General features: G+C 47.3%; 1 long non-coding RNA gene across 3 annotated transcripts; it reads left to right on the forward strand.

The window, feature by feature from the left end:
* Positions 1-508: 508 nt before the first annotated feature.
* On the forward strand, positions 509-58,052 carry LOC132359259 (uncharacterized). Of its 3 annotated transcripts, XR_009500782.1 has the most exons (7): positions 509-616; positions 910-1,051; positions 53,688-53,961; positions 54,551-54,667; positions 55,631-55,783; positions 57,160-57,338; positions 57,715-58,052. It is a non-coding gene; the product is annotated as an uncharacterized LOC132359259 (long non-coding RNA). The 3 variants fall into 3 exon arrangements; XR_009500783.1 differs by lacking the exons at positions 509-616; positions 910-1,051 and adding an exon at positions 26,115-26,288; XR_009500784.1 differs by lacking the exons at positions 509-616; positions 910-1,051 and adding an exon at positions 52,692-52,733.
* Positions 58,053-71,686: the final 13,634 nt, after the last annotated feature.

The following is a 71,686-nucleotide window of genomic DNA, read 5'->3' on the forward strand; positions in this document are numbered from 1 at the left end:
TATTGGGAGAAACACACAAAGTAAAGATCCGCAAGGAGAGACATGAGGTCCCCATCTTTTCAACATCCCATGGAGAGGCATGCTGGGCTTGTTAGTCCGATGGAGGGACACTAGAGGAGTGGTCCAGGAAAGCAGTCACCTTTCACGTGGGGACCTGGGGACCTGTGGGAGTTTCAGGCAGGACAGACCCTCTTGCTGGAGCAAAGGAGCTCCTGGTCCCATAGGAAGCTGAGAAGAGGAGGCCCCAAAAACCATAGCCAGCTACTGGGGTCATTTTCACGTGATCCTCCTTGTCCCCCCAGGCACTGTCCTTGTTCTTACGAAGCTCACAGCATGCCAGGAAGACAGATATGTATCCAGAAAACCATAGTCCCCTGGTAGTTTTAGGTCTTAACCACATAGAGCTGCCCAGATTCTGCCATGGCCCATCATTTGAGCCTGCCAAGATTTTTTTGAATTGAGTCATCCCAAATTTGCTGTTCCTCACAGCTTTGTGTCATCAGCACAGTGACAGACATGTTCTCAGTGTCTTCATCCCAATGGCCCAAGGAGCCAGCCTCTCAGCAGGCCACCAGGAGGGTCCTCGGGGCTGACTGGACTCCGCCCCATCAGCCAGGTAGGACTCTGCCCAGAGGTGCTGTCAGCTCCCTTGCCCCTTCCTTAGCCCCGTGGGAATCCAGACCTCCCCCAGGCTTCTCACGTTCCCCATCGAGCCCCATGTGAGCAGATCGTCTTCAGGCCCAGTAACCTCCATCCCTTCCTCTCTCCATGCCCACTGCCACTCCACCACCTCAGGCCTCCTTTGTCTCCAGCCTGAACAACCATCATGGTCTCCTAGCTGGTCCCCTGGCTTCTATTTCTTCCTCCTCCTACCCACCTTACATTCTATAACCATTGTCTTTGAAACAGGCGTCCAACTGGAGTATCATTCAGCAATAAAAAAGAATACACTGCTGATTCATGCTGCCATGTGATGAACCTGGAAACATGGTGCTGAGCGAATGGAACCAGAGGCAAAAGACCACACATTGTGCGATTCCATTTATATGAGGTATCTAGAAATAGCAAACGTATAGAGACATAAAGCAGATTAGTGGTTGCCTGGGGCCAGGGGTAGGAATGGGGATTGACTACAAATGCCCACGTGGGACTCTTTGAGGTAACAGAAATGTCCTAAAACTGGATTATGGTAATGGTTACACAACTCTGTAAATTTACTGAGAATTATTGAATTGTACACTTAAAAAATCTGGCACATATGCAGGGCAAAGGGAGGGATTGATGAGGGTGGACGGGACAGAGGGTTCTGGTGTCCTCTAGAAGGATCCAAAATATTCCACTGTGTTTTTTGTGAGATCATCCAAGTGGCTTTATGAATGAGATTAATGTTATACTAATTCTTTACATGAGAGAAGATTTTTTTAACCATAGAGATAATGAATATATTCTTATTTTAACGAGATCATTCTGACCATGTTACCATCTGCCTAAAAACTTTCTTAACCCTGTGCCTGTAACACAGAGTCAAGGGGCCTCACCATGGCATCGGCGCCCTCCCATGGCAACGGTCTCCAGTGTTCCTCCTTAAGTACCCTGCACTCCAGTCACACTGGATTACTTGTGGTGTCCCCAACACACCAGGCACGTGTAATGCCTCTGTTCACCCTTTATCTCCACCTCGTGTCCTGACCAAGCGTCGTCTTTCAAAGCCCAGCTCACATGGCACCTTTGCTTAGTGGGATTGATGATTCTTTTATCTCTGTTCTCCCATCCCCTCCATTAAAGCACATTTCATTGTGCTACACAGCCACCTGCCTCTGTCTCTTGTACTGGAGTATAAACTCCTGACGGGAGAGGCTGCGTCTTAGTCATCTGTACATCCACAGGGCATGCAGTGGGCGCTCACTTGTTCCTCACTCATTCAACAGTCATCCATCTGGAGCTGGGTTTCCCAACCTTGGCACCATGGCCATGTTGGAACAGGTAATTCTTTGTGGCGAGGGCTGCCCTGCACGTTGTAGGAAGTTAAGCCTCTGACCCTGGCTTACCCTCATCCCTGGCCTCTGACCGCTGCATGTCAGTAGCACCACACACACCCAGTTGTGACAACCTAATGGGGTCTCTAGACCTTGCAGATGTCCTGGGGAGAGAACCGCTGGTTTAGAGCCTTCTCTGTGACAAGCAATGTGCTTAGGATCATCACTGTGTTTTGTGGAAAACATGCTGGGACTAAGGAGAGAGCCCTGCAGCCCACCCGCAGTTACTACTTGCCAGCTGCCCTCAGAAGGGAGATTGGTCCACTGGGTAGTCCAAGCTCAGCCTCACCAGGTCTACCAGCCCTGTAACCCTGTCAAGCCCCAGCGCCTGCCTCGACTTTAGTTGTGTGTTGATTTCTCTTAACTCAGTCTGTCTTCACCTTTTAAGTTCCAGAACCTTTGCCTGGGTAGGAAAGACAGGAGTAAAATGGGAGGTTTGCAGTTCTGCTTTCTCACTGTCACCTGTGAACCGCCCACTCTGCCACAAGCACCAGCTTGTCCCTTCCTCTTCGTATTCATGTGGAACTACGTTACCAAAGCCCCTTCTATTGTCCTGGGGATATTCGCAAGCCTAAGCGCATTCTCCCAACACCCACACACCCACTTTACAGGCTGGGGGTGGAGCCTCTGTTGCTGCCTGCCACGATGCTTCTTTTGCCCTTTGTCCTTTTTGCCTCTGAGGAATGAATTATTTGTGTACTCTCAGAATTTGTAAAAGGCTGCTCCCATCTTTCTTGAGTCATCTTCCTGTTTCTAGAGTTTCCAGCTCTGCTTGTCCTGAGATCTCCTTCCTAAAGTCTATAAACACTCATTTTAATATTAAATATTTATATACTAGTAGAGACAGATTAAACACAGAACATATGACTCCAAACCCAGAGTAGGATTATCCACTCTATTACTATTACATCTCCAGGTTTCCATATTTACTTTCCTGGTTATCATATTATCTTAGTTTGAGTCCCTCCAGATACAGACCTGCGAGAAGGATTTGAGTGTAAGTCATTTTTTGAAAAGTGATCCCAGGAGACATGGGCAAGGGAGTGGAGAATTGAGGCAAGAAAGGAAGGGAGCTCATGGAATGTGTGTTATCATGCCCGCGTTTCCACTGTGGGCAAGGGAAGCTTAATCCCAGTGGGAGCCCTGGGAGGCCCAGGAGAGCGGCCTCAGAGCTGCCCCACAGAAGGGAAAGGAAGCTGGAGGTTGATTCGCCAAATCCCCATCCTCGGTGTTCGTGGGCACTTTCCGAGGCATTAGCTCTGCCTCTGTGGCTTGCCTGGTCTGGGCTTCATGCCAAGACTCAGGTGCTCCCAGGACACAGGAAAGAGTGTGGGATGTGGGCACAGACCTAGTCTTCAGCCATGTTCTGGGTTGACCATATGTCCTCAATTTCCTTTCTTGTCCATTTCAACAGCCAGTCTTTGGGGGACCAGAATTAAGGTCTCCTTCCTCTGTGTTCTGAGAGATTACATTGGCAACAGGGCCTGAACTCCACATTTAGTAGAATGGATCTCCGTTATGGGTCTGGAGATCCTCTTCACCCCGAGCCTGCTGCTGTGCAAATTCGGTGAGGGTGTCAGCCAAGGCTCGCCATCTCCATGCTCTGGCTGGGACCAAGGTGGGGAGAGGGGTGTGTGGTAAACAAGGGGTCCTGCTTCTCCCTGCTCAGCACCTCAGAGGGACCTCAGGGGCATTGGATCGGGCTTCTTTGCCCTGTGTGGCAGCACACCACAGGAGATGCACCCCTCTCAGTGGGCAGCGTAGGGCCACGCACTCACCCCTGCGTCTTAGGAGAAGTACACTGTGCCCCACCCTCACAGAGGACCCTGCCCCTCTGACCAGCACTGGTGTCCCAGCCTGGCAGGGACCATGAGGCCCTATGTGGACGCTTGCTGTTTTTCTCTGCCAAGACGGCTCTTCTCTTTGAAGAATTAAGTGTCCCTTCCCCATCATATTTGTCCCCTGTTGGGAGGTAAGGAATGGCTTCACCCACCCCAAACCAGGGTGGTCTCATGACCAGCCTCAGCCTATCAGATTGCCCCAGCCCCAGGATTCTCATGTGTATGAATACGCAAGCAAGGTCACTCAGAGCCCTTTCCAGAATGGACGTGCACAAATTAGGAGAGAAAAATGCCTTTCCCCCGGGGGTTGCCAGGGAGCTAACTAGACATGGCTATGACAGGTGAATATGGCTGCCAGCCGCTCCCCATTCCGTGGCCCTGGTTTTCTCTCCTTTAAGACAGAGCCATGACTGTGGGTGAGCGCGGCGGAATCTGTGGAGTGAGCTGTAATCTGGCCGTCCATCCCCGCAGCGGTGGGCAGTAAACCAGAGTTGATGCAGCATTGGAAGCACTTAAAAGCAACAGGCCAGATGTTCTCTTAGAAACATGGATGGATCTTAAAACCGTAGCCCTGAGGGCTCACAAAATAACATTAAATACAAATGGAGTAGTTAGACAAGATAGTCTTCAAGGTCCCTTCCAGTCCTGTGTTTGTGAACGGTAGTGTGGATCATAGAGGTTAGAACTATGAACTTTGTGATCTGTTTGCCAAGGCCCCATCCCTCTTTGGTTGTGGGTACCTTCTGAGGCGTTAGCTCTGTCTCTTCCAGGTTGTGGGCCTCATGCAAAACCTCAGGTGTTCAGAGGACACAGGACTTGGTTTCAAATCCCAGATTTGCCATGTACTAATTGCAGGGACCTTGGGTGAGTCACTTAAGTTCTCTGAGCCTCCGTTACCTAACCTGAAAAACAAGGATAATAATCCCTATAGAGTGCACTGGACATTGTAAGAGCTCAAGAAATGATGGGCAGTTCTCTTACACTGGGTTGGCAGCATTTCTCTGGGGCAGGAGGAAGATAGACTGTGAGGAAAGGTGGAGGGCTTTGCCAATGTGGAAAAGCCCAGTAGGGAGTAGAGATGTGGATTTTGTCTTAAAGGGAAGTGGTGCCCTCCACTGCTTGCCTGGTGTTGCCAGGCGTCCTTCAGGCTCCCATGGCCCTGGGTCAACCTCGCATCTGAGATGGGGCTCTCACCACGGCAGGCTGAGGCTGGCCAGGCACAGGATGTAGGTCAGGCCCGTTTTCCAGAACAGCTCTCCCTCCTCCCCCGAGAGCATTCATCTCCTGAGGTTGGTCTAATTCAGGACCTCAGATGCAGCCCTCTTTTTCCTTCCTCTTGTCACCCCTCCAGCTATCAGATCACAAGTAACCCAGAGAACACGTGACTGAGCCCCTGTGACGTGCTGAGCATATAGCTCTGCATGATGCCGTGCTCTCCTCATTGGGGTGCAGTGAACACGGGGCTGGCCCTGGTGGGCTCACCGTCTAGGGGGAGACAGGAAGACTTCATGGGCACCTATACCTGCACCCGTGTGCAGAGTGCTGAAATGGGGAAGCGGAAGTGCCACAGGAATGTGAGGAAGGCCACCTGACACACTTGGGGCGGGCTTGGGACCTTGGGAAGGCTGCCAGCCCAAAGGGCTAGCTGAAGAGTGAGCCAAGGGTGGGCTGAGGGGGAATGAGGGAGGCAGGAAAGGGGGATACACAGGACTGAGTGTACAGGCAGATGAAACAGAGACAAGAGAGTGCTCATTGCTCCCGAGGGTCCAGGGGAATGTGAAGGGAGAAGTGGCTGGAGCCGTGGCCAGGCCATGTGCTGGGCTTGGGAAGCCATGTCGAGAAGCCAGGGTTTGGTCTTGAGGTTGTGGGGATCAGGAAAGAGCTTTAAGCAGGAGAGTCTCAGGGATCGATTCTGTCTTAGAAAGACAGCTCTGGCTGCTGCAGAAACATTGGTTTTGAAGGGGAGAGGGCAGAAGGGAGGAAACCTGGTAGGAGGTTGTCTCAGTCATCCAGGTAAGAGCGGCACCAGGTAGGACAGGGAGGGAGATGCTGGACAATGAGGAGGGGAATGCTAAGGTGGTAGATTGGGAGAGGGAGGCCCAGGGGAGTCCAAGGTGTCTTGCCTTGTCCTTTGGGTGGTGGGAAGCTGGGAGGAAAATAGATTCTTGGGGAAGGCAAGCCTGGTAGAACATCGGTGGGCACCACGAAGGCTGTCCTGATGCCCCTTCAGTGCAGGGCCTGTTCCCAGATGCGGGGAGTGCTGTGGGCAGGCAGCCTCCAGGGGTCAGCTCCTTTAGGGACTGCCTTGCCCAAGGTCATGCCCCTTTCCAAGGCACCCACATCCTTTGATTTTGGTGTATGAACTCCTGGCCACCGTTCCCACCTCGGGACAGCTCTGAAGGGCCATCTTACCTTCAGTGCTTCTGTGGCATAGGCTGGGGCTCTCTTTGGACCTGATTGCTGGTCAGCATCTCCCTCTGCCCCCTCCAGGTCCTTTCCCCTCCCTTCCACAGGTGACCATCCCAAGGGCTCTCCTTGGAGGAGAGGCCCTAAATATCCTTCTCACTCACTAAACTCCAACTCAGAGTCTGGTTCCCAATGACCCCCAAGGAATCATACCTCTTGTGTCCACACCCCTTTGCAGTGACATGCAGAGATGAAGTCTATTTCTCCACCCCTTGAATCTGAGCTGGCCTCATGCCTTGTCTTGCTTTGACAAGGAGAATGTGTAGAAGTGACTTTCTGGGACTCCAAAGTCCAGGCTCAAGTGGACTTGCAAGTTTCACTTTTGCTCTTGGAACCCAGCTGCCATGTAAAAAGTCCAGGCTGTCCTGTTGGAGGAAGGCTGTGCGGAGGAGAACTGAGGCCCTCAGCCGACAACAGACAGCATGACCCCAGACATGTGAGTGGGCTCACCTTGGATCCTCTAGCCCCAGGTGGGCCACTCCAGCCAACACAACAGGGAGCAGAGATAAGCGTTCCCCCTGAGCCACCCAAATTCTGACTCACAGAATTGTGAGTAATAAAATGATTGTTACGCGAAGCCCCTAAGTTTTGGGGTGGTTTGTGATCAGCAACAGATAAGTAAAGCTGCATGGCTGCACCAGCAGGGAAGTCCCATGGCTCATGCTCAAGTAGGGCAGGCACCCATGCATTAGAAAACCTCGGAGGGGCTGGCCTTCCTGCCAGCTACCACAGGGTTAAATGCAGCTTTTATCCCCCAAGGATGAGGCTCAGGCTGTTTTGTCATCCTGGAGCCCATCACTGCTCATCTCATCTCCACTCCTGGAACAGGGAAATGCCAGTGCTATTACCTCTTAAGCCTCTCTGTGTCTGTAGAGAGCAGTGCCTCACTGCCAAAGGAGCAAATGAGGCCCAGCTTTGCGCAGAAACATTCATCGTCCTGCGTTGCTCCAGGCAGAACCCCAGCATATATTTCCCTTCTGTGGGAGCTGGCTCAGACTGCATCCATCTTCACGAGCTCATTATTCATCTGATTATTTTCATGCCGTCCCAGTGGGGAGTGAAAGCCATCAATAAATCACACCATTGCTGCAGATTATATTAAATGACCTGGGCAGAGTGCTGGCTGTGCCAGTCTCTGTGACCATGAGGGCCAGGGCCACTTGTGCAAGGTCCTTCTCCCGGGCTGAAGAACACTTGCTCTGCTTTCAACCCAGACATGAACCCACCTCTCCATCGCCCTTGATATCCTTCGTGTGATTAAAATCCATGAGCACAGCCTCTGCGTTAGCTGTGTGACTTGGGGCTGGCTTCTTGGCCTCTCTGAAGCTTGGGGCTCCTCATCTGTAAAACATCCAGAAATCCTTGTTGTGAGGACAAAATGAGAAAATGAATGTGAGATTTGCACTCTGAGAAACGCATATGGGCACACGGGTGGCATCATATGGTCATTATTTCAGAGTAACCGTGACACGTAGAGGGTACCATGGGAGAGACATGCTAGATTGGACATTGAAGAGCCATGAGCAATCATGTACGATTTCTTAACTTTAGATCCTCATGTTTCAAATGGACCCAGTAGTATTTGCCCCATCAATTTCATAGAGCTACTGCGAGGTTCAAATCAAATAACAGTTAGGGGAGCCCTTTGGCAAAGCATTAAGTTGTACAAATGTAAGCTGCCTTACTGAATCATTTCTTCTCTGAACTCTGTTGTTTTGTTTTGTCTGTTTTGCTTTTACCCGTCTTCCTATTTCTCTGGTTTTCAGTATTATTGTGAATCTTCCCCAAGACATTCTAAGATAATCAAGAAAATTTGATCCAGTTGGCTTTTTTGGAAGGGAAAAGCAACTGCCGTTATTGAGTACTCATTACATTTCAAGCTTTCCAATATGTTACCTCATTTAACAGCCCTCTAAATGGACATTATTTGTCTGTTTTCCTAAGGGAGGGGTCTGGGACTCAGAGAGGCCAAGTATCTGCTCAAAGTCGCAGAACTGGAATTTGAGCTCAGGTCTGTTCCATCACATCACACTGGAGACTCAAGAGCACTGTTTTTCTTTCATTAGAGAAACTTACCCATATTTTCACCGCCCCCCCCCTCCCCACTTTTGACCTTTCTTATCTGTCACAATTAAGACTCCTTTAGTTAAAACTCTTTGATGGATTCAAGGGCCATGTGAAGTTTTTGAGAGTCCAGACAATCCATGGTGACGAAAAAAAACAATATGATGAGCAGATTCACGCGGTGGAAAAACTTCCCCGTGGATGCGTTACATCCAAGTGCCTCTGCACCAAGGAGCCATTTCAGGAGAGCCACAGGCTCTCGATGGAAGGTTTGAGAATATGAGAATGTTGTCTTTTTTAAACAAAGGATGGACTGATCACTTTAGGAAGAGAATTGGTTAGCATACCAACTGGGTTCAAGAGAGCCTCGGAAGTAGCACCTTCCTACCCTACCCTAGTTTCCGAATGTCCTGAGAAATACGGCAAGAGAATAAGGCATATAAACACCAAAATAGCTCCTTTATGATTGAACTTGATATTTGGGCTTTCTAACCTCGTATTTGGATAGATGTACCCACCTGAAATATTGGCTTGGGAATTTTCGCTCATGGAGGAGTATAACAGAAGATGTGCTTCCTTAGGGCAACCTGTGCCCAAGAGAAAGTGCAGAAGAGGCTGGACTGCACACGCCCACTTTCTCTTTTCTAATGCTCCAATCTGAGTGAGGCCAAAAGTGTTACAAAGAATGGTGCCCCTCCATGCAGAATGAGACATGAGGGGGGAATAAGCTCCCCCCCTGCACCTCCCACCCTCGCTGCCAAACAACGACATTGGAGTTTGAGGAAAACGGAAGACTAGCTAGAGCATTGTAGAATTTTCTAGAAAATATTGTTTTTAATTGTCGAGGAGGAGAGCAGTCCAGAATGAGTCTTTTAGGTTGATTAAACAGGGATCAAGGCATAGAAGAAGAAGAGGGGAAATGAAGTTTCTTCCTCCTTAGAAATTACCACCTAATAAATGTCAGAGACATTCTTGTAAACTGAATAGGCAGTGAAAGATGGTTGAGACAGAGAACCCCAATTCGGGGGACCTGTCGGAAGTCCTAATAAAAAGGTCTCCCAAGTTTGATTCTGAAGGCTGTACTAGGAGAGGGAGAAAATACCTTTGGCCCAAACTTTATTTGACTCATGTTTCAAGAGCTGGTCTATTCCATGCAGAAAAATTCCACCAAAAAGCATTTATGGCATAGCTTTGATGCTAAATGATTGATTTAGTCTGAATGATACATGTTTGTAAAAGCAACTATAGTGATGCCTGGTAATGAAGGACTAGGTAATTTGGATTAGCTCTCCCACTTAGCACAGTAAGAAAAGCCAGACACAATATTATTTTTAAAAATCTGCTCGAAGACTTTAGTCAGCTAACATAATGGTGAAGAGTATTATGGAAGAATAGAATTAATGAGAGCTAAATTTAGAATTTGGGGCTCTCAGAGTATGTTCTCTGACCAATGTTGAATTAAATGAGAGATCAATAATAATAAGACATCTAGAAAAACACCTACGTATTCAAAATTAAACAATGTCGTTCTATATAATCCCTGGGTCAAAGAAGAAATCCCAAGGAAATTAAAAAGTGTTTCCAACTGCATGAAAATGAACATACAATAACTAAATGTGTGGATTTAGTTAAACCAGTGTTTAGAGGGAAATGTATAGCTTTAAATGCTTATATTAGAAAAGATGAAAGGTCCAAAACAAATGCCCAAGTTTATCCTTTAAAAGCTAAGGGAAAACAAAAAAAGAGAGGCAAAGTAAACCCAAAGTAAGTAGAATTAAAAAAAGATAAATGCACAAATTAATATAGAAAAGATCAAATAACAAAAAAAATTAACAAGGTCAAAAGTTGTTTCCTTGAAAAGATTAACAAAATTGGTAAATCAATCCGTAGCTACGGTGATCATGAAAATACAGAGAGAAGACGAATGACTAATATCAAGAATAAATAAAGCATTATTACCACAGACATTAAAAAGTTAGTAAGGGGGTGTTATAAATAATTTTATACCAGAATATTCAATGCCATAGATGAAATGAACACGTAACTTGAAAAATATAGTTGACGGGAAATGTCACAAAATGAAACAGAAACTCAGAATAGCCCTATATCTATTAGATAAAATTGATTTGTTGTTAAAACAACAACAACAACAACAAAACTTCCCAGAAATAAAACTCTGAGCTCTAAAGTCTTTACTGGTAAATTCTATAAAAAATTTAAGGATGAAATAAAATAACACCAATCTTATATGAAATCTCTTAGAAAATAAAGAATGTGGGACCACTGTCTGACTAAATTTTTGAAGTAAGCATAACCCTAATACCAAAAATCTATGTAAGATATTGCAAAAATAAAGTAAAATAAAATTAGATAAATACCCCTTATGAACGTAGATACAAAAGTTCTTAACAAAATTTTAGCAAATCGAATCCAGAAGGCTAGTGCCCCTGTGTGGCTGCCAGGTCTGAGAGTTTGCTGCTGGGGTCGCTCTTGGTTCAGCAGGCAGGGAAAAGTGAGGACGAGCTGGGGTCCAGAGGGACCCCTGCATATGTCTTTCACCACATCTAACCATGATGACCTTCAGAAAGTAACAGCTGCTGTTTCACTTCTACCTTCCAAATCTATACAAGAAAAAATTGGGGGTTAGGAGAGGCGGACAACTGTAACTGACTTATTCTACAGGTAACTCAGGGATTCCGGGAAGCCTAATTTCGGTTTAGCCGAGCTGGCACATTCCAAACCCTGAAATCAGCAGAGCAATGACCTGCAGGGCAGGTTGATGTTAGTGTCATCGAGGGGGCCCATGGGGACTTCTGGGGGGCTTGCGACATTTCTTGCCCTGGGTTATGGCTACGTGGACGCTCACTCTGTAGCTGTACATTTTTGTTTTGTGAACCGAACGTATGTAATATTACAAAGTCAAATTTAAAAAAAAAAAAAAAAAAAAAAGCAACTGGGACTCGTCTCTTTCCCACTCTACCACCTACTTTGAAGCAACTAGGCCATTCTGTGCTGATTCTTTCTGGAGAGGAGATGATAGCGAAAATGCAAAGAAAAAAATAGACTTTTCCCTCTGACATTTTGCATTTCAAAACTTAAGCTCTTCAGGTAATGGAAAATTGCACAAGCACTATACTGTATAGACAAATGTCAATAGTGGACTTGGATTAAAGGAAAACCCAGACACAGGCATTACGTGGGTAAATCAAACAGTGTTTATTTATCTAAAGTAAACAGATGGAGGCCATGAAGTCAGGACACAGAGGGGAGAGACGAGCAACATTATTTGGGACAGGCAGAGGTGGCCACGCAATAAGCTCACACTTGTGTACGATAATGTCTGAGCGAGGGTCACAGCGGACCTTTTTGAAGCTTGACTGCCCCCATTTGTGCCACCTTTGTGTACTGAAGAGAAGAGAAGTGCAGTTCTATCTACTAAGACTGGTGCTGTTGTCTTTCTCTACTTCATCGAGGAAGGTAATGCCAGGTTTAAAACTGGTGCAGTTCTGCATATGGGTGAGTGCGATTATGTGCCAGGACCACATCACCTGAGCCAGAAGCTCTCATCAGTCTCAGGCGGCACTGTGTGCTATGTGGCTCAAAGGACACACGGTATATAATCCAGTCCACTTGGGCACAAATGCAGTCTCTTTTGCCATCCTTCACCTCCCCACATCACAACAGCCCAGTCTCCATGCGCAGGTGTCTCTGGGAATCATGCTAACAGGCCCTAGGACCAGGGAGAGGACATAGTGCCAAAGTAATTGCAACAGGAAGAAAATATCATGGGCAAGAGCAGGACTTCCGCCATCCCTGTCCTCCAAACTCCAGATAAGTCTTCTTTCCCCTCCCTAGGCTGGGGTCATGCAGAGTTGAGAGATGTGGTGTTATAAGCTGTCATCTCTCCGCTCCTAAAAGCTCTTCTATACTCTGCTTTATGACGGTGAAGCTGTAACTTTGCAACTCAGTTTCCTTGTTGCCAGCAGCCCCCTGCCAGGTCCTGCTAATAAGGAACGCTAAAGGGAGACCGGAAGACAGGAGGATGGAGAAGGGTCATACTCCTGTGTATTTGCTGTTGCTGTCAGCATTACCCTGGCAGCAGAGTTGGGTCCAGTTTCCAGTGTTTCTCTATGATCCCACAATCGACCCATCACACCCCATCAGAGGTAACTTAGACCTTCCCTCTGGGCTCTCGTGGTTCAGTGGCATCATTAGCTCATGCCCCCTCCTCAGAGATTTGAGTCCCAGCTCTGTGAGACCCCTCTTCCAGGGTGCTGGGTTCTGATCTCTTCCCTTTGTTCTCCCGGTCCTAGGAGTGGTAGCTGTTGCCTGCAGTTACATGTTTGCATGACATCAGTGTTCTTTTTCTGCCTTTTCAGTCCTCTGATAGACATCCAGCCAATTCCCTATATTAAATCCTCTCACTGGCTGCTAATAGGTATGGGTTTTCTCTTTGGGGTGATGAAAATTTTCTGGAATTAGTTAGTGGTGATGGTTGCACAACCTTGTGAATATACTAAAAACCACTGAATTGTACACTTTAAAAGGGAGAATTTTATGATACGTGAATTATACCTCGTTACTATTATAAATACTTTATGTTGAATTACCTGACTGGAAACTGATTGATATAGCATTAATCAAGGAGAGTGTGGTGTCTAATTTTATGTGTCAACTTGGCTGGGCCACAGTACCCAGATCTGTGGTCAAACATTATTCTGAGTGTTTCTGTAGGGGTGTTTTGGATGAGATTAACATTTAAATCGGTGGACTTGGAGTAAAACAGATTGCCCTCCAAAATGCGGGTAGGCTTATCCAGTCGGGTGAAGGCCTGCACAGAATAAAAAGACAAGTCTTCCCCAAGCAAGAGAGAATTCTCCAGCACACTGCCTTTGGGCTTCATCTGCCAGTCTCTTCCCAGTTCTAAAGCAGACAGCCTTCAGACCTGAACTAGAACATCTGCTCTCCTGGTTCTCCAGCCTGCCAGCCCACCCTGCAGATTTTGGACTTGCCAGCCTCCAAAATTATGTGAGCCAATTCCTTATAATCAATTTTTCTTTCTGTACACACACACATCCTGTTGGTTCTATTTCTCTGGAGAATCCTAATACAAAAGCAACTGTTGGCAGTCCCAGGGAGAGGAGAATGAATCTTGCTGAGACCCTAACAGATAGATTTGTGGGATCTGAGAGTACAGGGCACCTGTGCCCAGTTTTCCTGGTAGAGTTTTGAGGGGTGGCAAGGTCCCAGAGGACTGATGGTTGTGTGGAGCACCTAGGCAGATGGGGTCTCACAGCACTTCTCAATCCCCTTCATGCAACCACAGGATGATCGCCAGGAGCCCGAGAGAGGAGGAGAGAGGGACTTTTGGAGACCATTGACTGAGGAGTAGAGGGAAAATAGACGTTTAATGATGCTTACCTGACTTAGTGATATTGATGATGTAATAAATCTCCCCGCTCTTTGAAGCCTTGGTTCTCTGTAAGTCCTTTGGAACTCAAATACCACCCCAGGGAAAGTGGGATGAAATTAATTAACTGAAATTAAGTTTCTACTACCCCAGCAGAGCTCCAAAAAGAAATTCAGGCCAGTTTTGAGAATGTTAGAAAAAGTGTCCTTCCTTGTACATTCGCACTTGTGAATTGGGATTCACAACCACTTCACAAACATTTGCTTTTATTTGTCTGTTTTCAAGATAAATGTTGGCATTTTGTGGTATGATATGAAATGACTTTTCAGAGATAGTACCTTCATTTGTAACTTTGCCACTCAGTGTCAGGGCAGCTGTGTATCAAGGTTATTACAGTGGCTGGCTATGGGCAGAATGTTTGTGGAACTTACAAAATATAATCTAAGATTGATGTAGAAGAATAAAAGTCCCCAAATAGCTGTCAAGTTTGAGAAATAAGAGCAAAAAGAGAGAACACAATTTATCAGACAGAAAGATATGATCACGTATGGCAAAGCCATGGGTAGTTCCTGTGCGGGAATGGGCAAATAGATATGTATGGAAAGAAGAGGGACCCTGGAAGCAGACCCCTGGATGTGGGAGCCTGGTGTGCGACAGAGTGCCACAAACACCTGGGGGAAGAAAAGACTGTTTTTTTAGATGGCACTGGAAAAACTTACTCACTCTATGAAAAAAAATGTTGAATGCCTACTTCTTGTCCTATACAAAGGTAAACCCCACTTAGATTTAAGAGCTACATTTGAAGGGTGAAACTATAAAGTTAACAGGAGAAATTGTTGAAACACATCTTTGCAACTTGATAGCCAAAAACTTCTTAAATGGGACCCTCAAAACCTCTCTTCTTAGGGAGAACAATTAACGCATTTGATGATATCAATATTAAAGATTTTGTTAAATGATCTTCATAGATGATGTTAATAAATAGATGACAGATTGGGAGGTGTTTTTTATGATGTCAGAAATTATTGGGACAAATGGGGAATGTTGAATATGAACCCTAAATCAGACATTAGTGTTGTATAAATGTTAAATTTATTGAGTGGGGGAATTTTATTATGGTTTATATAGGAGAATGTCCTTGTTTGTAGGAGATTCACACTGAAATACTTAGTGAAGTGTATGAATGTGTCAGCAACTTATTTTCAAATGTTTCAGCAAAATATATTTATATATCTATATCTATACTTATATCATAGAAAGAGAGAGATAAAGCAAATGTGGAACAATATCAACAATTGGAAATCTCTTATGATAATTTTGTTAGTTTGAAATATTTCAGAATAAAAAGTTAGAAAAGATAGCAATAAGGTAACATTCAGAACTCGTGGAAATCAACAGTAAAAAGATGAAGAACAATATAGAAAAATGAGCAAAGGACACAGCAGGCATTTCACAGAAGGGGAACCTGGCTGTAACAAGTACCTGAAGAAATGTTCAATGTCACTGGTAATCACAGAAAGGAAAAAATAAAGCCAAAATGAGAAACACATTACACGCATCAAGTTGACAAAAATAAGAAAGCCAGGTTATGCCAAATGTTGGGGAGGCCACGGGGAACCAGAAACCATGATCTCTATAGTCTAGAGGTCTTAAAGGGCAATCTGGCAGTGCAGAACGAAACTGGGCATACGTGTACCCTAGCACCTAGCCAACTGCTCTCAAATGCCAGAGAACCTCACTGGGACTGAGATGGTCACCATAGTGTTGCTTATCTTAGGGAGGATGTGAAGCCACCTAGGGCCTATCCCCAGGGGATTGGATCAGGCAAATGAGGTAGACACCTACTAGTTGGGGTCCACTTCCTACCCAAACCTTATTAGAATGAGAAGCCAGAACTTCTGAAAGACCTGGAGAGAGGGGCCAGAGACAGAAGAATGGGCAGGTGGTGGGGGGAACCTGTGGGAGGATTCAGGGCTCAGGGGTCTGGAATTAGTTTGAGTTGAGGAAAATAAATATGATCATATTTTTGCATGTTTAAGTTTATGAGTAGAGCTTTACTCCTGCTATACTGTCATTAGCAGCTGTTAGGTTCCCTAGCTCCCCAGGAGCCAAACGGAAAGATAATGCTTAGCCCAAAAGGACTGGATCCATAATGGTGGAATTTTAGGCAGAGGACAGTCTAATGGGGGGATATTTTTGTATGATGGTAGTGGGAAACCCATGGTGCAGCACACATGAACTTTTATGCATGGCCTAAAAAAGATTTTCAGAAATTCTAGAGCTTCTTTTTCTTAAGCAAAATGTATAATGGTGTCCTAAAAATAAATACCCACTGTTTAGATGGATGCTAGCAAGGTCTTAGCAGTGTATGTGAAGGTCTTTTCAGGGAAGAAAAATAGATCAGTGTTCATTTACTGTGTAGAAAAAAAAAAAATCCCTTAAGTTGTAAAAGATTAATGTATCAGTTCTTCTTGCAGGTGTTGATTGTTATCTTGTAGCACTCAAAGGAATTTAAATTCCAATGCCTTCGTCTCTCTTGATGTAAAGTAAGGGGCTGATATTGAACTTGCTGTAACCAAGTGTGAGGACGCAGAGTATCCTCTGTCTAGCATCAAAGGAGTCTTTGCTTGTTGAATTTATGCCGGGACAAAACCTTGGGAAGAGAACTCTCTGAGCGGTGAGCATGTCTGAGAAGAACCTGTTCCAGTGCCCACCCCCCCCACCCCGTCCCCCTGAGACCTAGGCCAGGGTGAGAGGGAGAAATGAACTTGGACTGAGCTGAAACCACGTGTCAGGGCCCTGGGCTAGGCATCCTATGAGGTCTGGCTTGTATTTCTCACGCTTCCCCTCATGAAGCAGGCATCGTTCCCACCCAGCTTACAGATAAGAACACTGAGGTCCAGAGGGATTAAAGCAGCTGGCCCAAGGTCACACAGCCAGTTCATGAGCATGCTAGGATTCCAACCCCAGGTGGAATTTCTAACACACTGGGCTGCCACGCTCAAACAAAAACTGAAAAATATTTTGAAGCTTTATACCAGGCCTCAACAGGGCTCCAGCTAGTTTGTCTGAGCTTGTCTTAAAGATGTCCCCCACCCTTCTTAAGATGCTTTGGCATTCTGACGCAGTCAGCAGAAAATAGCTGCAGGAGCAATTACTGCCCCAAATTGAATCTGTAAATTTCAGGTCATTCAGATCTCCATTCCATATGCAGACTTTATTAATACCGCAGCTTCAGGTTCAAAATGTCATGTTCACTGAAAAATAGAAAAAAAGACCCAAAACAGTCCATTGTAGCCACTGGGGATCTTACAGAGCGAGGCTCAGCTGCCAGGGACACTTACCAATTGCCCAAAGAGATGAAGTTGGAGGAAATGCAGTCTGGCTTCCAAACCTTTAATAGCCTACGATTTTGAGGCTCTTTGCCTCTAACCTTTCAAAATTCCTGCTCTGCAGGGAGGAAGAGGCATCAACTAGAGATCAAGGTTGATGAAAAGCTGAATATTCAAACTGACATTCACCAAGAATGATGAGGGAGGGAGCTTTAATGGCATAACAAACGATTCTCCTGAAAGAAAATGTCAGGCAGGCAATTTTTTTTTCTTGGACTTTCTTTCCTCATCATCTCCGGCCCCCCTCCCCCAATCCACCCACACACACTTAAATTTTGGCTTATTTAAACTTTAGGAGAGTTGCCAGCCAGGCCGGAAGAAGTGAAATTAGGACAGTTCCAAAGCCTTGGTTTTCAGACACTAATAAATTAGGTGAATGATAAGGCATTGGTGAAAACCTGCAAAGGGGCCAATTTTAAAGTGATTCTTCCTGCCTGAGTCAGCACTGGCTTTGGTGGGGTCTGGGATCATGGTAGAGAATCTCCCGGGTCGGGGGGATCATGTTCTGCATTCTGGCATATTTCGGGATGGAGAGGTAAAATCCCATCCTGAAGTGGATTCAATGTAATTAGGTCCAACAGAATTGTTCTGCTTCCAGATGAAATGTTTGTTTCAAACAGATCAGCTTTGCAAGGATGTCACTGAAAACCCTGACTGTCCTATTAGTAGATAACAAGTCTGTGTGCAGTTAGTCTGTGGCTCATTTGGCTTTGCCTGGTGTTGGATTTTGTGTGATTATGGGGTCCTCCCCTGGGTTTTTTCTCCAAAGAGGGAAATGACTCATGTACTATGGCCTTGTTATTTACAGGAGAGTGGCAAGGTCTCATAAAGAAGGTTCTAAATGTTAATGTTTCAAATTGAGATGGTAAATTTTTGCAGCCAGTTCTATTTACCTATCTATGTTTGTTCTGTCATCCCTATCTGTCTGTCTGTCTGTCTATCTATCTATTTACTTACCTACCTACTTATCATGGTCTAAATGTTTGTGGCACCACCACATTCATATTTTGAAATCCTAACCTCCAAAGATGATGATATTAGGAGGTGGGGCCTTTGGGAGGGGCTTAAGTCTTGAGGGTGGAGCCCTCATGAATGGGATTAGTGCTCCATAAAAGAGGGTCCAGAGACATCCCTAGCTCCTTCCACCTTTTAAATGGCAGTAAAATGGCAGCGGCTATGAACCAGGAAAGGGCCCTCACCAGACCATGTTGGTGCCTTGATTTTGGACTTTGCAGCCTCCAAAACTGTGAGAAATAAATTTCTGTTGTTTATAAGTGGTATTTTGTTATAGCAGCCTAAACAGACTAAGACATCATCTTTCTTCTCCTTCTTTTCCTTCTCCCCTATCTATCTAATCATTCAACAAAATACTTATTGAGCTCCTACTATCTTCCAGGTCATAGGAAAAGCCCAAGACAAGCTTTTTTGAAGATCCCAGGGACCAACACTTGAATAACCTCCCAGAACTTATTAAAAATGCAGATTCCAGGCCCCTCTTCCAGGAATTCTGATTCAGCAGCTACAATTCATTAAGCACTTCCTATGTACTAGGCAAGGTATGTAATAGCATCTAATCTTTACAGTATCCATTCCAAGGGGGATGATTATTCTTCCGATTTTAGAGAGGAAGCTCAGAAAAGTTGAATAGCTTCCCCAAAGTCTCACATCTATTAAGGGGTAGGATTCTAACCCAGATCCATCTGAACCTAAAATCGGTGCTCTATCCATCATACTGCTCTTAGTTCAAAACACTACCCCAGTTCTGATGCCAGCTCAACAACTGGCAATGTACCCAGTTAGTTAGGCTGATGATGGTTTTCCTTTCTGTGGACTTGATTTGGGTCTTCCTCGGATATTTTCTCCGGCTGGAAGCATCTGGCCCCAAAACCCAGTGTCTGCAGGAGGAAGTCTAAATTCAAGGGTTGGCATTCAAGGCTCTATACAATTTAGCTTCCTCCTATTTTATCCCTCTCAGATCCCTGCACAAACTCTGGGGCCAAGTTGGTCTGCCCTCCATCTTTTGAATGCCAAGAGGTTGTTATAATGGAGGAAGATTCTTTCATCTTTTCCAAGGCCAGCCTTTTCATACACTCTGGATCCTATTTCCTTACCTTCAAGGACTATCCTTTCTTTTCCCTGTGTGATTAATCTCGTCTCTTTCTACAGTATCTCTTCAGCAGGTGAAATGCTCTAAGGTCTCCGGTCTTTAAAAACTCCTCCTTGAGCCTGCATTTCCCTCCAGCTATTGAATCATATCTCTGCTCCTCTTATCAGCCAGACTTCTCAAAAGAGTGTTTTCCAATGCAACACTTCCTATTCATTCTTCTGCCTCCTACTGAAATTGTTCACATCAAGGTCGCCAATAACTTTCCAAAAGCTTTCCTACTCTCACCTTAAACTCTCTGCAGTGTTTGGCATAATGGACTACTCCCTTCTTTATTAAATACTTTCTTCCCTTTACTTCTGACTCATCTGGGGATCAGCTGCAGATGACAGAATCCACCCTAGCTAGCTTAGGCAGAAAGAGGTTTAATAGGGAGAAGAGTCCAGTGCTTATAAAAGCATTGGAAAGGTTGGAGAGGCAGCTGGAGACTGTCACCCTCCACATCTGGTCCAGCAGAAACACCTCTGAGGAGAACACCGAAGAACTGGCCCATCACAGGAGCTGCTGCCTCTGCCGTGGCTGGGATGCTGCAACTGGTCCATTTTGCCCCTGCTGTAGTCCATGCCAGCTGAAGGAATGCTCCATGCCTGCCTCTCAACACTCACAAAGTTAGGGACTCCCAGGACCCTCTGCCACAACGGTTCCAAAACACCAAATGCCCCCATGGCCATGCTTGCCAGGAGGTGCAACAGATACATGCTATGTCCCGTCTTCCAAACTGTGAGTTAGTGTACCTGCTTGGAGAAAGCTAGGTCACATGCAGATCCGAGCTGGAGGGGAGCACGGGCATGATATTCTTTGGCTCCCCATCCTCTTAGTGGGCAGGAAGGCTCATTGCAAGGAGGTGGGAATGAAACTGAATGAGCCACAGCTTCTCTGTGGGAATGAAACTGAGCTACAGCTTCTCTGATACCACCTTCTTCTCATTTTCATCCTTCCACAGAGTCCAATATTTCTCAGTCTCTCTGTTCAGTGGACCTCTATATACCAAAGGTCTTCAGAGCTTGATTCTAGGTCCTCTGCTCTTTCTCTGTCCTCTCCCTAGTGATCTCTCCCAGCCCCATAGCTTTTTTTTTTTTAAATTAATTAATTAATTAATTTATTTATTTTTGGCTGTGTTGGGTCTTCGTTTCTGTGCGAGGGCTTCTCTAGTTGCGGCGAGCGGGGGCCACTCTTCATCGCGGTGCGTGGGCCTCTCACTGTCGCGGCCTCTCTTGTTTCGGAGCACGAGCTCCAGACGCGCAGGCTCAGTAGTTGTGGCTCAGGGGCCTAGTTGCTCCGCAGCATGTGGGATCTTCCCAGACGAGGGCTCGAACCCGTGTCCCCTGCATTGGCAGGCAGATTCTCAACCACTGCGCCACCAGGGAAGCCCCCCAGACCCATAGCTTTTAATCTCCCATTTTGATGAGTCCCATTTGTGTGTCTCCAGCCCTGTGTCCTTCTTGACCTGAATATCTAAGAAGCATATCAAACAGAGCATGCTCCAAACAGAACCCAGGATCTCAGTAAAGCACAGTATCATCATCCTACTGCTTCAATCAAAAACCCAGGAGACATCCTGATACCCTGTTTTCTTTTCCTCTCCATGGTAGATCCTGAGCAAGTGATGTCACTGCATCCTCCAAAAAAACCCACTGCATCACAGAGACTTCCCCTGGCCTCCCTATCTAAAGAAGGCTCCTCCCTACCCATTTTTCTCTGTTATGTCAACCTACTCCTTAAATTCTCTTTTTAATTTATATGTTTACTAATTTGTTGACTGTCTCCCGTTCTAGAATATAAACTTCATGGAGGCAGGGACATCACCAATCTTATTTCCCATTATCCCTCTAATGTTTAGAGCAGGGCCTGTCACATAATTGTTGCTCAGTAAATATTTGTCAAATGAACAAGTGAAAGAATAAATGAATGATGACATGATCACGAAGGCCCCTTCCAGGCTGAAATAGTCAGCCTTCTCAGAATGATCCAAATCTTACCCATTCATTAGTGCTCAGGCCAAGCCCCATCACCTTCAGGAAGTCAAGGATGGGATTCTCTTTCCCTCCTCTGCACCAGTCATTTGACACATGGCACGCATCTGGGTGTCAGCATTCTAACCGCTTTGCCCATGTTCTATCTTTTCATCTAGACTCTCTACTCCTTGAGGGCAGGCCAGTTGCCATGACCTAGTAATAGCGTCCAGCATTTACATAGCTGTTCTTGAGCCATGGGAGGTAGACAGACCTTCTCCCTAAGTCTTATAACAATTTCACTAGTACAAGCTAGTTGCTGTCAGATCCCACTTGATAGAGGAGGCTCGGGAAGTTAAATGACTCACTCAGGGTCACATGTTAAATGACAGATCTGAGATTCAAATCCTGAAGCCCACTTCCTGCCTTATCTTTGGATCTTCTGGGTCCTCAGGTTGGGTTCACAGTAGATGATCCATAAAGACTTGTGAGATTGTTGAGTAAGAGTGTGGGGTGGCAGAATGAACACTGTTCTAGAGAGCAGGAGACCCAGTTCATGCTTTGGGTAGCTCTGAGCAGGCCCTGCCACTCTCTGGGCCTTGGGGCCCCTTGGCAAAGGGAGTTGTTAGGTTGGATGATTTCTGAAGACTGCGGATTCATACTCTGGTACCCCAAGCAGCAACTCCTTGGAGAAAAGAATCTCTTCTTTCTCAGCTATATCCCCAGTGCTTGCAACAATACTAGGTACACAGTAGGTGCTCAATAAATACCTGTTGACAAATGAATCCCTCAACCCCTCCCTTCATCTTGGTAGGGCGGATGTGATGGAGTGAGGACTCAGCCTTCTCCAAGTTGCAATTAAAAGGAAAACTGACCAGAGGGATATGGTGGTTGGTCTGGCATTGAGTGTGCTGGGTTCCACATGGTGGCTCAAGATCCAGGAGACTGCTGAGATCTTGGGAAGTGTGGCAGCCTCCAGCCAGACCATATTTCCCTACCTGAATGAGCTGTTACCAAAGGCAGTAAAGATCCTTTGCCATCCTCCGTGTCTCCATTTCTGGTCACTGCACAAGACATCCCTTCCTGGGCTGATGGCTACCAGCTCTGGCTCAACCTGTAATGCTGTCCACTCTAAATGATCCAGCGGAAGCAGCTTGACATGCTGTCTGGCTTTCATTTTGTGGTCAAGTCCAAAAGCTCCAAATGTATGTGACCCTGAGATTATAAAAGAAGTTCAAAGGTTTCCTGGCAGGCAGGCCTGAAGGCTGCCTTAAGTCCCTGCATCTGAGTGACCACTAAGGCAGAAGGTGAGAGCAGCCTTCTAATTCAGCCTGCGGTCTGCACCGCCCCCCAGGCCTTACTCTGGGATTTTGACACCTCCCTTGGGAGCCTGCACCAGGAGGTCCAGCCCTCTGGGAGGCTGGCAAACCACCCCAATGGCCTGTCTCCCTGCTGAGGGACACAGAATCAGCCCAAAGGCTGGACAAAGCTCCTAGAGCGGCTCCCCATGGTAAGCATCAAGGGGGGAGTTTACAAGCCGGAGAATTCGTAGGCGCCTGGTTGAGCTCTCTGGGAAGCCCTGGGCCATCCACCCAGAGGCTCCTCCCTCCTGCCTCTCTCTCCTCCCCTTTCACTTTCCCCCCCTCTCCCCATCCTTTTCTTCGGCCTTTGACTGTGATTTTCTTTGAAGGAAGAAATTATTTTGCCCCAGGAAACTCATTTATAGCAAAATGAGTGAAAGGTCTGGGCATCTTGCCCCACGTGGGGCTCGTTTTCAGGTTATTGCCTTAGCGCGCCTTCATCTGGCTCTCTGGAGCTTGGAACCTCTCCCTGCCAACATCACACCTGGTTTCAACTGGAGGGGAAAGGACTTCAGCTTTTCATCTTCTGGGCCTCTTTGTTATTACTGGAGCCAAGTTTTGGCCTGGGATCAGATAGGGGTGCGGGGTCTGGGAACTGGATCTGGAAAATGTCCCGGAGGCTGGGGAGAAGAAAGCTTCCCAGAGCCTTGGAGTAGCTACCCCTCCTGGCTGGGGTGGGGCTGACCTGCAGCCAGACCGGCCTGGCGAAGGATGGAGCCTCTGGCCTTAGGGTCGTTGCTGATTTTGGATGCACGAGAAAAGACCTTCTTAGGCCTCTTGAGAGGAGGAATTTTACTTTACGTGATCTGGCTTAAGTGAGAGACGCATAAAGATGTGAAAAAGCAAAAGGGTTAAGCTGGGAGAGAACCATATGCTAAATTTCCTGAGTAGAGAGATTGCTTTTTGGGATAGTTTATAGGTTAGCGGTTAATATTTCCTTAAAAGCTGGATTATTTCTATCCCTTATTTATTATTTTTTTAATGTCGCTTTGAGAAAAACCAAATTATCCTTTAGCATGCCTAAGAGGATTTTGTCTATCGTATGTTTCAGGATCTTTATGGTGTGCATATCTAGCAAAAACCATTTCCCATAAAAATACCAAGGGAGGGCATTTCAATGGAATTTTAAGCTTATTTAAAATTAATTGCAGATTCATTTCACTGCACATTCGTTGAGGGTTTTTCTTTTTTCATTATTAATATGAAGAAATGGTGAGAGCTCTGCCAAAAGTCTGAGAGGAGAAAGTGCTGCTGTAAAAGTTTTCTAGAAGCAGCAGGCAGACATCTGCCTAAGGTATGCATACTTGGGCTAACCAGGCTTTGGCCTGTCTCTGATTAAAGGGAGCCCACGGGCTCGATTGAGAGCCTGACTCGCGGGGCCTCCATCCTGCTTCCTGCTTCCCTCCCATCTCCCCTCTGCCTGGGCAGCAAACAGCATCACAAAGAGGATACAAATGGCAGGTTCGGGGTCATGAAGAATTCAAAGATGGCAGAAAGCAGAGACTGGATGGCAGAAGAGTGGCGTGCCCGAGCGTGCAGGTGGGAGTGGGAAACAGATTCTTCACGGATTGTCACAAGGCAAAGGTCACATTGGCCCCTTAGCTCTGTGCTGAGTGTACCTGGGAACTTGGAAGGGTACCTACCAGCAGAAACAAGTTGGTCATTTGTGTTAAGTAGTCACTCGAAGGTCTCTGGAGGAGACCATTGTAACTAAATTTAGTTTCCTTGAACTGCTGAGGCCCCAAAGATGTATGCATTGGAATTTGGTCTTGATAAGTCTATGGGTCCTGGAGATGAAAAAAAGGCCTTGGTGGGCATCCAATTCACCTGCTTATTTTACACTGGGAACTTGAATGGGGTGAGGGACTTTCCCAAGGTCACATTGCTGGCTGGGGAAGAACCAGGGTTAGGACCCTGGCTCCTGATTCCTAGTCAAGTGTGCTCTATTCCACATTGATGCCATGGGAAAATAATCTCATAAACTGGAGAGCAGAGATAGTGGGAGAAACTGGGAAAGGTTGAGGAGAAGGCACGGCACCTTCCCATGGGGAACTTGTGGTATCGGGTAGTGCCCAAGACTGGTCAGGTGAGAAGACGGTGTTTATTTTTTATAAATTTTTAAATTTTTATTTTTCTGCTTTTCCATGATTGGTTTAGGGACAAGTTTTCTTATTATTAAGCTGTAAAATAAATGGGCACTTATCACCGGCCAAGATGATTATGTGGACTTGTGAGCATGTCATTTAGATCTCTCAATTCTACGGCCGGTGCTGTCATGATCACCACTTTGTAGAGGAGACCAAGGATGTGATCTGAGAGGGTCCACCCCTACTACCATCCTGTGGTTCCTGCCTTACATAAGTCCCCACTCTACGTGGGCAACCACAGAGGCATTTCAGCTCCCCTGGTAGCAGTGTCAGCTCAGATCCTGTGTCCAAGATTCCTTGAAAAGTCTTTTTCCTACACAGTTACCATAGGAACTGACTGCAGGACTCTTTGGGAAGGGATCAGAAAATGGTTTATCATATATACTTGGGATCATAGTACTGGGTCCTTTCTCAAGGAGATCTGGCCTCCTCTTCAGTCCATGGGCCCCAGGTCTGTGAGCTGACTTAGATCTGGAAACTGTATGCAGAACCACTGCATTCCAGTGTGGCAGCTTCTGCTTGCTAGCTCTTAGTTTTTTGTTTTTCAGGGTTTTTTTTTTGTTGTTGTTATACCCGTCAAATAACACCCTAGTCCACTGTCTGTCTATCATGCCCCTCAGAACAGCATGACCAACTAGCAGTCACCAAGATCCCCACAGGTCAAGGTGGCTTGATTGCCACTCCAGCCTTGCTGCCTATTATAGGAATTATGTCCACCTTGCTGCTGCCGATTGAATGCCCTCCTTAGCATCAGCCTGTCTGGAATCCTGTCATCTCCACAAGGATTCTAGGGATCCCAGGTCCATGGCAGCATCTGCTACTTTCAACCCTGTCCTGCAGAGAATTGCCCCCACCACCACTGAGCTTCTAAAAGATGCTGGCGAACCCCTTTCCAGTGCCATCTTTATTGCCTTATAATGAGGGGAGGTTCTGGTTGCTTTGAGGAAACAAAGTGAACTCTGTGCTTTCATATAATACATCCATTCTAACATCCCCACCTTCCTGAGAATTCTACCCCTTCCTCAATATCACGCCAAACATTCCAGCATCTCCTCCTCCTGGGCCATAGGCCATCAATGAGTCCAGCCTTGAATAAGGCCTCAGCAGTATCTTAGGGCTGGCTCCAAAGCTCTTGCCAAGACACTTACTCTGAGTTATGACATGTCCCCATGTCAATAAGTAGAAAAGATATTCAACCTTATCTTTAGCCAACTAGAGTGAGCCCAAACTCTCAAGATCCACTCCCACACATGGTCTCATGATTCTTGCAGGTGTTCAGCAGCCAGGTGCTGCCACTCCTCCGATGCGTAAGCAGTTGCCTCCCACAGGAGGGACTGTGTTTCTCTTCTTGGGCTGTGCTGAATGCTGACCCTGGTTATTGGCCTAAGGCAACAAGTAATGGTACAGGAAGATCTTGAGAAAGCCAAGAATCATTTTGGGAGATGTCTGTCTCAGGTAAGGTTTATCCATGGTCTTCAGGCCTGGAGAGGCCACTCTTCTCTAGCAAAGAGCAGGGAGCTTCTTCTGCCCTGAGGAGTTAGGGCATCTGGGGTTCAACATTCTCAGGCTTGTCCACCCAATGTCATCTCTTCCATATCTCAGGGTCCCACTCTTGCTATGAAGGCTTTGGCTTTGATATGGGAGACTTGTCCTCTTGGTAGCATTGCCACCTTTACTATTAGATCTGGGACTTGAGTTTTAGCCCAGGAGTCCTTGTGGGTAAAAGAGATGAGGGTCTCCACTGAGACCCTAACAGTGACTTTCACAGTGAACCTTGAGTTGATTGCTACCTGATCTGGGCCTGTCATTTTCTTTCCCTTCCTTTTCTTTTAAAAAATAGACTTTAATTTTTAGAGAAGTTTTGGAGTCACAGTAAAACTGAGCAGAAAGTACAGATAGTTCCCAGATATCCTCTACACCTACCCCCAGCACACACATAGCCTCCCCCACAATCAATATCCCACACCAGAGTGGTACATTTGTAGAGTACAAAATAAGATAGGTAAAATGAATTAAAATATGTCAAATATCACAATAAATATAAAGTAGCTTAAAATCTCTTGGTAAAAGACAAAGATTTTTAGAGTTATTTCTTAAATACGCAAAATTCAGTTTATGTGCTGTCTACAAGAGACATACCTAAAACATAAGGATACACAAAAGCTGAATGTAAAAGCATGGAAAATACTAAGCCAAAGAAAAGAAATGGTGTGGTGATATTACTGTCAGACAAAATAGTATTTAAGGAAAACAGTGTAACTCAAAGAAGCAGAGTATCACATAATGATAGAACATTCTTCACCAGAAAGATGTAACAATTCTAAGTGACATGAACCACCCCCCCAAAAAGGCTTAAAATAGATAAGGCAAAAATTGACAGAACTGTAAGGATAAATCCACAAATTTATGATCAAAGTAGATTTTTAACATCCCTTTATTATTAACTGATTTTTCTAGTAGATAAAAAATTAACAAAGATATAGAATATTTGAACAACACAAATTTTGACCTAATAGAAAAGTACTGACTTTTGCACACAAAAAGAGAACACACATTCTTTTCAAATACACATAGAACATTTATGAAAATTAATTATAAGAAAGGCCATGGAGTAAGCCTCATAAATTTCAAAAGGATTATTGTCATACAAACTACATTATCTAATCACAATGTAATTAAGTATTAAATCAACAATCATAATGACAAGAAACTACAACCCCCCCATTATTTTGGAAGTTGAAAAAAGAAACACTTCTCCATAATTCATAGGTTAAAGAAAACATAAATTAGAACATATTTAGAATTGAACCCTAATGAAAATATTGCATATCAAAACATGATGATGCAGCCAAAGCAATATGTACAGGGAAGTTTATAGCCTTAAAAATACTTATACTAGAAATGAAGAAAGCCTAAAAATTAATGAGCCAAGCATCAAACTTAAGAAGTTAGAATAAACGCAGAGAGTGAGGGAAAGTAATAATAAAGATAAGCAAAGAAAGAGAAAAGAAACATAAACTGGAGGTAATTTTTAAAAATCCCCCAAATAAGTGTTTTGAAAAGATTAATAAAATAAACATTTGTCAAGATCAATCAAGAAAAAAGGGCACAGTCTAAGGAATGGAAAAATATCCCCAATGTATAAAGGGGTCTCATATCATTCTTCATTTTTTAAGGATGAGATTTAAAGTTCTTTCTAACTTCAGTCTAAGTTCTTCATGGGAAACCTGAGCCCAGAGACTGAGTGTGACTTGCACAGGGACAGACAGTTGATGGGCCTCTCTGCCATCTGCCTTTTACCTGTCTGATCTTAGCACCAATCTTTTCTTTTATGTGGCCTGACATTTTTCACAGGAGAATTATTCCTTTGAGTTAGAGGCCATGGCACCTCTTAAAATAGGTGGTTGAGTATTGCAGCGTGTGTATCTCAGGGTTCCCTTCAATCAATTCAACCCACTATGGAGCCCCTATCTTGTGTGAAACATGATGGAAAGATAAATGTAGTGAGAGTGAAGAATTAGTGCTCTTAACCTCTACTAACAGAATTCAGCTTAGAGAGGAATAATAGCTTTGGAATAATAGCTTGGTAAGCCACTGGGACAGAAGGTGAGGGTGCTCATAGGAGGCCAAGCCACAGAGGTGATGGTTAAGTTGCTGTGAGTGAGAACGTGGAAGAATTCAGTTTTTGCTCATTCGAGGGCTGGGGAGAGAAGATCAGAGGAGAGGGAAAGAGGGGAGAGGAGGCAAGAGGGTGTGAAGGTAGGGACTACACGTATGGATGTGATCAGAATATGCTCTCTAGGGGTGTGGAGTGGCTGAAGGACTTCTAAGGATGAGGCTTGCTACTCTTTAGTCTGAATAAATGTGAGATGCTACAATGTAGCATGTCTGTGTCTTTACTGAAAACATTTTCACTTAACCTAATTCCGACTGTGAAATTGTGAAAATGGAAGGCTGTGGCTTGTCACTTCAGGCTCCAGGATGAAAAAGAAAAATGAGTAGGAGCTGAATTTCAGTGGTGATGATGAGAATGTGAGCCCATTCTCTTGGGTGAGGAAATGGTTTGTATCAGTTATGATTGCATTCAGCTGCAAGTTAGAGAAAACTCTCCAAAGAGGGATTTAAACAAGGAGTTGGTACAGTGTCTCAATGTTATCATGGAGGACCCAGGTTCCTTCTATCTTACTGCTCTACTTGTGTGGCTTCGGTCCTCATGGTTGCGTGGTAGCTGCTCTCCTGCAGACATCTTGCCCATGTTCCAGGAAAGGAAAAAGGGAAGGAAAAATGGCCAGATGCATGAATCTGTCCTCTTTTGAAAAGCTGTCCTAGAAGCCCCATCCAGTGACTTCTGCCCGGGGCGTGTCACATGGTCACACTTAGCTGCAAGAGAGTCTGGGAAGGAGACTATTTCAGTCAGGCATATTGCCTCCCTGAACAAAATCCAGGTTCTGTCATTAAGGAGGGCTCAGAAAATGGTTATTGGGTAGGCAATTAGCCATGTCCCCCACGAGGCTCATCTAAACTAGAGCTAAATGGACTGGGAGATCCCAGGAGCCACCTGGGTTATTTGGAGATGAATAAGACAGCCTTTGAGGAGTTCACGATTTAGAGGGGGAAGACAGACACATAACTGGAACAACAAGAACACTGAATGACATTTTAACATCACATGGTTAGGGGAGGTGGTAGAAGTAAGCACAGGGGGCTCTGAGCACAGAGACAAGACAGCTTAGCTGGGGAGGGGGAGAAGGCCCAGAGCAGAAGTTAGTCACATGGCTGTGGTGAGGGAGGGGCCTCTTTGGCAAAGGGGTCCCTGTAAGTGAAGTGGAGGGATGCGGAGTCCTGCTGGTGGGGGGAATCACAGGCAGGTTCATATAGAGGGACTCTCAAGTCTAAGGTGGGAAGGGACAGGACTGAAATTGGAGACGGCAGCAGGATCAGACCATCAGGGGCTCTCTCTGCTGGGGTGTGGATCTTTGCCCGCATCCTCAAGGCTCTTGGAAGCTACTGGAGTGTTGCACAGGGCAGTGACCTGGTCAGAACTGTGTTTTGGATGGCCATTCTAGCAGCCACATTGTGGCGGGCAGGTCGCTCAAGCAGAAGGCAGAGAATAAGGCAGGATGAAGGGGGAAAGGAGGGCTGCGCAGTGGGAGGGATGGAGAGTAGAGGTGGTCTCTGAAAACTCTCAGATGTAGGGGCAGAGCCCATGCTGCCCCTCCCCAGGTCTGTCGTCTGGGGGATGAGTTTGTGGTGGTGCCCTGTACTCATCCAACCCAGGAGGAGGGTCAGGGAGTGGGACGGGGCTACTCTTCATTGTGGTGCACAGGCTTCTCATTGCGGTGGCTTCTCTTGTTGCGGAGCTCGGGCTCTAGGCGCGCGGGCTTCAGTAGTTGTGGCACGCGGGCTCAGTAGTTGTGGCTCACGGGCTCAGTAGTTGTGGCTCGCAGGCTCTAGGCATGTGGGCTTCAGTAGTTGTGGCATGCGGGCTCAGTAGTTGTGGCTCGCGGGCTCAGTAGTTGTGGCTCACAGGCTCTAGGCGTGTGGGCTTCAGTAGTTGTGGCTCATGTGCTCTAGAGTGCAGGCTCAGTAGTTGTGGCACGTGGGCTTAGTTGCTCTGCAGCCTGTGGGATCTTCCCGGACTGGGGTTTGAACCCGTGTCACCTGCATTGGCAGGGGGATTCTTACCCACTGCGCCACCAGGGAAGCCCCTGGAAAGAGAACTTTAATCAAGATGTTTCAGATATAAACAGAACCTCCCCTTTTTCAAAGTTGAGGAAATTGCCCTGAGAGGGGTAAGTGAATTATCCAAGGTCACAGGACTGTTTACTGAACTCCAGTTTCCTGACTCCTACGTCAGTGCTCACTCAGCTCACGGACTGTGCCTTTCTGTCCATCGTGTTGGCTTGACTGTCACCTTAGAAGGAAGGGGAGTCCTTGTCCTGGGGAGATGGCATTCAGGATTGGCGAGGGGGCTTTGAGGCTTAGCAGCATCTAGATTTGGCTGCATTGGTAAGGGCTGAGGGAGGTTGCAGGGAGGCAGAGGTGGCTCAGGAGGGGGAGTGGTGGGCATGGAAGAGGGGTGTGGCGAGACAGGGATAGAGGAGGCGAGGCACTGCCAAAGACCTAACCTCAATTGCTTGTGGTCCTCCCAGCAGCTCAGGAGGTTGGGGGAGTCCTTCATCTGTGCACGGAGTGGCGCTCACAGGTGACCTAAGTTCAAGTTGTCCAGCTGGCCTCGAACCCAGAACCCCTTGAACCCTGTGCTTGTGAGACCGGCTGCTGTCTTGAGTCCTCACCAAGCCGGTGGGGCCTCTGGTGCCCGCTGATCGACCGGACCCTCGGCTAGAAAGGGACCGGCGATCGGTCCGCAGGTGGCGCTGCGCACCCGAGCAAAGACGCAGCGCAGCCTGCGGGGCCTGGGGGTGGGACTCTCTCTTCTGCCGGAGAGCCGCTCGGCCAACCGCAGCGCTTAGGCAGGAATTAGAGGAGAGGGCGCCGGAATGAAAGGGCTCCCAGACTTCAAAGGAAATTCCCGGAATTTCCAGAGCAGCGAGGACCGGCGAGCGCGTTCACGGCCGGAAGTGCAGACATGGGCACCTCGTCAGGAAGAGGGGGCCGCCGGGGTCTGTGGGCGCGTGGAGCCCCCGGCCCCTCCATCCCGGACCCTCTTCCCCCCCACCCCCCGCTTTTCCGGGTGTGTGGTGGGGGACGCAGGGCTCTGCCAGGCGCCACCTCCCGCTGACCCGAACCCCCAAGGCCACGTTTCACGCGGAATCTGCCCAGATGATTCTCATCAAAGGCCACAGCCACAAGGGATCCCACCTAAGAAAGACTTGCGAACGGGTTTATAGCCATGTTTTGCTGAAAAGCATGCTGCAGGTATCCAGGTGGAGTTTATTTTGCTTAGGGGGTGCGGGTCAAAAGACACGTGGTCCCTTGCTAGCTGTGATGTGGGCTCTAGCTCTCTAGGGACTCAGCTTTCTCATCTGGTAAGTGAAGGGCTAGGGCTTGGCCTTTGAGCTCCGGCCTTCTGAACTTCTGGGGGTGACTTGTTCACAACCCCACCTTCGCCACACAGTTGAGATCAGGCGACTCGTTTCAGCAGGAGATTGGGGTCACTTGTGAGTTTTTCTGGAAGTGATTCCAGTTTAGCGTAAGGGAGGTAGAGAGGCTCCAATGTCAGGCTTTAGCGGGGACAAGATAAAATTCAGACCTCCGGTGCAGGGCGGGGCCTCAGGGAGGAGGAAAGGGGAATATGGCACAGTGGGTGCTGTCTGGGGACCAACAGAATTAAAAACAACCAAAGGAGGGGCCGTAAAGGCTCTACCCTCTTGCTTGGCCCACCATCCTGAGGTTTCTGGGGGACCCCCAGCTGCAAGCCCCTGAGCCTCCTTGGGACAGTCATCCCATTGTTGTAGTAAATGCTGGGCACTAACCATGTGGGAGGGGCCACCCCATCACTCACACTCTGCAGTTTCTTGCCCACCCTGAGGTCCAGGGCGGAGGTAACTGAGTGAGTTACAGCTGAGCTTGGTCATGGCAGCGCCCAGGTCACACAAGGTCAGGAGACTTTGGGAGGACTGAGATAAAGTTGGGGCAGTGGAGGCTTGGAGGGCCGGCAGCAGGGTGGGGCTTCCCTGTTATCAGAAGAGCTGAGTCAAGAACCTGGCATGGGGTTTCCCTGGTGGCGCAGTGGTTGAGAGTCTGCCTGCCAGTGCAGGGGACGCGGGTTCGAGCCCTGGTCTGGGAAGATCCCACATGCCGCGGAGCAACTGGGCCCGTGAGCCACAACTACTGAGCCTGCGCGTCTAGAGCCTGTGCTCCGCAACGAGAGGCCGCGATGGTAAGAGGCCCGCGCACCACAATGAAGAGTGGCCCCCGCTTGCCACAACTAGAGAAAGCCCTCGTACAGAAACGAAGACCCAATACAGCCATAAATGAATAATTAAAAAAAAAAAAAAAAAAAAAAAAGAACCTGGCATCTCAGGGGCAGTGAGCTTCTGTCTGCTTGGAGGCTAAACCCTCAGACTCTCATGCTCATAATCTTCATTATACATCATTATTATTTCAATTATGATTAGTAACACTTCCCTTTTATTGGGTGCTTCCTGCAGCATCTACATCAGTCTTCATAACCATCTATGAGGTAGGTAGAGGCTCTTGTTATTCCATTTTGTGGATAAGAAAACTGAGGCTTAGTGCAGGGTTATGTTACCAGCTCCCCCATCCCATGCCCGTCCAGACAGCACACCTAGAGCTCATGGTGAGCTGGCGGTAGCCCTGGGAAGTCGGCAGGGCGCTGTTGGGCTCCCGTTTATGTAATGGGAAAAGTGTGCTCCCGAGAGCCTGCTACCCACTTTAAGGATCAAAGTCAGTGACCTGAAGCCAAGGTGGCAGCCCAGGCCCGGCATCTCCTTGGGTCTCTCTCTGTGGGTCTTCATCCTGCCCAGCTCATCCACATGGGTGTGTTGGGTGTTCAACCCAGGTGGTTGCATTTCAGGCTAGTGGGGTTGGAGGACAGTTTAGTTTTGAAAAAGAAGATGAAGGAGAGGGCCTCTAGCAAGCCCCGGAACTGTAGTGCGGAACATCAGGCATCATCGGGGTGAGAGCGTGCTGATTACCCACAGTGTCTGTGTGTAGGGCCAGTCCAGAGCCCCTGCGGCTTCATCTCAGCGTCCATGGCCTTGCATTGGTTTTTACCCTCTGACCTGACGTGTCTTACGGAATCTAGCCTGGGCTGTCCTCCAAACTCAGGTGTGATCTGAAGGGACCCAGTATAGAAGCCACAATAATCTAAGACCCCTCCGTCTCCAAGAAGCGAGTGGGATGTGTGCTTGTGGGCGAGGAGCCAGGTCAGCGTGGCCTGATGAAGACATTTGCAGAAACTACTGACCCCTAGTCACCTCATCTTCCCTTCTGCCAGTGTGTTAGAAGGAGGTTCCTGTACTTGAGCCCAGAAATCAGGTTGGGCCCCGATATAGGGTTGGAATTCCACCCCAAGGAAAGGCTGAGAGAATCTTCTTTTTAGACCTCAGCTGGGTGTGGTATCAGTTAAGCCGAGCATACACAAGGCTGGAAGCAATTTCTCTGCCCAGCCTCTCACCCGTGGCAACTCTTTTCAATCATCCATTTGAACTGTTCCCCAAATGTGGTTCTCACTGTGGAGGGTGGACACTTGCCCCAGCTGCTTCTAAGCTTCAAGACCCCTCCTGACTCTACCATTCTGGGCCTTGTCCTGAGTTTTTTGAAGATAGTTTGTTTGGGATTTAATCTTTTAAAAAAATTGTATAAAAATGTATGTTTATTAAATTAAATAACAAGCCTTCATGACAGGCTAATAACTATGGTAAATTTTAGATACGAATATAAACTATGTTTTGAGATATCTCTAACAACTATCACGTGACATGAAAATAATCTGATTTCTATTGGTGCTAGTCACAGGCACTATTAATACTACTTTTTTGTTTTTTTAATAATTAAAAAAATTTGAAGTGTAGTTAATTTACAATGTTGTGTTAGTTTCAGGTGTACAGCAAAGTGATTCAGTTTTATATGTATGTATATATATATTTTTTCAGATTGTTTTCCGTTATAGGTTATTACAACATATGGATTATAGTTCTCTGTGCTAAACAGTAGGTCCTAAAAAACAGATACTTCTCGGTTTTAACCCATACTATCCTTAAAGGGTGAGGTGTTTTGGATTTTCTAACCTTGTTTAAAGTGTCCACAGGCCAAATCCACCAAGTATAATATATAATACATACAGTGCTCCCATTAGGAAGGGTGAGGCAGATCCCTGGGGACCCAGCTGGGCAGGTCTCCAGACATGTTGTGAATGAGAAAAGCAAATTGTAGGTGAAGGATACAGCTACTCACAGCCACAACGGCAAGCAAGCAAAGAAAACTCCCTCCAGAACAATATTATGAGCTTGTTTTGGGCACATTATGTGGCCGTGTCAATAAATAGAGGCTAGGACGCATTCTCAGGAAGATGAGGGGTGGTTGTCTTTGGGGAGAGGGGAGGGAGGAGCTAGAACAGAGGTTGGCGCACAGGGACTTTGGCCTTATCTGTAATGTTTTAAAGTTTTATGAGAATTAGTTGTCTAATTAAAAATTGATATTTTAAAAACTTTGCTCTTTCTGGTGGTTGCTGCAGACTACCTGTTTTAAGCTCCCAGCTGGCATTCTGCACTGCGGGGAGCGGGCTTGTGGGCTCTCCATCCTGGAAAGCCAAACACGTGCAGAACACCTTGCATACCAGGCGCTTTACCTGCTTGAGCTCCTGTGTCATCAGCCAGCCCGGGGTGCCTGCAGCCCGATCTCTGGAGCCTTTGATCTGGTTCCTCTCAGCTGCTGCCCTTCCAGACTCTGGACCTAATTTCTTCAGCGTGTCCACAGATGGCAGCCCCTCTAGCCAGGGCCGTGTTTTGTTGTTCTTCTCTGGCTGCCCTGACAATCGTTCCCTTTCTCTCTCTGTCTCTGCCCCTTCTCTCTTCATCGGCACAGGTGGTGGCTGCAGGTGGGGGAAGACTAGGCAGGGAGGAAGGCGTTTTCAGTTTTGTTTCTAATCTGCTTCCTGAAGCTGCCCCTGGGCTGGATGTTACAGGAATTTCTGGGGGGCCCTTCTGGGCTGAGCATGATCCCCCAAAGACCTGATTATTGCCCCCTGTTCACTCACTTGTCCTTCGGGTATTTATGGGTCATCTACCATGTGCTTGGAGCTGTACTAATCACAAAGTCTGCTGCTCTGTGGACTTGGAACCCATCCACCTCCTCCCATTCCTGCGGTCACTCCTCAAGCCAGGCCACTGTCACCTCTCACTGGGAGCTTTGTCCCTCCACACGTTTCTCCTTCTTCCAGCCAGAGTGAGCTTTCTAAATCAAATCTGATCGTGCCCCTCCTTTGCTGAAAACTCCCCATGGCTTCCCATTGGTCTAGGGTCAAGTCAAACACCTTGATATGGCCCACAGGGCTGATGGGTGTAACCCCAGCTTACACCTCCAGCCCTCCTAAGCACTCGGGTCCCCACCCCCCCCCCCCCCAAGCTCTGGTCTCTGAGCCCTTAACACACGCCTTTCCCTCTGCCTGCAACACTTCCCGCTTCCTCATTCTCCCTGGCTCATTTCTCCTTAAGCTTGAGGTCTTAACTTAGGCAGCACCTCTTCCTGGCAGAAGCATCCCTGAACCTGATTCTCCCACCTGAGTTCTCTGCATCGTTCTCTCAGGCCGCTTCTCACACTCTGTATAACTGTAGCTTAAATTTGTCTGTCTCTCCCACCAGACTCTAATGTCACGAATATAATGTCTTGAATAATCACAGTGACAACGCCTACAACAGAGTGAGCTCTTTCTTACCTTAACACGTGCCAGGCACCATGCTAAGCATTTTCTGTGCCTCCCACCATCTAATTTTCACCTCCCTTTGAGGTGGGAACCATCATTATCTCCATCTTGGAGGAGGAATTGAGCCCTACATCAAAAATGTGCCCCAGTCGGCCAGTTAGTAGATGGTGGAGCCAGGACTCACACCCCAGAGGTCTGAATTCAGAGCTCGCACCTCCCTGCACTGGGAAGGGCAGGGCTGTATCTGTCTGATTCACGATTGTATCCCTAGCTCCTAACGCAGTGCCTGCCATCTAGAAGGGACTCAATAACTATTTGTTGAATGAATAAATAAATCAAGAGATGTTCGGCGATGGGCAGCAAACATAATCCCTGCTAGGATTAGTTCCCTTTAAGTGCAGTGAGGGGAAGCACAGCTACTTTATTGATCCACACCAGAAAGCACTGGCATACATAACTAAGACAAATCTGAGGACTCTCTAGCCAGGCAGCCCCACTGTGGCTGTCTGCTGGGCTGGGCTGCCAGGCCAATGGGATTTGATAAGATGGGGCTGGACACACAGAGACGGTGCTGGAGTCTGGGGGAGGGGCTGGGGACCCCCTGGGCCTGGTTGGGAAAGGGCCGTTTTGGGAGTTTCAGGTTAGCAGAGACCTGATAAGATCTGAAAACAGCACTTACTGTGGGGAGAAAAACAGTCCATAGGACTCGAATTTATTTTATTCTGTCCAAAGTGGGATTTCTGCTGATGATTTAAATCGGTGGTTCTCAACCAGGGTAATTTTGATCCTCAAGGGATATTTGGCAATATCTGGAGACATTTTTGGCTCTCACAGCTGGGGGGTGGGGAGCGGTCCTGGCACCTGGTGGGGAGAGACCAGGGGTCCTGCTAAACACCCTACGGTGCACAAGACAGCCCCACCAACCCCAGCAAGAAATGAACAGGCCCCAAACGTTGTTAGTGCCAAGGTTGAAAAGCCCAGATTTAAACGATGGAATGGGTGAACCCGGGGAGTAAATGCTGTGTGTGGACGTGCCTCCTGTGCCGGCCTTGACTCCTAACAACGCAGGCTGTGGCAGGGGGAGGGACTAGAGGTGACAGATGCCCTTTCTACTCCCCCACTCTTTCCCCAACGCTGGAAAACATTACCAGGGACTCGGCCCCTCTCTGCGGTTTCCCTCCCCTCCTCCCCATTCCTCACAGTTCTGTTATCGCTCCAGGATCAAAAGTTTGAAACATTTGGTGCCCATATTTGAGAAAAGTGAAGCGGCTGGGTCTCAGATGTGAGCACGCTTGGCTCGCTTCCCCCAGGGACTCTGATGTAGGAGTGTTCACACTGCTCATAACTTTGGGGGTCACTACCAGAAGGGAGCGGGATGAGAACGGGGTGGGGAGGACATTGGGCACTGTCGCTGGGGTTTGCCCAGGCAGAGCGTGTGACGTGCTTTCCCATGCCCCGGCTCCCGGCAGCCTGACCCCTTCCCTGCGGCCTGTGCATATTCATGCTGTAAGTGTGTCCTGAGCACTTCCTATGTCCCGGAGACATGGTCAGGGGCTGTTTGGTTAGCGGGATGCTTCAACCTTCAAGGCGAGTATAGTCTCTTAGGAGAGAATAGGATTCTCTATCTCTTACTCTGTTATTTCAGGTCCTACGAGAAGCAGACCCCAAGATAGAATTAGGCGTGCAAACAATTTACTGGGGGAAACACCTGCGGAGGATGAGGGACGAGGAGCAGGCAGGGGTGTGACACCTGTGAAAGGACAGAGGGCAGGAACAGGGATTGGACAGGAAGTGTCTCAGACCGCAGTGCAGCTCTAAGAAAGCGTCATTTGCCGGTTAGAGACCGCATCCTGCATGAATGGTACCAGTACTTACTGTGCCCAGCTACTGGCTCCTTCCCACCCTTGACCCTTGGCATTGCTTCTGTGGCCTTTTCAGACACCTCTGCAGGAACCCTGGACCACTCCTCCTCCTTTCTCAGAAAGCAAGAGAACGACTGAAGCCCAAACTCCTGCCTTGGAGCTGTTCAGGCCCCCAAGTCTGGCTCCACGGCCGCCATCCCACCTTAGTCCTTTCCCTGCCGCTGGCCCGTCACCCTGCCCAGGTGGCTGGGGTCTGTTGCCCGCTTAACCAGGCTGCCTTCTCAGCCCGCTTTTGCCCATCTGCTCAAGTCATCCTCCTGCCCAGAGTGCCTTTTCTTTTCCTTTAGTCAAAACTAAATCTACCCATTGCCTGGCCTGAGCCGACTCCCACTCCTCCCAAGATTTCTTCAGCCCCCACTGCAATTTCTGTTTTATTCAGAAGCACTGAGGAGTTCCCTGGTGGTCCAGTGGTTAGGACTCGGCACTTTCACTGCCATGGCCCGGGTTCAATCCCTGGTCTGGGGACTAAGATCCCCCAAGCAGCACGGCACAAAGGAAAAAAAAAAAAAAAAGAAGCACGGCCATAAATTAAGACCTCATTGCTTTCCAGTTGTTTCAGCTGTTATGATTATATTTCTTTCCTTTTTTAAAAAAATATTTATTTTTTCATTTATTTTTGGCTGCATTGTGTCTTCGTTGCTGCGCATGGGCTTTCTCTAGTTGCAGAGAGCAGGGGCTACTCTTCGTTGCAGTGTGTGGGCTTCTCATTGCGGTGGCTTCTCTTGTTGCGGAGCACAGGCTCTAGAGCGCAGGCTCAGTAGTTGTGGCGCATGGGCTTAGCTGCTCCGCGGCATGTGGGATCTTCCCAGACCAGGGCTCGAACCCGTGTCCCTTGCATTGGCAGGCAGATTCTTAACCACTGCACCACCAGGGAAGTCCCTATGATTTTATTTCTTACACTAGCTTCCAGGACAGCTAAGGACACGATTAATCAGTTCTCTGTCCACCATCTCTTCTTCTTTCCTTCTCATCCTTCCTTCCATTTATCAAGTATCACGTTTGTCAGTAGAAACTTGGTCACCTTCAAGGTCCCAGCTGCGCCCCAAGTTGGCAAGGTTGGAATATCTTTTGGTCTCTAACTGGCCTGATCTTGCCCTTTCTCTTCCCCCTCTGGGTCCTGGTGACCTCCAGCTCCCCTTTCTCTGGCCTCCCCAAATTCACCAGTATTCTCAGTGCCTGGATTCATACAGGGGAACCAGTTACTGGTTCCAAAATGTAATTTCTCCCTAGGGAAATTTTTGACTAGGCCCCCCCCAGAGAGTTGAAAGGATAAAATTCTAATGAATTTGATACGTGAACTGGACCCTGTACTGTCCAGTACAGTAGGCACTAGCCATGTGTGGCTATTTAAATTAATTAAAATTAAAATATAGTTCCTCAGTTATAGTAGCCATATTTTACGTGTGGCTAACGGTGACTATACTGGCCTACACGGATAGATTTCCATCATCACAGAAAGTTCTCTCGGACAATGCTGAGAGAAGGAAAGGCATTTTTAAAAAGCAGGTGTGAGGTATAGCAGGAACTTTCTTCAGTCCTGAATCAGCCCTGTTTAGGGGTTCTTGCCTTGCTAAGAGAAGAGCCATGTCTTTAAGGCTTCCTTGTTGAGCTGAAAGGAGGCCCCTCTGAGCCATTCCCAGTCACCAGAGATGCCCCTGTAGTGAGCACAGGCCTTGAGGTCACGGGAGCAGTGGTCCTGGGGGTAATGAACAGGCCCCCGGTCACCTCCCAGGCCTGGGTCCCTGCCCTCTGGCTCTGAGATACATCTCTGGATGGCCAGATATCTCTGGCCACTCACAGCTACCCTCCACTGCCTGCAGGAAGGGGGAGGCCTGTTCTGCATCTGCATCGGCCCGGGTGCAGAATTCCTAATGCACTCGGGAGTCGAGAGTCGACATTGTGCAGCAATTGGTATCAATTATTAAGCAGAAAGCCCAAGGAGGGTCTGTGGAGCAGTGGAGAGTGTGGGAGGGGAGGGGGCGGGAGACAGTGCTGGGCAGGAGGAGGGGGATGGCAATGGCGTGGGCACTGGGCAGAAGGTTCGAGTGCTGACCCTCCCACACAGAGAATAGAACCTCGGGAACGGGGAGTGAATGGTCCCCGCCCACTCCTGCCAATCAGTATTTGGGGGTGATGCTTCTCCTTTAAGTGGGCTTCCGATAAGCCTGAGTGTGCTCGGGAGTTAGACACCAGGATGCTGAGGGGACTTGAGGCCTGAGATGAGCTGGGAAGAGGGCAGGGCAGTGCTCCTCCAGGTTTGCAGGGTGGTCATCTAGAGCAGGGGCGGACACACTTTTTATGTAAAAGCCAACTATTTTAGGCTTTGTGGGCCTTACGGTTTCTGTCGCAATTGCTCAACTCCACTGTAGCACAGAAGCAGCTGGAGACAATATGTAAACAGATGGGCGTGGATGTATTGCAGTCAAATGTTGTTTACAGAGACAGGTGGCAGGCCGGTTTTGACCCTGCCCCTCATCTAGGACCTCTATCCTCAAAGTGTGATCCTTGGACAAGCACACCATCACTTGGGAGCTTGTGAGTAACACAGAACCTCAGGCCCCACCCCAGATCTCTAGAGACAGATCTGCATTTTAATAAGTCCCCTGTGCCTTTGAAGTTTGAGGAAAGAGTTTAAAGTTATTCTGGGGGGGGGGGGATCTGGTCAGAATCAGGAACAATGGGTAGAAATGGCAGGAAGTGAAATTTCATCTCAACATCAAGATGTAATTTCTATCCAACAGAACTGTCCTCAAAGGCAACAAGAGGCTGTCTCTGGAGGTAGTAAGCACCCCATCACAGAGGTGTTCAAGGAAAGGCTAGATAACCACTTGCTCGGGATGGTAGGGAGGACTTGGGCAGGATAAATAGCGTCATGGCTAAGAGTCCCTGCTGGGAGGCAAGCTGCCTGGGTTTGGATATTGCTTGGGCGAAAGGATGTCTCCCCCATCCTTATTTCAGATTCCCTGCCCATCAGATGGGGTAATCAAAATCCTCACAGGGTTGTGTTGAGACTTCCTTCACTTAAAGTACTGCAACAGCCCTTACTATACACTAAGTGCTGAGTGTTACTATAGGTTACTTAATTCTGTAACAGCTATCCATATTTTTGGTGGGATTGAGGACCAACCTTTGTATCTAAGGTCTCATCTGTCCAACTCTGAGATTCGAGGTGGGGAAGAGGGAGGTTGTGGGGAGTAGCAATCCTAGCCAGTGTTTTTTTTTTTTGATATTTGGTGTGAGCCAGGCATTATGCAAGCATCGGTTAATGGCTCTCAAATTACTTTCAGATACTTGTTGCCCTGGAAGAGCAGATAGATTATAATCTGTTGCTGCTCAAACACTCTGCGTGTTTCAGCTTTGGAAAGTCACATTGAGCCCAGAGATGAAGTGCATCGTTTTGTCATCAACAGATTTGCGTGGTGTTGAGGGCACAGAACTCCCTAGAGCTGGTCAAAGAGCCGCCTTGTTTGGACACATCACCAGCTCAAGTCTTAAGATGGCAGGGGGGCCAGAACGCTTGACTGCAGAAAAATAAGGAGACTGCTGACTCCAGATCCTATTCGTGTGGAGGCACCCAAAGATGTAATGTCCCTTCTGTCCTCGTTGTTTTGCGTTTATGATCCCCAACCATAGGTTTTCGCGACAGACCTTGGTTTGGATTCTTGCTCTGTCACGTCATAGCTGTGTGATCAGGGGCGAGCCTCTTGACCTCTCTGAGCCTTGGTTCTTTCCCTTATCAAAGGGACTGATAATGCTGCGTGCTTCACGGGGCTGTGGTGAGGATGAAGTGAGAACGTGTGAGACTTCTAGGAGCCGTACAGATGTTGGTTGTCACTTTAATGAATCCTATAAGCCTTTTGAAGTCTCTTCCTTCCCCACAGTGCTTGCCACATAATAAGGGGTTAATACAGACTTATCAAATGTGAGAGGAACGAATGACCTTCTCCTACAGAAGGGGAAGGAACTGCTCCTGGGGAGGGGTGAGGTGAATGCCCCCTCCCTGCCCTGTCCCCGTCCCCACCCCACGTCCTCAACTCCCACCATCATTTCATTTCCAGCATTCCTTGTGTGCTGCAGAAGTTTCCATCAGCTGGTGGCGGGCCTACCTACCTTTCTTCCTAGGAACAGCTTTGCCTTGGCTTTGTGGAAACCAACACAGAGTTCTTATCTTCCCAAAGAAACCTTTCAAAAGACAACACACTGAATTTTTTATGGTGTATGTGTGTGTTTTAGTTTCAGAAGGTGGGCTGGAAGGAAAGTAAAGATTGCTCTTTGTACCCAAGGGCAGTATCCAGCCAAGCTTAGGAGCCCTTTCTCACTGCTTTCAACTCTCCCCCATCTCCTTCCTTCCCTCCTCCCCCCATCATATAATTTTTTGGTACTTTTTGGTTAATTAATTTAAAGTGACGATAGTCCCAGATGAAGCTGTAAATTAGTTTCAAATGGCGCAGCCGGGCCACCCACTACTGGAAGATCATATTGCAGTGACAACATTAAAACTTGAACAACCCTCAACAAGGCGGGAGGAGGGGAATCCTAAAACCTCAAGTAAAAACACATTTCCAGCTCAATTCCTTGCTGCAGCCCTTAAGAAAGTGGAAACAGATGGATGGTGGCTTTGATAATGAGAGAGGCAATCAACTTTAGATTAAAAAAAAAAAAAACCACCCTGAACCCTACCCAAAAAGGATGAGTCTGACAGTAAAATCCCAGACACATAACGTTCCATTTAAGAGGCTATTGACATATTAGCCGGGAACAGAGCGGGTTCTGAGAGAGGTCAGTCCTCCTCTCCCGGAGCATTCTGCATTGTTCCCTCGCCTCCGAAGCCAGAGCACTCAGCCCCCTAATTGAAAACATTGCAGTATCTTTGGATGTTACTGATGGTCAGATTTCCCCTGGAAATCACTAAGTGTTCTCGGGAGGCTTGGCTGTTGCCTGCTGCCCGATTCTAGAGAGCAGAAAATACATTTCTGTTTTTAATTTAACTTAATTATTATTTTTTTGTGGTTGGGTGTGTGTGTGTGCGTGTGTGTGTGTGTGTGTGTGTGTGATTTTTTGAGAGGCGGGGGACAAGATACCAGGAACAAAGAGAAGCAGTTCAACAGTAAAAGAAAATGTTAAGTCATGAGATCAGGACTCATGCCTCGATCTGGCAAGCTGTGTAGCTTGGGACAAATTCTGACATTTCTTATGCCTCCATTTTTTGTCTGTAAAATGGGAGTGAAAAAGCCTGCTGGGCAGGTTCTCAGTGATGGAACTGGGTAGAGTGTGGGAGAAGCTGTTAGAATAGGAACCAGGGGTCTGGGGCTAATTTTTCCAGCTCTGCCACTTGCCAAGCCTGGGTCTTGGAGCCAGTTCCTACTGCGGGCTGACCTTCAGCTTTTTGCCTGTCTGACCAGGGCTGCCATTCCTGCCCTGCCCAGTGGCCAAGGCAGGGAGTGAGAGCTAATGGATGGTGTGCACCTGCTGGACTACCAGCCCTTTGTCCACGCCTGGCACGTGCTGGGCCCTCGATAAATCATTGTCGAATGAGTGAATGAACCCGTGAAGAGGCTTGGGCAAGGAAAAAGTAATACTGCTGCAGAGGGGTGCGATCAAATTGACTTCTCGGTAATGGCAGCTCTTCCTCTGGGGACTTTGTCAGAAGAGACGGACCACGTGAGTTTCTGTGATCCAGTAGGTTGCTTGAGCCCCCAAAGAGAAGAAAGACTCAAATGGAAAGAAATCTTGGTTTGGTCCAGAGAACATTTGCACGTTCGCCGGTTCAGTCCTTTTGGAAAATATGGAGACTTGGTTCTGATTCAAGTTTCTGCTCAGGCTTATTTTCAAAGGCTTTTTGGTAATATTTATAAGCATCATGGGGACAGGGCCTTGGCCTGTTTTATTCACTGAATATTCTAAGCATCTAACAGGTGTCTGACACACAGGAGATGCTCAATAATTAAGATAGAAGTAAATGCAGGAATCTCTCTCTCTTTTCTCTCTCCACCTCCCCCATCCCCACCCCCAGAGCCAAGATGAACACTGAGCCTTGACGGCTTCTGTACAAAGCGGTACTTGAGAGCCGTGGCCTTCTTGGGTGGAGAATTGCTCAGGACAAGTAGCTGATGTACCTGCAGAATTGCCCAGTGGGAGTCAGGGGATCACAGGGTTGGGGGTGGGTTCTGAGTGCTTGGGGCACTGCCATTATTATAATAGCTCTGCTATTATTCATAGCCTCCCTGGCTGCAGTCACGATCTCTGGAGATGAGCTTCTTGGGTTGACTGCCTTTTCTGAGCCCCGCTCCCTGCTCGGGGTAGTTCTGGTTTGAGAGGACGTTCTCTATCAGATGTTCTCCTCCAGCCGGGACCTGCTCCCTCCACCAGCTTCTCCATACTCTGCAGCCTCCCAGTGTGTCAGAATCCACTTGTGTTTCTGGTGAAAAGGTTGTTTACTTCAAGGGTCCTCAGGGATAGAAGGAGCAGCAAGTGAGAACCAGGGCCCTGTTGATGGAGCTGTGAGGGCTTAAAACTCATTCTGATGGCTTGTTTGGACCCCAGTCAGTGCCCCTGGCGAGACAGCAGCTGGATTATGTCTGTCGTGTGCTTGACCTGAGCTCTTGTCATCTCCTCTACTTCTCCCTTCCACCTCCACTTCTCTCCTCCTCCCTCCTTCCCTTCCATCCCGTTCCCCTGCCCATCCCCCCTCTGAAAATCTAGGGTTGGGAGGTATTAGGTTGAGGGGAGATCAGGAAGTCGGCTGGAAGGAATTCTTCCATACTTTATAACAAGCAGCTCTGGCAATGGCATGTTCCTCCGGCCACTGGTGGCCAGCCATGAAGAGCGTTGATCCCCTAGCTGTTTCTTTGACTGGACGAGTAGCTCAAATCACGGCACTGGGATAGTTTTGAGATGAACTGGCTATTGTTAGAAACATTTAGAAATGTCTCCCCTATGCTCCAATTTCCTCCTCTCTGCCAGTCTTGGCTCTAACAGCTGGAAGAAATTTCTCCTTCATCTGCTATATTCAGGCTTTCACTAAGCTCCATCAATTTTGCCTTTGAAATTTCTTTTGTTCCCGCCCCTTCTCTCGTCCCCACTGCTAATCCCCGAGGCCTGGCTCTCATCTCCTTTGCGCGCCGAGCTGCCTCCAGAACCTCTTGGCAGAGTTCCCTGCCTCTGGTCTCTCCGTCTTCCATCCATCCTGTACAGCCAAGCCAGACTCATCTTTCTCCAGCTCCTTTTGCATCTTAGGATGCCTCAGCTCAAATTCCCCAGGCTCTCCAAAGTACTTGGCATTGCCCAGACAGTTTTGCAGCTCCCTCTGCCTTAATTTCTTCTTGGAGCAGTGGCTGTATTAGTTACCTGTGGCTGCTGTAACAAATTACCACAAACTTGGTGGCTTAAAACCACAGAAAGTTGTCCTCTTACAGTTTCGGAGACCAGAAATCTGAACTGAGTCTTATGGGCCTAAATCAAAGTGTCAGTGGGACTGTGCTTCCTTGGGAGACTCCAGGGGAGAATCCTTTTCCTTGCCTCTTCCAGCTCCTGGTGGCTGCTGACATTCTTAGCCTGTGGACATATCACTCCTCTGCCTCTGTGGTCAATCTTTTTGCCTCTGTGGTCACATTGTCTTCCCCGGGTCTGTCTGTGTGTCAGATCTCCCCCTTACAGGGACACTTGTGATATACTTAGGGCACGTCTGGATAATCCAGAATAATCTCCCCATCTGAAAGTCCTTAACTTTATCATCTCTGCAAAATCCCTTTTACCAAGTAAGGTGATATTCACGGGTTCCAGGGATTAGGATGTGGATATTTGGGGGGACCATTATCTAGCCTATCACAGACTTCTTATCTATTCAACACTTCAACAAATATTTATTGAGCATCTACTATGTGCTGGACTCTGTTCTAGGCAACAAGAGTCATTAAGACTAATGATCATTTTCAGACCCATTCTCCTGCAGGGTGAACTACCCTTATCTGGGCTCTTTCCCTCCTGGAATGTGGTATTATTACATAGCGCGATCATCACATTGTATCACACTGGTAACTGTTATATACCTGTCCTCTTCCATTTCTATGAGCCCCTTGAAGTTGAAGCTAACTTACTTATACTGGTACTTAGGGCTAGATGGGACTCGGTGAAGGTTTGTTAAATCAATGAACAAGTCTCTTATTGCTTCCCTTCATTCTTCCTAAATATATTTCTAATTTGCTTGGATACTAAGATGGCGCCAATAATAATTCTGCCTCAGAATTCTATGTTTAGGGTCTGACCTTCTCAGTGGTCATCTCCTTGGGTCTGGGTCATGGGATGTAGCTGTTGAGGGCATCTATCATTCTCCTTTGCCTAGTCCCCAGCAGTGTTATATACCATTATTTATTTAATGCTTCCCATCAGTCATTTCTACTGCCCATTGGCTTTGAGGGGGATGTGGGATAGGGGAAGTGAGAACGTTAGAAGACTGCGGTCTGCATCACTTGTGGGTCACATTTCCTGAGGGTGTTTCTTCTTGGTGTCGTCCAAGCATGGCCCGTCCACATCCACCACCTCTGGTAGGACAACACAATCAGTTCAGATCTGGTAAAACAGTACTGTCTCTTTCCATTGGCAGGAGAGACAAATCCTCTCCATAGGGCCTTTTTCCACAAGTCCTGACATAATACAGAAGTGGGACAGACCCTATTAGGTACTGCCTTGTGCTGTTGGTTTATGACTTTGAAGTTGATCCCTATTTCCCTGCCTTAGGAAAGCAAAAGCGTATCTAGGACAATAAACCAGTGGTGCCAACCGGAGGCCCATGGATTTGTACACAGCCCTTGGAAGTAAGGGACATGGTTGTAGCCTAATGTCTAGAAAGCATTTTAAAAGGCAGTGTGACTCATAACTTCACACTTACTGTCTTAAAACCTTGGGCCTTCCCCATTTCAGTTGTCTCTGTGGCCCCTGCAGGCACTGGCATTAAAACCTCACTGATAACTGTTTCCTTAGCTACAGCAGTGTGTGTTGCTTTTCCAGGTGGAAAAGAATCTAAGAATAAAGATCATCATCATCACACACACACACACACACACACACACACACACACACACACACATCCTTGTAACTCTCTGGCCTCCCATAGAACCTAACAAAGTAGAACTTGGGTGATAGACACTTGGATGTCGATTAATTGTACCATGCTTTCCAAGCTGTGTCATTCACTCACCTCTTAGATGACCTTTGTTACATCCCTATACCACTCATTCTGTCATTTGATTAACATTTGTATTTAAGTTATCTCAAATGTTAGCTTGTATAAACTTATTTTAGAAGGAAACACTGCATCTTTACCATAAATAGAAAACCAATATCATGTATCATAAATAGAATGTAACTGTAAAAATAAATATACTGAAAACAAAACAATGTTATTTACCCAAAAATGGAAATAAACAAGGAAATGCAGAGTAATAAAAATCAAATTGATTCACAAAATCTAACTGATTCACAAAAACAAGATCCTCAGTGAGAAAAACAGAATGGCTTATGACCAGTCAGTAATAAGAGAATATTAAGCTTAACGTCATTTGATTTAATATGACCGTGTGCTTCTATGTCAGTTAAGTTACAATGTCTTTTAGTTTTGAGAGTGATCAGCGCTAAAAATTCCACCTCACATGCGTCCATGGTCAGAAAGGACACCTTACCATTGCCTAGATGGTAAATTTTAAAGATTTAATTTTTATTTATTTTTGGCTGCGTTGGATCTTCGTTGCTGCACGCGGACTTTCTCTAGTTGTGGCGAGCGGGGGCTACTCTTCGTTGCGGTGCGTGGGCTTCTCTTGTTGCAATGACTTCTCTTGTTGCGGAGCACGGACCCTAGGTGCGTGAGTTTCAGCATTTGTGGCTCGCGGGCTCTAGAGCTCAGGCTCAGTAGTTGTGGCGCACAGGCTTAGTTGCTCCGCAGCATGTGGGATCTTCCCAGACCAGGGCTCGAACCCGTGTCCCCTGCATTGGCAGGCAGATTCTTATCCACTGCGCCCCCAGGGAAGTCCCCAGATGGTAAATTTTCAAAATTAAAATGTTTTCATATGTATTTTTTGATACATGTGAAAGAATGTATGTATTCATCACTTACTTCATGTGACATTATGAACCATAATTATAAAATGAACCTACCCCCATCTTAAGAACATTACTAATGAGTGTGCCTTCCTCTCTGATTCCCATCCCTGCCTCCCCCTCCTCCCCTCCTCGGGTAAAGATTGTCTTGAATTCCTTTACATTTAAAAATAGTTTAACCACCTATGAATTTCTTGAACAGTATGTTATTTAGATATGCTTGAATATGAGCTTTTTAAAAATGCTGTCATACTGTCTTCTAGGAGACTGGATAATCAGTTATGGTGTGTGTATGCAAGGGGGTGTTGTTTCAAGTGAAAATGAGCACATGCAGACTGCATGTGACTACTTGGATTAACCTTGTGAGGTAACTCTCACTCTGCTCAGGCCAGCCCCAGCTTTCACGTTAAGTGGAATTTAAGGGTGGGTGAAATGAAAAGGATTCCCCTTCCTCCACCTTTCACACCTCAATTACTTCCTATGGAGAAAAGAGTTATAGCTGCCCGAGGCTGCTCTCCTTAGAAGGCCTGCTTGCAAAGTTGTCCCTTGGCTGGCAAGTGGGAACTTGGGTTAGGGAAGGGTTCTCACCATTCCCTGGGAAGAGTAGCTCACTCTGCCTAAACTGTCCAAACAGTATGATTCATGCTGAACGCCTGCCTTCCTCCCGGGAGTCAGAATTTTGGTACATGGCAGACAGACGTGCCTACGTGGCCAGCACTCCCTCCCTCCTTCCCCCAATAAAAATCACGGGCACTGAGTCTCTGATGAGCTTCCCTAGGAAACAGCATTTCACATGTGTCATGACAGCTCATTGCTGGGGAGTGAAGTGTGTCCTGTGCAACTTCACTGGGGGAAGACTTTTGGAAGCTGGGCCTGCTTTGCATCTGGATGTTGCCCCATGCACCTTTGTCTTTGCTGACTTTTCCTTGTATCTTTGTGCAGGTATAAATCATAGCCATGAGTATGACTATGTGTTGAGTCCTGTGAGCCTTCCTGGGACCTGTCTTTGGGATCCTGACACTCCTCCAAACCTTTTTTTTTTCCTGCACCACCCTGAGACCTCAATAGAGGGGCCTTGGCTCTGGGCTTTATACTTTGGAGGGCACTGAATCTCTCTTTCTCTCTCTCTCTCTCTCTCACACACACACACACACACCTCTGATACTTGGGATCTGGAGGTCAGGGCTGGCCGAGTAATCTGTAACCCTAAAAGACCAGCCCTTATAACTATCACCATTCAGGCCCACGGGAAACCCTTCTGCACATCTTTTGCCTTACATCCTGGAAAACGCATCAGATCTCATGAAGGTGGTGTGCCATACACTTCCAGCAATGTCAGAGGCAGGCACCACCTCAGAGAGCAGGAGAATCTGAGCAGGAGAAGTGCTTGGGTAAGAGAAAGGCAAATTAATTAACTTGTCAAATCCTTCCTCTCGACTTGAATGCAGTAGATTCTTGTATAAAAAATTATTGTTTCTCGGCAGTGCCAAACATTCATTTTCTTGTTTCTCTTCATGTTCCAATTCCTGGTTCTGGAGATAAGAATTAACACAGTGTTCACAACACTTGCACATGGATACTGAAGCATATTGTACTACAGTAAGCAGTTCATATGACTCTTAAATTTGTATATATATGCAGCTCCAGACATAGTATGTGTGAAGCGTGACATTAGGTCCTTACACTGGTAACTAGCTGGACACTGAATCATAGAATTGCAAATTGTTCTATTTTTATAAAAATATTTAATATCTAAATTTTCAAGAAATTAAAAAGTTTCAGCTTCATTTGAGTACCTTTGGTTAAAATAGTTTGTATTCATTAATTATGATTTATATTTTGCCTTTTAACTTTGGTAGCAATTTAAAATATTTTAGAAGAGAAATAATTTTTACTAAACTCATATTGAATTATAATTTTAATTTTTCCAATTTTTACATATATTTTAAGGTGTTTTAAAAATGAAAGTACATTCACAGTTATTCCCTTTGAATATACATTTTATTTTTTAATTATTAGATGATTATTGTCAGTGGAATAACATTTTGTGAAAATGAACATACTTGGAGATTTTGCTGAAGTGAAGGCAAAAAATAAAAGAAATAAATATAAAATAATACATGAGCTATGGCTCTCCTTATTTTAATACTTACCCAAATATCACCAGCCCATTAATGGAACAGCCAGATGCACCCAGTGATAATTAAGTTCATTTGTCTTCGATGGAAGACTTTCAGTCATATAGAAGCCACGACTTCATTAATTTTTTATGTCTTGTTATGATGCGGATATTTTTGTTGAGGCAGAGAGAACATAGAGCATCATATCTGATGTAACATTTGGCTTGTGATTTAACTTTTGCCCATGTAGACACGTGACGTGTAGCCCTCAGGTTCGGGCAGGCCTGCTTCCTCCTTTCTTTACACACAGCCCTAGAAGGACCTGGGTTCTGGTGTACAGCGAGTGCCCAGCAGCTGTGTGGACCAGGCCACTGCTGACTCAGTGTGCGTGTGTCACCAGGACCAAGGCCACACCAAAGCCAAGGGAGGGAAGAGCCCCGGGAACTTCCCCAGATGGCCTCTGTGGGAGGCCTGGAAAAGCTTTCTCCATGCACACCCTCCGGTGTCTACTGAGCTGAGAAGGCACTCAAGCTGCGGGCCTGGCGAGGGGTTTCAGCTTTAGCTCTGCCACCTTCTGGAGAGGTCACTCCAGAAGGGCAAATTTCCTGAGCCTCTTTGATCTTGTTTCAACATGTGTAAGATGGAAATACTCATTCTCACTTTTCAGCCTTGTTGTGAAAACTGGAGGCTTGTATTTCAAACTCATAGCACGGTCCCTTGGATGTGGCTTAATGCATGTTAACCCATGTTTTTGGACAGCGAAACTGAAGAAAGACGTTAAACAAGAGGCTAAAGTCATCCTGGTGGTTAGTAGAAGGAAGAACCCAGGCATTTTAATGTTCCTTCCATTCGCTGGGCCCTGATAACCCGCCGTGCTTCTAAAGCCCACATGCTCTCCTGACCACACCCAGGTTAGGAAGGATGCCTGCCCTGCGAGGTGTCCTGGTCTGAGCACCAGTTCACTTTCCTTGGAATCTAGCTCTGAGGATTTACAGCCGGGGTGGGCACACACTGGAGGTCCCCTTACCTGTAAGTTATTCCACCAGTAATTAGATTTCTTTCTACTGTGGGGAGCTAGCCTGTGTAAATTCACAGAAACCTGGGAACAGATGATATAAGGGTCACCGGAGCCCCCTTGCTGCCTAAAATGAAACTTCCAGGAAAATGATTTCTCTGGGCACATAAGTTACTAGGGTCCCGGGGTAACCATAGCTCAGGCTCTGACTATTCCCTTAATGCTGTGTTCAGTGATGGAGTGTTCATGGCCCCCTTGGCAGCCCGCTTGCCTGGCCCTGCTCTCTGAGTGCAAGAGCCTCAGTGACACCTGCTGTTGCCGAGGGAGGTGATATATGTAGAGGGAAGACGGGCAGAGGGGAGGGAAGACCACTCCTTTCCCAGCCCCTTTGCTTCCAGGCCAGACTGACTCAGATTCAGAGACCCTTAGCCCTTCCGGTGAGCCAGTTGGAGGTCAAAGACACTTTGAACCATAGCACAAATCACTAGTCGTTTGCAAGAGGATAAAATTAGATACCTAAGTCATACTACAGTAAAAAATTCCAGATGGATTAAAGATTTGTGCATTAAATATACAGTACTAACAAATTAAAAGGCAATATAGGACTATGTATGTGTAAGATTGTTCAGTTTTACCTATAATCTGAGCTGTCATCCTTTTCTAATATAGTTTTACAGATAATCTCACATATATCGTCTTACAAGTCCAGGTAGAGGGCATATGTCATACATCTCAATCTCGATCCTTATATCTCTATATCTTGGGGTGGGGAAGCCCTTTCTAAGTCTGGCACCAAATCCAGAAGTCAAAAAAGAAAAATTTGGCATATTGGATCACCTAAAAATTTAAAAAAGCAAAACAAAACTGTACCGTGAAAGGCACCATAAATAAATCAAAACATAAATACATAAATGACAGCCTGGGAGAAAGTATTTGCTACACATTCTAGCAGGAAAACTGTAAATATCTATACTATAGCGAGTATTCCTCCAAATCAATCAGAAACAACATAAATGGACAAATGCACGATTCACACATACACACACACACTATACAGATGGTCCATTAAAGAAGAAAAAAATTTTAAATTATTTGATATCTAAAACTGGAGGAAAAAACATTGTTTGATCTCACTAATAATTAAAGAAATATGGATGAAGACAACATTGTGGCATTGTTTTCATTTTTGCCTACCCAATTAAAAAGATGGATAGCCTTCAGAACTGGTGAGAGTGAAGAAACGAGCTCGCACACACTGTTGGCGGGAATGAAAATCCTCACAACCTTTTTGAAGGTAATATCTCAATAGATATATAAACTTAAAATGTTCTTACTGAATAACACACCGATCTCTCCTCTAGGAATTTACCCTCCCAAACCATGGCATGAATGAGTAAAGATGTAAGTACAAAGGCATTCGTTGTACCATGGCTTACAAGAGCAAACATTTGTACAAATTTAAATTTCCAAGGCAGAGCATGGTATATCTGTGTAGTGGAATCCTCTTCAACTCTTAACAAGAAGGTAGATCCGTGTAGTAGGAGGTAACATTTTTCTGAGCATTTGCTAGGCGCTGTTTTGAGTGCTTCCCATCATGACCTTGTTTAACTCACCCAGCTCTTCATAAAGTAGACGATGTTGTCATCATCCACACATTGTAGAAGAGGCACAGAGAGGTTATTAACCTCCACAAGATCACACAGCTGTGAGAAGTCAGAGCTGGTATTTGAGCCGGGCAGTGAGGTTCCTGAGACACCAACCAGGGAGGAGGGGTCACTGATAAAAGTTGTGTTAAGTGATAAAGCAAGTTGCAGAAAAATATAGCATAACTACATTTTGGTGAAAATACATGTGACTATATATATAATATGTACTATTTATATGTATGTTGCATTACAATAATTATGGAAAGATTAATTTGGTGGGAGTGACTGAAGGGGCAGATTTATTTTCTTCCGAAAAAGTGGTGGGATTAAAAAAATAAAACTAGCTGCTTAGTTCCCTTCTGTTTTTATTTTTATTTTATTACCTATGCCCCCTTGACTTGCATGAAATAAAAATGGCCCAGTCTGGTAACAAAAATACATCCTTGAAAAATAACATATCCTCTTCACACCAGTAATAAAAAATCCCAGTTTGGGAAATACAGCTTTTGATAGTTATTATTTAGCAGTAGATAAATTACTTTAAATAAAGGCTTTAAAAATGATTTAAAAGGTAGTATGTCATCGTCGTAGAAAAGGTGGAATTATAGAGCTGAGAGAGTGAACTGGTCATCTAGTGGGTTCCAGGAAGCTGGGACCTCCTGCTCCGTGGTTCATGCTGCATTTATTTCTCTCTTTGTTTTCTTCCCAGCATCCTGTTTCCATGACATCCTACTCCAATCCCCCAAACCCAGAGCAAGCCTGGTCAGGGGTGGAGAGTCACCATGAAGTTGAAGAGCCCCGACCCAACCAAGCGATGTCACAGGGGCTGGTCCAGGATGGAGATCCTGTCCATTTGCTGGTGGCCAGAGTCTTAGGGTCACAAGGCCTCCAGCTGCTTGACTCAAAAGGGCACCCAGGACACAGCAGGCACTTGGGCTCTGTGGTTCTCAGTCTGGGGTGATCTTGCTTCCTGGGGACATCTGGTAATGTCTGGAGACACTTTTAGTTCTTACCACTGGGGAGTGGGTGCTACTGGCATCCAGGGACGAGTGGGCAAGGAAGGCTGCTGAACATACTACAGACCAAGAATTACCCAGCCCCAAATCTCCATAAGGCTGAGATTTCAAAACCTGCCCGGCATTAGATCCCCTGGTCTGTCTTGCAGCAGGAGGGATGGGGTCCTGAGGGTCCCACCTGTGGAAGTTCCTTGGCCGGTATGCCCCTGTTCTAGAGGAGAGGCAGATTTCTCCAAGGCCAGGTGGAGAGAACCAGCCCAGTGCACCCCAGGCGCTGCATTTCCCGGGAGCTGGGAGGAATTAAGTTATAACATACGGACTAACATTGATACAGTGTGTGACAGGTGACAGAGTTCTTCCTCTGTGCTGGGGTTCAGTACAGACTGGGGTCCTCTGCACTGCCCCCCATATTGTTGGGGTCATGGACAGGTTGGGGGGAAGGGGAAAGACTACATCTGCTTCTCATTCTCTCATGAAATGAGTTCCTTGTCATAAACTCCCCACAGTCTCCCTTTGATCACAGCTCTGACAGTTCAAACCCTGCATGCTATTCCAGGTTCCACTTATGGGTAGGAGACCTTCCCCAGCAGATGTGAAGGCAAACATATTCTTTCTCCCCATGCTGTGGTATCCTGGAGACCGGTGAGCTGGAGCTAGGATGCCATGACATCAGGTGGGTTAAGTGTGGGCTTCACGTACCCGATACGTATCATATAAGCTTGGAGGGAGGGTGGGCAGCAAGGGCTGGCCCGGGAGGCTGGGCATTCGGGAGACGGACAGGGTTCCATGTGTCAGGCACTTCGCATATGTTATTCACTTGCTTCTCATGACAACTCCTTGAAATGGGTTTTATGATCATATCTATTTTTTAGAGGAGGAATTCAAGCTCAGAGAGGTTAATTAACTCGGCCAAGCTCATGTAACTGGAAAGTTGAGCTCCTGGAAAGGGTGCGGGGAGCTCCCTGGGCCATCATGGGTTCTGCAAGGGCGGATGAGAACTGGACAAGTGTAGACTGGCAGGAGAACCATGGCCCTGGGACAGGTTTGTCCTAGGTTCGTGGGCACCGTCACCATGCCATGCAGCAGGGCAGCTTCGGGCTGGGATGAAGACGTGGGATCACAGTGGCCACTGGACAGAGCGTGGCCTCTCTGGGAATTGGAGGAGGCAGGGTGCAGGGAACCGGAAATGATCAATAGAGGGCAGAGGCCACCAGGATGGGTGCTTAGAAGGGCCTGCGGACCAGAATAGGAGTGGAAATACTCTGAAGGGCTGAGAGGTACTCTTCACTGCATCACGTGTGTGCCCTGTGACGGGGAAATGGGGTGTCCTGTGTTAAACAGCACGTGACTCCCTGGGGAGCACCTCCCTTCTGTTGATGTCTGTGGTTTAATGCACTAGCTTCTTGGCTCCTTTGAGTGATTTAGAAAAAGTGCCCCTCTGGATGGGTGCATAGTTCAGAGCTTGGGCTGGATGTCTGCCCCTTTAGTCAGGTGCTGATGGAGGACAGCTGTAGAGGAGGTCCACAGACCGGGCCGGGCGTGCGTGACCAGACAAGAGGAACCACGGAGGGTGGGTCGCTGCGTCCAGGCCTTCAGGCGGGCAGGGACTAACTCGTACCTGCATCTGCATGTACAGCTCCTGGACCTGAGCTGGCACAGAGCCTGCCCAGGCAGTGTTTGCCGAGAGGATGAATAAAAGAGGGTCACCTTCCTTTTGACTCCTTGGGGTGAGTCTTCAGCCTTCTTTGGAAGAAGATTTGGAAGTGAGGAAGAGAAAGCTATGGGTCAGGTAAGATGGAGGGGGGAAGCTTGACTCATTATGTCAACTTCATAGCAGATGCTTTTGAATCCTAAAAAAAATAATAGCTGAATGTTATTGAGGGATGGGTTACCAGGAGCCAGCCACGGTGCTCACCCTTCTGTGATGGGCAGTTTTCTATGTCACTTTGCCTAGGCCTGAGTTTCCAGCTATTCAACCAAATGCTAATTTAGGTGTTGCTGTGAAGGTAGATGTCATTAAAGTCCCAAACCAGCGACTTTAAGTAAAGGAGATGATCCTAGGCAAGCTGGGTGGGCCTGATTCAATCAGTTCAAAGGTCTTAAGAGCAGAGCTGAGGCTTCCCTGAAGGAGAAGAAATTCCGCCTGGGGCCTGCAGCTTCAGCCGGTGTCTCAGTTCCAGCCGGCCCTTCCTGACGGCCTCCGAGTGGATTTCAGACTCACCCAGCCAGCCCCACAATCACATAAGCCAATTCCTTGCAACAAACCGCTTAGTGTATATCTCCTACTGGTTTTATTTCTTTGGCTGAACCCGGACTAATACACCTTCATATGGATCAATTTATCTAATCCTCGCAAGAACCCTGTTAGAGTTATTATTATTATTCCCATTTTAAACTGGAGCCCAGAGAAGGCAAGCTGTGCCAGCAAGCAGTGAAGCCAGGATTCAAACCGCAAGCCTTTCTCCTCCAGGGCCCAAGTTCTCAACGGCTACCCCGGAGAATCTCAGGGAGTGAGTCATGTCAATAGCAGCCCGTGCTGGATAGCTGACAGGCTTTAAGATGGGCCAGGCAGTTGTGATGAATTGGTTGGGACGATGTTGTAAGGGAGAGGGTGGCCGCTACCAGAGCAAGTCACCACAGCAGTCGGCCCTGGGGGACACACACATCTCGATGTCACCTTCCAACAGCAGTCTGTCCTTTCCTCGGAGCTCCCTGACATTCTGAGTGTGCACAGAATGTTCCCTCAACCTTGTATTTGCTTGTATTTTGTTTTAGAGTTACCCTCTGGTGGTTGGTTGGTTGTTTTCTCGCAGGGCTGAGCTTATTAAAATTCCCTGAAATGTTCACCGTCAGTCCTCTAACCTGAGCTCTTTCCTCTGATTCATTCATTCATTCAAAGTGACATTGAGTTACCCTTCTTAACAAAGCAGCCCCAGCTCGCCTGGAAGAAGAAAGTTAGGTGTTGGCTCAAAAGGAATTCAGGGGCATCCGATGATTTGGCAGGTGCTCCCTGGCTGTGCACATGCCACACCTGGGTGAAAATTACCCCTCCAGAGTAGCAAGTTAAAGAAAAACCTTTGGGTCCAATGTTTGGGGTGCTGATTTGCCATAGTTTAAAATCATGGAATAGACGTCAACTGCATTTGATTTGTCTCCACGTAACAGCTCAGACTCTGGATGTCGACCACCTCTGCTCCCTCCCAGTTCCCCTGCCCGAGGCCCTGCAGTCCTGAGGGGGGCTGAACACGAGCAGACCAGGAGCTGGAGGATGGAATGTGTCCCATTCTAGCAATGCCTTTCGGAAAATGCAGAGTGGAACACAAGCTGAAGTAGTTGTGTGTGAGGTGGGTGTGGGGTGTGTACACGTGTGTGTACGCTTCTCTGTGTCAGAGGAGGTGTGGGCAGCGGTTAGAATGAGGGTGGCTTGATAATGAGCAGGGACTGGGTATTTGTCCCAGCCTGAGGGGTAAGGTTTGAAGCCATGGGACAAAACTGGGCTCTGAACTCATGGGGCCTCCAGGAGCGTGACTGAGGACAGAAGGCTCGGTCCAGAGGGGGCAGAAGAGGGACAGAGACCAGTGCCTATGGTTTAATGACAGTTCCAAGGATTAGAGTATTTTCATTCTTTGTCTCTTTCTGTCTCTTTGTGTCTGTGTCACTGTCTTTGTGTCTCTGTCTCTCTTGTGTGTGTGCCTGACCACTCTTTTTCTTTGGAAACAGGAAAGCAATTGAGTGGCTCACAGAATCCCCAGGAAGAAGAACACTCGGACCTTCTAAAGGCACAGGGACAAAAGGAAGAACCACAAGCAAAATCACTCCCCAGAACTACTGCTGATGCCCTGCTGGCTCCTGGGTGTCACCCAGTGGCACTGCGGCCGTACAGCTGCCGGACCCAGGTCGCTGCCCAGACCAGAATCAGGGAGACCTGATTCATAGACCTGGCAGACCGCTGCTGGGAGACTTAGGGGTGACATGAGTCCTCAAAGGACCCACCAGCTGGCTAGGTGGGGTCAGCTAGAGACAGCTTTGGGATTCTGGTTTATTGCTGGAAATAAAAGAGACAATTATGGTCAACTCTTGTGCTGGTTGGATACCACGTGTAGACAAGGAATTTCAAACTCTAATTTTACCCTGGAACACCAGCAATCCCTTCCCTAAATTCCTCTAGAGATTTTAGGGCAATCTCTAACCTCTAGTAAGATGGATGGATTAGTGAGACCTTCCTTGTGTCTCTAGTTCATCAGGTACAGAGTCTTCTGGAAAATGTGTCGGCCAAATGGCACTGGAGTGGGAGAGAGGAGAAGGGAAAATCAAGGACAAAAGATACTGTGAAAAATGGAGATACTGGAATCTTCCAGCTGTAGATCCCTATTTGTTTGTTTATACTTTGGGCCATGGGGCTTTTTTTTTAAGCTGAGACCTTGACCTTCAGGAGCAAGCTGCCATGGCCCTCAAAGGTGGGGAGCAGTGATGGTGGAGTGGGTGACATCCAGAAGAGGAGGTCCCACCCTCTCACTGCAAGCAGGTTGCTATATTTTTACTGTGGCCAGTTAGAACCTGCTCTGCGAGGGGAAACTTCTAAATCCTGGGAAGTGAGTGTCTCAAGGTCTCATCCAGGAAGAATAGTCTGACCCTAGAAGAACAGGTGAGGGGTGATCTCTCTATTTCTCAGCCAACTTCTAGAAGATGACAGAGAGGGCCAGCAGTGAGTTTAGCCTCATGGAAATCACAGGCTTTGCAGCCTTTGGGATATGTAGACTCTCTGGCTTCCTTCTTCTTTGTACCAGAAAACCAGACCTGCTTCCGCCAGGCTTGGGGCTGCAAATGGAACCTCTGGGACCAGAGCTAAGAGGAGAGACAGCCTGAGACCCGTGGCCTCCTCATCACGGGGAGAAGTGGCTCCTGACCAGTGAGAACTGGCAGTGTCTGGGATGGTGTGTATCAGTGTGTATGTGTGTGTGTGTGTGTGTGTGTGTGTGTGTGTGCACGTGCACATATATAAACGTGTGTGTGTGTTTTAGTCAGGGGCAGAGTGGAGGTTGGTCCCCTGAATGCCTCCTCTTCACATCCTCCAAGGGAGAAGGGCCATTCTCCTTGACTCCTGGGAGCTGCAGAATATTGGAGAGAACACGTTTGCCCAGAACAAAGCAAAACCCTCAAAGGTTCTTTCCTATCTCTGATTCTAGAAAATTACCTGCCCTTTCATCCACTTCTCACATTCACGGCCTGTCTATGTCACCGTCATTTTCCACCTCCTGGCATTTCAGCGCTCATCCTTTCTCTTTTGTGTCTCCGTCTGTCCAGGCTGGTTTGCATCTCTTTGTCTTTGCAGGGTCTGCATCCCTGCCTCTGTCTGTCCCTCCCTCCGCCTTGGCCGGCTTCTCTCTCAGCTGTCGCTTTTCTCTCCTCTCCTCCTGGCTAGCGCTGAGCAAGTGGCTGTCGGCCGTCCCTCGCTAGAGCCGAATCCCAGAGAAAACCAGTGTTGGAGCTGATGAGTGATTTTGGCTCCCCGTCTGATTTCCCTCCAGCTTGATTTTGAAGCTCTGTGCAGCCCTGGGACGTCTGGAGGCCGGCTGGGCCGCGTTGGGCTCTGCAGCTCTGGGCCCCCAGCCTTGGCACCCAAGGCCCCACCCCTTCTCCTGACTTGGAGTGATCCCGTCGTCCTGTCTTACAAATTGGGATCGCTCCCTGCATGTGGGCTTTGGTGACAGCCACCAGATGGCAGGGACTGGTTTTTATAGTAACTCATTAACCTCTTGCCATCCTGCAATTAAGAAAACATTTAATTGCTTTTTCTCGAGCCATCCTATGAGTGATTTGGGCAGCTCGTGTTCATCATGTGAACCAATTTGCAGCTAGAGCCCGAGAGAGTGGTCACAGTGGCGTGTGAGGGCCCAGACGTGGTGAGCACCGTGGGCAGCCCTGGATTGCCCTTTGGGGCCTTTGGGTAGAGGGGAGCACAAGCCTTAGAACCTTCCTGATTGGTTTCCTGCTGGGTAATGAGTCCTGTGGATTAGCTCTGGATGCACCTGAGAGGCTATCTAGGTTTTTCCTTCTCATTTAACCATGGGGAGGACTAAGGCCAAATAAGTCAGGGAACTTGCCCCAAGTCACACAGCTAATCAGTGACACCACCTGGGCTGCAGCCCAAGCGTTCATTTCCCACCTGCGGTGCTCTGGGCTTCTCCTTGCTTTGCCATCATTCCCTGGGAGACGCGCTGCTGCAGCACCTCTGAAAGTGTGTTCACTCCCGTACTCGGTCTGCTTTTAGGTACATAACTGCCCGAGAGTTATTTACTCAGGAAATAGCTCAGAGCATCCCTGAATGGATTAACCAACTCCATCCGAAGAGGCAGGACCCACTCCCCTCTCCCCTCACACACTCCCAACCAGCACACCTGGCGGCCTCACTGCGGCACTGGGGATCACAGAGTGCACAGTGCCGGGACCACGGAAGCTCCAGCCCGCAGCAGAGCTCCCACCAGCCTTTTTTAGGTGCCAACCCTGCACCAGCTGACCCGCTCACAGCAGAGGCCCCTTAGGCCCCCCAGAGACGGTTAGCAGCTTGCCTCCCATCCCTGTGTCCCGGCACCACCTCCACAGGTCTCCAGGCATCTGTCATTGCCGTGTCTTTGTGCCCTTACTGCTTATACCTTTCCCCCCCACCGACCCCCTCACCTCCCAAACTCCACACCCTTCCACTGGACTTTGGGTGCTTCTGCTCCAAAACAACGGATCCCTCCACAGCCAGCAGGGTGGACAGGGAGACGTGCCACCCAGACCCCCATCAACAAAGGCTGCTGGGAGGGTGGTCGGCAGCCCCCAGCCTTTGGGGGCTGTCTTAGCTGTGGAGGGCTGCCTCGCCCACAGTCATGCCCTTCTGGCGGGGGATGCCCCATCTGATGACTGATCAATGAGGAAGTATAAGGATCGGTTATTTTGGTCCAATGCAGGACAACTCTTGATGGGTCATTTCGGCTCCAGAGCTCCCACGGGGTCAGCCCAGGGTCTGTCACTGGCCAGCATCACAGCTTTACTTCTTCCTCTGACTTCTGCTTCATCCCAATCACATCCCCAGGTATTGATCCCAAGAATATTCCTGCTTATGAAGAAATATTAAATGTGACAACTCTATATTTAACATTTTGAGGAAGTGCCAAACTCTTTTCCACAGGGGCTGTACCATTTTAGATTCCCAGCAACAATGTGTAAGGGTTCCGATTTCTCCACATCCTCATCAGCACTATCCATCTTTTTGAAAATGGCCATGCCCGTGGCTGTGAGGTGGTATCTCATTGTGGTTTTAGTTTGCATTTCTCTTATGACTAATGATATTGAGCATCTTTTCTTGTACTGAATGATCATTTGTATATCTTCTCTAGAGAAATGTCTATTCATATTCTTAGTCCATTTTTAATTGGGTTGCCTGTTGTAGTTGAGTTATAGGAGTTCTTTGTATATTCTGGAGAGGAAATCCTTATCAGATATATAATTTGCAAATATTTCTTCCCACTCTGTGGATTGTCTTTTCACTTTTAATAGTGTCCTTTGACACAAAAAAAGTTTTTAATTTTGAAGAAGTCCAATTTATCTGTTTTTTCTTTTGTTGTTTGTACTTTAGTTATCACATCTAAGAAACTGTCTCCTAATTCAAGATCACAAAGATTATACTCATGAATTTTATAGTTTTTAGCTCTTACATTTAGATCTTTGAGTTAACTTTCGCATATGGTGTAAAGGTCCAAATTCATTCTTTTGCACGTGGGTAGACAGGTATTCCAGCATCATGTGTGGAAATGACTTTTCTTTCTTCATCGACGCATCTTGGCATCCTTGTTGAAATTAATTGACCATAGACGTATGGGTTTATTTTTGGACTCTCAATTCTGTTCCATTGATCTATATGTCTATCCTTATGCTGGTACCTAACTGTCCTGATTACTGTGGGTTTGTAATAAGTTTCTTAAAAATTAAAAGAATTGTTTCCAGCTTTATTGATACACAATCAACATATAACTTTGTGTAAGTTTAAGGTGTACAACGTGATGATTTGATACATGTATATATATATATATTGTGAAATGATTACCACAATAGGGCTTAGTTAACGCCTTCATCACCTTTTTGTGAGTGTGTGTGTGGTGAAAACATTTGAGATCTAATCTTTCAGCAACTTTCAATTATATAATACAGTATTGTTAACTATACTGTACATTAGATGCCCAGAACTTGTTCATCTTATAACTGGAAGTTTGTCCTTTGACTCATATCTCCCCATTTCCTTTACCCTATAAGTTTTGAAACCAGATGTGTTAAGTCCTTCACTTTCTTTCTTCTTTTTTAAGATAGTCTTGGCTTTTCTGGGTCCCTTACATTTGCATGTGAATTTCAGGACCCGAGGGGACAGGAAAGGGAGGAGGGCTTTTTAAGTTGCTGACAGTAAGGCCGGCCTGCGATGTGGGACTCCCGCAAGGTCTTCCGTAAATTCAACTGGGCATATGACTAACTGGGCAAGCATGTTTGCTTATGTACTTATGTATTTTGTGGAACAGGGGAAAGGGGCTACGTGTGGTGTTCCCGTTGACTCAGTGTGAAATGGGGATGGAGGCCTGAAAGCAGGAGGCCGGCGCAGGGAAGACCCTGGGGGTGAAAGCTTTCTCAGACCTGGGGCAGCTCCCGGCTCCGTGTGCTGTTCCACTGGGGGCTTGAGAAATCCCCGCCACCGCCGCCCCGCCATCGGCAACACAGAGCGCGAGGCACAGAGATGGAGCCGCTCTCTGTGCAGGGAAGAGGGAGGAGGGTGGCACCCTGGGGCACCCCAAAACGCCTCCTCGGGCCTCCGACCTCTGTGGAACGGAGTTGGACATCAGGGCCCCTGTGTGGCTTTAGAAGGGTTGGTTTTGTAACTCACGTCTCAGTTGGGGGGGGCGGCTCTCCCCCACCCGCCGGGGACAGATGGGGTTCACGAGCTCCCCGGGACTCCGTCTGTCACGTCTCCCAGCAGCCCCATCTTCTGTGGAGCCGACAGCTGGCCTGGCTGCTTCTGCGGAGTGGCAGCCCCTCTACTGCCTGAAGCCAAGTTCCTCTCAGCGCTGTCACTCTCTGGGCTGTTCCCGTGGCTGCCGCGATGGGTGATGAGACCCCGTGTGACTCGTGTCCTCTGCACAGACTCCAGGGCTAGGCTCTGAGGCCCAGGAGGTCCGAGGTCCTGGCCAGAGGGTGCAGGTGTGCGGGCAGGTGCGTGTGAGCATTCCCGTTATCCCTCTTTCAGGAGTTCTGTTTACTCATGCTTTCCTCAGAGTCCTTCAGGGAGAGAGAAAGCGTTCTGCCCCCTTTCCTGGGACTGGAATTCTCTCCCACTCAGGGCTGCCCAGATCTGGTCCCCAGATACCTCTTGGAATATCTTACTGGAGAAAGCTTGCTCACTGGTCCTTGAGCCTGGAAGAATCCTGGACCTTCAGAGCCACAGGTAAAAGGCAGCCTAGTTCAAGAGAGGCCACAGACTTCAGAAACATCCTGACCGGGATCCATCCCAGCTCTAATGCTCACTGGCTGTGTGACCTTGGACAAGTCACTTACCTCTCTCAGCTCCCATTTCCTCCTCTGGAAAAACCTGATAGGGTTGTTGGGATGATGAAATTAACATACAATAAAATTCCTGGTGACTTGTAGGCCCTGAAATGCTGCATTTGTATCTGTTGAAGATTGGGTTCCCAGGGAAGCAAGCTCTGAGACAGAGTTTAGCAGTCAGGATATTAATTAGGAATGCCCTGGGGATCAACATCCTTGGAAGGAGAGGGATAGAAGCAGCAGTGGGCAGAGGGAGAGTGTGTCCAACTCTCACAGAGCTCTGAAACCAAAATGGCCTTTTACACCCTGTGCTGGAGGTCCCCACGTTCGATGATTCACTGGGAGGACTCCCAGGACTCGGCACACAGTGGTACTCACAGCAATGATTTATTACAGCGAAAGGACGCAAAGCAAAACCAGCCCGGAACAGCAGACAGAGGAAGTCCAGAGGAAACCGGGCACAAGCTTCCGAGAGTCCTCTCCCGGTGGAGTCACACAGGATGCACTAATTCCTCCAGCAGCAAATTGTGACAACACGTGTGACGTGTTGCCAACCAGCCAGGATCACTGGAGACTCAGTGCCCAGGGCTTCTGTCGGGAGGAGGGGGGAGGGCCGGCCACACAGGCCTCTCTGCCTGCCCCGTACCACGATTCCCGACTCGCAGGAGGAAGACAGGTGTTCAGCATGAAGCATGTTGTTTTGGAGCCACTCTTATCAGGGATTGGTGGGGACCCTCCAAAACTCAAGTTCCCAGATGCCAGCCCAGGGCCAGCCTTGCCAGCAGGCCTTTGAAGGAGGGCAGCCACGGGTGTTTATGATAACTCTTTAATGCACATTTCTCCACTTCAATCAGTCATCAGATGTGGTGCTCCCGGGAAGAGGTGTGACCTTGGTGCAGCTGTCCTCTGACCGCCGAAGCCTGCCTGCCACAGCCCTCCCAGCAAGACCTTCATTAAGGGGGAATCTGCATCCAAGCATCCACCACAGGCATGAGATGAGTAAGGTGCTTCTGGCCCTCACGGCTGTGGGATGCTGAAGAGCTCCGCTGTTGGGAATCTGGCCACCTCTCACCTCATGTGGACCCAGGAGAACTAAGCCAAGAGGATGCCCCTGACATTGTCCGTCCATGAATCATTTACAGAATGTGCACAGGTCAGATAGCGGGAGAGAGAAAGCGGAGCTTGGTGTTCAAGGGGGAAGTGAGGCGGTGCTAGGGAGATAGCTTGTCTGTAAACACAGATAACCAGAGTGGAACAGAATAGACTGGTAGTAAAGACATATTTGCTGAATTGGCTTGATCCTGCTGACCACGTTCCCCAAGCTGAGAGCTGTGGATTTAGAGACATAAATAGGGGTTGGTTTCTGCCCATGGGTGCTCATTGTCTAGAGGGGGAGACTGACCTATAATCAGAAAGACATGGTAATTGAGAGAAGCAGAGAGTGGGGAGAGCCTGGGTGACCCCTGTGCCTAGCAGGAATGGAATGAGGAGGGAAGGCTTCCTGGAGGAGGTGTCGTTCACGTTGGGCCCTAAAGGATGAGTAGGAGTTAACCAAGTGCACAAGGAGAGAGGAAGGAGATTTCAGGAATGGACAATAAAACAAACCCTAGGTAACTTGAAGCCTGTGGATTCTTGTGATCCCTGGTGTCTGACCCTTTTGAGTGATTTCTTCTAGATCAGGAAAATTTCCCAGAGTCATAGAATCTCAAGTCGGAGAGAAACTTAACAGCTCCCATAGCTAAGTGTGCATCCACATCAAGCTGTTGGGAAGTCTCACCTGCATCCCTCTGATGACAGGGAGCTTACTACCTCTTGAGACTGTGCATTCATTTGGATGGCTCAGCATGCTAACAAGGTCTTCCTTCTACTGAGCTGGAACCTTTGTCCTTGGTCCTTCCACTCACTTATCCTGATATTATCCTTTGGATTGATGACAAATTTAAATCTTTATGCATCATGAGGGTCTGTGGGTTTTCCACTGTTACTCTCCAAGTAGTTAGTCCCTCCATCTAGTAGCAAAGGAAAGAGGCAGCAGCGGCTGGAGCTGGAGAGCTGCAGAGAAGCAGTATAATGAAGTGATTAAGAGTGAGACTCTGGAACCAGACCATCAAGGGTGGAATCTCCACTATGCCCCTTATTACGTAATCATGGCAGGTAACTTAACCTCTCTGTGCCTCAGTTTCTTCATCTGCACAATGGGGATAAGATAGTGAGCTATGTCATTGGGAGGTGGCAAGGATTAAGTTGATACTTGAAGTGCTCAGAACAGTGCTGCCAGACAGTTAGCACTGTCAATGTACGAGCTTCAGCTGCTATTCAAAAGCGACTGTGACAGCTGCCAGGCCACAGGAATGGTGCCGCAGACCTACTGAATAAAATTAGATGAAAATAGCCAGCACGGCTGGATGAGGATAAGGCTCTGCCTGTGAATGAAAGCCATCAACCTCATTCATACAGTTTGTCTCCACTCTTCTCTCTGCTTTTGTAATCTGTATGTGAGCCATTTGACTGTCCCCAAACTCCCCTGTGTATGGGGTCTGCTTTTGCTATTTAAATAACACTTCTGCAGGTCCCCATTTCATGAATAATGGGAAAACTGTGGTGTGGTCCCTTCCACCTGGAATCCCTACAGCCATCCAGCTTTAGGCTGTTGCCTGTTCCATTGTGGATCATGGGTGTGTATTTGTGTCACCACATAGCACAGTGAACTTCAACTTGGATGTCACTCATGGCTGCTCTGAAGGTCCGAGGCTGCTCCTCCCCCACCGTCTCCTCCCCCAGGCCCTCCATCTGCCCCTGGGTTCCCGGCTTCTCACTCCCTTGGGACCTCCCCACATCTCTCCCTCTTTTTGTTCTCTTCCCCTTTCCACTCCTCTGCCTTGGGCTGCCCCCAGAGGTTCAGTATCCCTTTCTTTTATTAAGAAGAGCAGTGTTTGGCCCTCCACCCTCTACTTGGGCTGGGACCCGTTTCTGTAAATCAAAAGCATGAGCAGGAACCAGCAGAAGCTCTCACATGTCAGTTTCCCTTCACCGTGATCAGTTTTTCCATGTGGTTCCCGCTCCACCACCAGACTCCGTCAGTAAAGGGATCCAGGCCACGATGTAATCTTTCCCTGATATAAATTATTCTACACCCCTGGCCCTCTTTAAAGGCAGATGGAGATACCGTCTTTTACTTTTTAAAGCAATTTAAAATCTTGCCTGGGAAGCCTGGAATAGTCTTCCTTCCTTCTCTCTGGCTCTCCAAATTCTGCCTGCCTGCCCTTTAGGAATAAGCTGAGTCTGCCTTCTCCATGAAGCTTCCCTGATCAAGTGGCTTTGAATCTTATGGCAAGGCCCCCCTTGCTACCTGGAGTTAGATAATCCAAGTCCCAAATTTGTGTGACTTGTCACCCAATTAAAATGCTCTTTCCCAGAAGTCTTATGAGACTCAAAGTTCACTGGAAGACTCCTGGCCTGAGAACAGGAAGAACAAGGAGTCAGAGAGGCATGGTTTTAATCCTGGCTTCCCCGTCTGTTGGTTGTGTGGCTTTTTATCCATTACTTAACCTCTCTGAACTCATTCTCTCATGTATAAAAGTGAGGAAGAATGCTTATATCACATAGTTGCTCTGAGTATGATCAAAAACCAGAAAACAAGTGTTGGTGAGGATGTAGAGAAAAGGAAACCCTTGTGCATTGTTGATGGGATTGTAAAATTGTACAGCCACTGTGGAAAAGAGTATGATGTTTCCTCAGAAAAATTAAAGATAATATTACCCTATGATCCAGCAATTCCACTTCTAGATATATACCCAAAGGAATTGGAAGCAGCGTCTCAAAGAGATATTTGTACACCCATGTTCATAGCAGCATTATTCACAATAGGCAAAATGTGGAAACAATCTCATTGTCCATCGGTGGATGAATGGATAAACAAAATGTGGTATATCCGTGCAATGGAATATTATTCAGTCTTAAAAAGGAAGAAATTCTGCAATATGCTACAACATGGATGAACCTTGAGGACATTATGTTAAGTGAAATAAGCAGATCATAGAAAGACAAATACCGTATGATTCCAGTTGCATGAGGTATGTAAAGCAGCTAAAATAAAAAAGACGGAAAATGTAATGGTGGTTGCCAGGGGCTGAGGGAAGTAGAGAATGGGGAGTTATTGCTTCATAGGTCTAGAGTTTCAGTTTTACAAGATGAAGAGTTATGGGGATGGATGGTGGTGATGGTTGCCTAACAAGGTGAATATATTTAATACCAGTGAATGGTGCACTTAAAAATGGTTAGGATGGTAATTTTTGTTATATATATTTTACCACAATAAAAAGAAGAAGAAAATAAAAGGTATATGTCAAATGCCCCACAGAGGGTCTGGCACGTAGGAGTGGTTTATAGATTTTAGATTTCTTCCTTCCTTTGGAAGAACCCACGGAATAAGGGGGGAGCAATCAGACAGTGGGCCTTGGATGATGCTCTAGGGGTACTAAAATCTGAAGGGCAAGTGTACCTACTGAAGAAGTGAGGGTCAGGGATGATAAGAGTCAGCTGGGTCCAGACGCCACCTGACAGACAAGCAGAGCCCTTATCTGCGGCCCGTGAGAAGAGCTGACACGTGGCAGAAACAGGAGCAGCTGGTCTCCATCTTCCTTTGCTGCCCAAACGTAAAGGCAGCTCTCAGGACTCCTCCTCTCCAGAGCTGCCGACTGGGCCAGACTGCTGCCTGAGGTCCCAGGGCTTGCCCCAACCCAAAGGGAAGGAGAAGCGGTGGCAGGGCAGACTCCAGGGAGATGCACGTGCACAGCCCTGTGAACTTGGACTCCAAGGAGCCTTCTGAAAGGACGGACTGAGGTATGAGGGTGGAGAGGGGGCCGGGAGAGGCCAGTTCTGCCCCTCTGAGCCTCAGTTTCCTCATCTGTGCAAAGAGAGCATTGGGCTCTAGGATCCGCAGAAGGAAAGCCTTCCACTCAGCAAGCTCAGGAGTTTGGCCGAGTGTGTGTGTGTGTGTGTGTGTGTGTGTGTGTGTGTGTGTGTCCTTGGAGAGCTCTGTGCACTCAGACGTGGCTAACTCAGATCCCGTTGATTCTGAACATGTAATTTTTTTTGACTTGGACTAGGCTGAAGGCTACACTTGCATAATTCACACAGAAATGGGCTTGATTTCTCACAAGTAGTGTTGGTGTGATGATGGAAGAATCACTTCCATAACGCCAGGGTGCCTCTCCCACAGCACCCTTCAGGTTCCACCAACATTGACAGAACACCCCTCCCCAAGGACCCTGCTGCCCCCAGTCGTCTCTGGCCATTCCCTTTGTGTCTGGGAGACTTCTCCAACTCCACCATCCAACTTATTAATTGGAATTATTATTTGGAATTATTAATTGATTTTAATTTTTATAATTGTGTTTTTCATGTTCAAGAACTACTGCTTTTCACTGCAATTTTTTATTCTGTATATGAGTGTCATCATCTTGACTCTTTCTGAACATATTAGTTATTATTCTAAATGTGTCTTCTGTTTCTTCTGTGGATGCAATTCCCTCTTTGTGAGCTCAGGGCCTCTATTTTATAGTGTGGGTTTTCCTCAGATGTTCGGTGGTTCTTGGCTGTCTCTTCACATTTGCACGTAAGAATCTCTATTTGTTTCTTTAGAGACTCCTCGTCTCTTGGATTGTGATTTTTCTCTGCACCCGTTCCTCTGTTAACTTAGTCCCTTCTGCTTACTCTTTTCCAGGAATTCCTCAACACTTCTGGTCTGCCAACTCCACTCACCCTCCCTCCCTCCTTCTCTCCCTCCCTCCTCTCCTTCCGTCATATTTTCAGTGTTGGTAGAGATAGACCTCCTCTGCCTCCTTTTTATCTCCTCTTCCATTCCTTCTCCTCCTTCTTCTTCCCCAAAATGTATCACTTCAGTGATCACAGACACCTTGTCAGGAGGAGAAAGACGTGGCTACGCTCCATCCGACATCTCTTTTGGTTTGACCCTTTTATGTCTCTTTTCACAAACCTTAGGATAATCCACAAGATGATCGTCATTTCCCTCGTTTTATCGATGAAGAAACCGAGAGATTAAATGACTTCCTTGGAGATGCACAGCTTGACATCAAATCCTCCGATTCCCAGTTCAGTCTTTTTTTCCTCTTCCATCTTTCTGAAATCCCAGAGACCTTTAACCTGCTCCCACTACTCAGAAAGCCGAGTTCAAATCAGTGGTCACTGTGCATTTGAGTCCAAAAGGGCAACATGAAACTGTGTGCTCTCCGTGGAAGTTGACCCAGGAAGACCCTGATGCGTTGCTGTGTTAAGCAGAGATCGTTAGGATTTGCTCATGAGCTACAAATCAGTATTTACTTAAAACGAGTCCAGAATTTAGATTATCCAACAAGTCAGAACAACTTTCTTCCCCCAGTAAACCTTAACTCACAGTGATTAGGCTACGTTGTCTGACTTATTGAACTGTTTATTGATTTTTTTCCAGGCGGTAGTTCTTAATAAAGTAAATTTCTTAATAAAGTAAATAAACTAGTGTGGTCATGATGCGAGGTATAATCAGGAAACCTCCTCTCAGAAATGCTGGAACACAGGAGCAGGAGCAGCTGTGTCTACACTGGAACTGAGACTTTCAAACAAAAGGGACATTTTCCTCTATGTCCTGGGGGCCAGGAGGAGGTTACCAGGTCCCCTGAAAGCTGGGACTTGAACTTGAAATAGGAGAGAATCAAAGTCCATGACACCCTGGGTGGGTGCCCAGTTCAGGTTGGACACTGGCCAGTGAGTGTGTTTCTCAAAGGGCCCTTTGAGTCACCTTGAGGGCCTTGTTCTAAGTTCCTAGGGAAAGTGGCCTGGGAAGCTGAGCATGGGCCCTGGAAATGAGCTGTAGTCAGTAGAAGCAACTAGTCAAGGTTGGTGGAAAGAGGCGCATCTACCTGTGAGGACAATAGCAGAGGAGCTGTGAGCTGGAGAAACAGAAATATGTCACGTCATGGGTGGCAACAGGCCCCTGGGACCTGGAGCCCAGGAAGGGAACTGGGTAGAGCTCAAATCCAGAAACCTCTGCGATTCTCACTCAAATCACTGCTGGTCCCCAAGGCTGACAGGGCCTGGGAAGCAAGAGTCACATGAGAAAAAGTGTGAAAATACAGAAGTGAATTTTACCTGTGCCCTTGACTTCTCCCCCTGTCTGCTCTGGGCCTCTTGAGACTAGGGCTGGACAGCCACCTCCATTGCTGCCTCTGAAAACTTCATCGTGGCCCATCCCCTCCTGGACTTGCCAGGCACTAGGGCCACTTGCCTGGGATGAAAGAGTTTGTGGCGTGTCTGAGAATGAGGCCCCAGCATCCTGCCCTCCAGAGGCTGGCTGGCTTCTCTGTGGACTGATGGATGAAGCCTTCATGGGGCTGGGATAAATCAGGTGCCAAGTACAGGTGGAGACCAGGCTAAATGTGGTATTCTGAGTTGGGTTATGAATTTTTAAGAAAACCATTAATAGTAATAGCCATCCATATAAGAGATTATTCCAGGCAAGATACTACCAGGCAGTACTTTCTGGGACCCAGCTCCCTATTAGAGAAGGGGACCCCAGTGATGGCATCTCCCCCTGAGACCAAGGGCCACTCCCCTCCCTGATCAGAGCAGCAACTCAATCCTTCCCATCAGCCTAGAGGGTCCCCAAGGGCAAGCGCTGTCTTTTTCCCTTCCCTCCATTCCAAACACATGGGTTGGTCTTTCCCAAGGGCACAGTCCTTGTCTTCTTCACCCAACCAGGAGCTTCAAAAGTTCATATGTCTTCAATGAATTTGAGAGCTTCCCAAGGGTAGGGAATGCTGTCTTCCCCGGGAGGTGTCCCAAAACAGGGACCGTGTCGCCCAACCAAAGCAAGAGCTTCTTACGTCCAGGCACCATATTTCTAACTTTGTTTCCTCTCTCAGTATGCAAGACTGAGCCCTGCACACAGTGGATACTCAGAGCTTGTTACTGACTGCCTAGGACCACGGTGGTGGTCCTGGCGATGGTGGGGACTTTGTGCCGAATTGGAGATGGCGCTCACCCTTTAATCACCTGATTCAGGTGTTTTCCCCAGGTCTGCTTCCCCAGGTAACCTTGGCCTTCCATCTCCATGAGTTCTTCCTAG

Source organism: Balaenoptera ricei, chromosome 2 (genome assembly GCF_028023285.1).
Source record: "Balaenoptera ricei isolate mBalRic1 chromosome 2, mBalRic1.hap2, whole genome shotgun sequence".
Taxonomy (NCBI): domain Eukaryota; kingdom Metazoa; phylum Chordata; class Mammalia; order Artiodactyla; family Balaenopteridae; genus Balaenoptera; species Balaenoptera ricei.